Below are 72,089 nucleotides of genomic sequence, written 5' to 3' on the forward strand. Positions count from 1 at the left end.
CATTCATCTGAAAAGAAAAGTGAAATTGTGCCATTTGCAGAAAAATGGATGGAACTAGAGCCCATTATGCTAAGTGAAATGAGTCAAACTCAAGTTAAAGGTCCTATGTTTCTCTCATATGTAGAAGCTAGAGAGGAAAAGGGAAAAGAAAGATGAAGGCGGATCTTCTAAAAATTAAATGGAGATCAGTAGAGGAAAGACACCAAGGGGTGGAAGTTGGGAAGGGAGGGGTGAAAGTGCTGAGGAGTAGTACTGGCCAAATTATGTTGTTATATTGTGTGTTGTGTGCATGTACAATCATGTAACAACACATCTCATCAGTGTGTACAATTATAATGCACCAATTTAAAAATGTGGAAAAATAAAATAAAAACTCTGCTCACCAGGCACAGTGGCACACAACTGTGATCCCAGGGACTGACTCAGGAGGTTGAGGCAAGAGGATCACAAGTTCAAGACCAGCCGGGACAATTTAGCAAGACCCATCTCAAAGTAAAATAAAAAGGGCCGGGTGTGTACTCAGAGATAGAGCAACCCTGGGCTCAGTCCCCAATACTGCAAAGACACACGGACAGACAGCCATACGCACATACACACAGACACAGAATGACTTTTGAACATTCTTCCCCTTAAAAAAATGAGAAGTGGGGCAAAATCCAAAATCTCAGGGCCTTTTAAAGAAGTTCAGTGGCCCATGGCTGAATTTAATATGTCATCATCCTTTCGCTCCATGCCAAACAGGTTTTATGTGCACCCTGTAAGAAAATGCACCCCCAAGTTCCAGGATGGTTGGATTGTTTAAAAAAGGAGTAACTTAATGTTCATGGGATGTAGTCACTGGGATTTCAGAGGAATTGAAAAGCCAAGCTTGGAGGGTTTGTTGCAGAATTCCAAGTGCTCTCTGTAGATGTACATTTGTTCTGTAAATGAATGCTCGTCTTTTATGTACCCTGGCTCGTTTTCAGCACAGGTCAAGTTCAAATGTTTCATGCAGCCTGGACAGTGACTGGGCCTTGAGGAAGTCCAGGTGGTTCTGATTAGGTCTGGAAGCACATGACTCGTCCAATAGAGAACCCAATCAACTCCAGAGGTCTAAGTTCCTGTCTCTGCCTGCTAGGTCCAAGTTTCATTCCTGAAGGAATGTGATTTCCCGGTTTAGAAACAAAATCTTTGATTCCTTCTTCCACCTACCCTTCCCACAAAAAGTCACCAAGAAAAAAAAGACTGGCTTGAAATAGAGGCCCCAGAGGTTTGTCTGGACATCACCCACCCTTTGTAAATCAACATTTTAATAAGTTCAGTGCACATGAAGCAGAAACACAAGGGTCACATTTCCTCCGAAATACTTGAGGGTGGGGGTGCAAAATGCACTCCAAATTTGGCCTCATCCAAACTCAAGAGGCAGTCCAAGCCCTAGTCAAGTCTCTTTCCTGATGTTTGGTCCAGCAACTGAGAATGGTTCCCCACACAGTCCTCAAATGGTCAGAGCAAGTACAGGACTGTGACAGCAGCACCCACCTTGGATAATCAATACCAAGGCGGCCAACTGTCGGGCAGAACAGAAAGCAATAATGAAAATAGTGAAAGGGTCTGACATGGAAATTCCAGCAGGAAACAAGCAATTAGATGAGAATAAACAATCTGAACACCACTCACAATCACCTGAACATACAACAGTGATCATTAAAACAATAGCCACAAGTTAAGAGCCAAAGCCCCTTGCACCTTGAGAAAAAAAGAATCTTCCAGAGGTGGAGCTGGGACTCTGCCTCAAGGCACACGTGCGACCATGTGTGTGTGTGTGTGTGTGTGTGTGTGTGTGTGTTTATGTGTGTGCGCGCGCACATATATGCCTTTTAAAACACATGAGTTTTATTCAACTTGATTCAAAAGTTGGATCTTTTTCCCCTCGGTTGAATTCACCCCTCCTGCACAAACATGTTTCCGTCCATCAGGCAGGAAGGAGAAAATAGTGAGTCAGACAAGAAGAGAGGGTTTTTCTCTGGACCTGCCATAGGTTCAGACTGAGGATTGCTGGAAGAAAAGACTTGTCCCTCAATATGGAGCTATGCTACCCAGCTCGGGGTAGAAGTAGGGTCATAATGAAGAGCTTTATTTGCTAGGAACTAAACAGGAACACAGCAGCTGTCCTTTTTCTTCATCAAGATTCAGAACACTGTCAGGATAGTTCCTAAGATTTCAAAGACGAGTTCTTTCCCTCCAACCAATTGAATGGAAATAAATGCAAGCCTATATCCTGGCGTACATCTAACCTGTTCCTACTTTGTCTTCATCATGGGATGTCATCATCACCAATCCCCAGCCTTATATCATTAACGGCTGTCAGTTCTGGTGCTGCAGGGAGGAGGCATCCAAAAGTCAGGAGGCAGCCTAGGAGAACTGAGAGGATGCAGAGAGTTTACACATGGCCGTGGCTGGCAAGTGAGGAAGCTAAGCAGGCCTCATGCTGACATTAATTGCAATTTATAGGCTGGTACTTATTTTTTTCCATAGCCAACTATTAGCTGCCTCCTCCTCTTTTTCCTCCTCTACAGGAACCATGGCCTCTCTAAGCCTGGCCCAAGTTAAGACCCATGTCAGAGGGAGGTACTGCTGCTAGAAGTCATTGAGTAACCTACCATGACTAGCAGCCAAATTTGGATTCTTAGTGGCCTCAGATGCAAGCCTTGGGAGGGAAAACTGACCCTTGAGGAATCCACTTAATTCTATGGTACCCACCCTGGTTGTCCCTGGGCCACATTGTGAAATAGTCACTTGAGTCTTGGCACATAATCCCTTTATTCCTTCGGATGAGGGATTTGATCCACTAGGTAAAATTACCTAATTCTCTGGAGAAGTAGGCAGGAAAAATGAAAACTCAGGTGCTTAAGCCAAGCCCCTGTCCATCCCCATCCATTCCCAGATTCAAATGGAAATGGTGGATACTAATGTAGATCAGCAAAGAATGCAAAGAGATGGAACTGTGTACAAAGAATTCCAGCAAGATCTCCCATTTTCTTTCTAATTCTCTTTCTTGGAAAGAAATCTAATGGGTACTTCTGGGTATTGATGGTGTTCTTTAAGTCCTGACATGTAGGGGATCTCAGGGAAACTCTGGCCCATGAAACCATCCAATGCATGGGCTTCCTGAAGATACTCAAGGGAAGGAAGAGACAAGAACTTTTCCTTGGAGGTCACAACTGCCCACAGTAAGCTCAGCTGAAATCCCAAGGATGGGACCATGTGGATTCTGAATCTTCTACTGCCAACTCCCATCCTCCAACTCCTGGTGCTCAGGTGATAGGAAGAGCAACTTAAATCAAAACCACGCAGCAGGTTTTCAGCTGTGGAAAATTGCTGGCTTCCTTCTCCTCCTTCCCACCTCCTCTTTCTCTTCTTAAACACACACATGTAACTTTCCTCCCTTTATTTAAGCAAACAACTCTTTCCGTGATTAAGCACAGCCCCTTCTTATCTAAATAGTCCACAGATGTATGAAGACACGGGAGCTTTCTGCTCCTATTTGGAGCTTGTTCTGGTACCCATCTCCTCCAAACCTACAAAAAGCTGTCTTCCTTGGCCTGTGCTGACAGAAATTCCTAACGCCTGCTGCCCCAGTAAATCAGCCCTGCATGGCAGGCGGGCCTCAATTTATCAGAGGTGGGATTTCCCCTCCAAATACTTCAGTCACCCCGTGTTTCTCGGCTTCTCCCAGAACCTGAGTTTGAAACTGCCCAGATGTGAGCAAATGGAACATGAAAAGTCCCAATTCTGTTGTCAAATCCCTGAATTACTTTAGCTGACCAGGTAAATACCACCAGTTGGTTAACTACGAAAACCCCTGTGGATGTGAGGATAAGGGGATGTGCGGATGAGGGGGGCCGGGCATGGGGAAGTCTGAAAAAGGGCACAGCTTGGAATTTTAGTTTGCTGAGGAGGAAAAAATAAATGATGGGATCTGTGTTTCCAGAATAAGCAGAGTCAGGGAAAAGAATCAACCTGGAAGGGGTTGAAATCTAAAGCTGCGGGTAGAAGACTTGCCTAGCATGCAATAAAATCTAGGGACAGGGGCATAGCTCAGTGGCAGCACACTTGGCATGCACAAAGCCCTGGGGGGTAAAAATCAAGTAAATGGTTTAAATACTGGTCTTTGGGTTTATGATCGGCTATGACAAGCTCTCATTCCTGTTTATCTTCTCAGCCCAAAGCATGGTTCATATTTTGAGTTACTAGCACATACGTTCTACACAGGGATCCCAGGGATGGCATTACCACAACAAAAGCAAGGACACCACCAGCCCATTACAGTGTCCCTACCTAAAGTGTGTTCTGCAGACCAGCAATCCCAGCCTCACTCGGGAGCTCATTAAAAATGCAGAAATGCCCCACCTCAGACCTACCAAGTCAGAATCTGCATTTTAACATTGGTTACTACAAGACTCATGTGCATATTAAAATCTGAGAAGCCCTCTGGACAGCCAGATGAACCCAGCCCTAAAGGGAAGAACAAAGTCATTCCCTCTCATATGAAACTTACTTTTAATAACCAATACCCAGGGAAAATAATTCACCAAACTTCAGACCGGATGACAGCAATATGACATGTGCAGGTAGGGAAAAGGAAGAAAACAAAATAATCCCCTGACTCCCATCTCCAGGCCAGTTATCCTATTAGAATGTTTGCAAAGATGCAATGAACTGCGGGGACCTGAAAAACCTAAATGCATGAGTTACAAGTTCAAGGCCCCATCACAAACCTTCCTAATCAGAATATTTGGGGGTAAAAGCTGGAATGGTGTGTAAGCAAGCTCCCCTCAGTGATAACTACACCTGCTAAAACTTAAGAATGGTTCTAGTCTTCTCTTTTGTGATTGCTATTGGATGATGAGTACAGATTTCTCTTCCGTGGAAACAAGTGTGAATTGCTGGCACTTCTGGATCCATTGTGGGAAGATGGCTTTTAGACCAATCTTACTTGGGGGAGAACATTGTGACCCAAGTCTTGTATTTCCCAAAGGTATGGAAGCACCTGTGTAGTTCATTAAGGTGGGCTGTGTGCTGTGCAGCTTGAGGGCAAGCCTGCAGTTCTTGGTGCTGTCAGCATCCTTCAGCATAAGACCTGAGCAGTTCTGGCCCTTAGGCACCCCAAACTCCAAGGCAACTCCAGCAGCTGCAGCTGAGATGCCTTTACACCCAATTCATTGTCCTTGTGCTGGTTTGTTTAAAAAAAAAAATCAAGATAGCAATGAGAAATTGTAGGTCATGGTGATGAGGCTTCAGGGTAGCCTTGAAGAAGTCTTCTTTCATATTAACTACAGGGGAATTAAAAGTAAATGCTAATGTTTTCTCCTGGCTGTGCTAGCATCCCATGATTTCCCCAGGTACATTAGTATATGAACAACTTTTTGTGCCAGAAGATGACTTTAATAGAATCTTAGAAGTCTTTTTAAACTAATTTTTTAAATCAGTGTCTCTGTGGTTGGGTGTGGGCTTTGGGGTGATTTGGGGATATGCTCACTTTGGCGGGAAATGCCAGTTGTTTCAGGTTTGGAGGTGCCTTATCAATCAGGAAACTACTTCATATGAAGTCATTATTGTAATTGTTTATAGAATTAAAAGTCACATGGAAGAGTTCCTTAGGGGAAAAAAAAAAACCTACAGCTTAATAGGAAACAGCTTGGGCTCAGCAGAGTGTGACACTCAGGGTCCAAAAGGAAGCTCAGCAGTAATTCAGACACTGTGCCTACACAATTGGAGTTCAAAGGCTCTGGGTTCTAACTCCAGCAATGCCAGTGACCTACAAAGAAGGAAGACATGATCTCTAACGTCTCATGCAGATCCAGCATTCCAGACATAAACAAGTTTTCAAGTCCTAGCTGGTAATTTGAACACTGATTTGGGCCAGAGGGGAAAGAGCATCTAAAACCAAAAACATGGAAAAGAAGCTCAGGCAGAGCTGGAAACTGTTTACTTGTAGAGTGAGTATTTAACCTCTCTGATCTGAAACACAGCCAGGAGAAGCACCTCAGGGAGTTATCCATAGGAGCATATGCTAAATGCACAGGGAGGGTAGGGGAACATCCAGTGCATCTCTGGGTCTCCCCCAGCCCACCCACACCCAGTCAGCAGTTGAACTGGAACCAGAAAACAAAATTGAAACAAGAGCCAGTGGGTATGTGTGCAGTGGAAGAAGATGACAAGTGTATGATTGGGGAGTAGGGGATAGGGAGTCACAATTCACACTATTGTTGATTAATTGAGTGATTTTAGTCAAGTGAATACATGGCAGGAAAAGCATGAAAATAAAATGAACACATACAGGAATTACTATTAACATAAGTGATAACATCAAAACATCTGGTAAAATGCATTTAAAAAAACAACACAAATGAAATGGAATGTAAAACATTTTCACAGTATTCAAAGCTTGTGTAAAAGATTTAGACTCTAAGAGAGAAGGACTACAAAAGAACTCAAGGAAATGGGAATTCCGTCCATGTCCTGCATATCTTCTGATGACAGACAGGTCAGAATGGCCAGCACATTATTCTGGGGGAAATTGTCTAAGGTGCACTTCTAAAACAGCTCGGCCACTGAGCTCAACACATCTATGAAGTTACAACAGAGCAACTAGCTACGTGGAGTCTGATGAGGAAAACAGATTCTAGGTTTGGGAAATGGGATTTCTGTAATTTGCAGATCCAAATGAAAGCTAGAGCTCTGATTGGATTCTGCCCTGGGGAGAACTTGGTGCTAATCCACCAACACCAAGAGCCAAGTGTTACACAGGATATCTTAAAAATAAAATGTTCTTGGAATTCTCAGCTCCCATGCTATCTTCTAAGATAACTACTAATATTCTTCAAAGATTTAGCTGCGATCTGACAACGGCCTCATGGGACTCTCTCCAGAACGATTATTTTAAAGCTTCAGGAATCCAACTTTCGCACTAGCAAAAACTATCAAATCACACATAGACCTCCTCTTTTGGAAACCAATGACTAAGCCAATGAGTCTGCACATTGGTTTTGTTATGTTCTTTGTTTAAAAAAAAAAAAAAAACAGCTGGTAATAAAGCAGCTTTGGGCCCATGGATAATCACCCATTTCGTCCTGAAATTGCTGATGTGGTAGAGACAAAGCTGGTGTGTGTCTAAATTCTTCACCAAAGTACACAGTCAAACCCAAAGGCCAGAAACTCTGCAACTGGGTGAAGTGTGCAGCCACCATTCACATTGCCAAGTTATTTTGAACCCTTTCTGAAATGTTGCTTCCTACCTGAGAATTCCGGTTTAAAGAGTCGTACAGCATGGCCACCTGCTGTTCCTTACTCTTTCAGTGGTAACTGCTGGTACCCCAGAAAAATCCCTCTGTAAAGGGCCCTGATTTATGACAGACTTTGTCAAAATGTGCATTAGATACATAACGATAACTGAGCTCTTGACTTAATCCACCAAAACGAAGGCCCAACTCCATGCACTCATGAAATTGCTCTGAATATCAGTTGGACAAAGAAAACTATGATATTTCTAATTACTAATATATATATATATACACACATTTATAAACCATCCAAAATTACAGGCAAATCATTTAAATTCCCCAATACTTTAACAATCAGAGAGAAAAAAAAGTGTTAAAATGATGGGATTGCTAATTGTGAGAGGTTAATTACATCAGGATAACTCTCAGGTAGGTAACTGAGTCTCCATACTGATTTTCAGACTGGAGTTTTTCATAATTAACAGAATCTTCCACTGCTTCTGTGTCAGCTCAGGGCCACTTCAGTGATTGACACTGGACAGTTTCACTACTATATTCGGATTGGGTATGAATGTTTGTGCAGAGGGACAACCACTAAGGTCCTTGAGATGTGATAGGGAATCAAGAATTAGGCTTTGGCAGAGGAAATGAATGTGTTGTTTTGTTTGTTTGTTTTAGAATTATTTGCTTTACATTGGACAAAAAAAGGAAAGTGGTTTAAGAGAACTGTTTTATTTACATCACTTATTAGGCATAACGGCTTTGAGGAACATCTCCTGGCACTTAGGAAAAAACTGCAGAGATGGTTTGCCTTTGAAACTTTCTTATTCAATGAGGACATTTATGTCAACTTTCCCTCAAAAGAAATGGGGTGGGGGAAATACAAAAGTAAAAAGTGGAGGGGTCAGACAGGCAGGATATTCAGAATTTCTTTGATCTATAGGAAGCCAAGTTTAAAGGAATCAGTTCCTTCACAGGAGAGCATAGGATGGGAAGTGCTAGGAATTTCATCAGTGTTGTGTTAGCCCCAGGGCATCTGAGAACTCAGGAAGGAGGACCTCAAATCCACCTCCACCTGAAAAGGCCCAGTGAAAGAGCTTCTCATATGGATCAGAAGACCTTGGTCCTGATTCACCTTTCAAATGCTCAATGTAAACATTTTTAAACTTTGAAAAGTCGGTATGTTTTTTGTTGTCCTTTCTATTCTTTTAAAATGTGAAATGAACATGTGAAATTAGAATATGAAGCTCTTCACCCAATTTCACCATTTATCCAGACTAGTTATTTGCTGAAGCATTCAAAAAATTTTCTTTTTTTCTTTATGTTTTTTGGAAACAACTAACCATGCCTGAAAATCCTCATCTCTCTCATGCCCACTGTGTTCCTCTTCCTTACATGAAAGAGGGCACATGTGCAGTCCCACACGTGTGTGGAAGTGAGGTCATATACAAGGCCGACATGAGCCACCACACACAGGGCATCTGAGACTGGCCAATTCATATCAAAAGAGGATCCCATGAGAGAACTGAGGGCAGAGCAGGCAATGACCCCTCTTGTAGTAACTTTGTTTTCAATATTACCTACTGCTTTTCATATTACTTTCAAAATTTATCTTAAACAACAAGTGCGATGTATGTGTTTCTATCTGAAGCAGACAGAGAAGTCATCTGGAACCAAAAGCAATGCAATTTACCAGCAGAATTTCCTAGTTCCAGAGGCACAGATTCGCTGGCAGATCCAAAAGCAATTTATAACAACACTAGGAAAGATGCTCTCTCTCACTTTTTGCCCAATCTCTCTCTCTCTCTCTCTTTTTAACTGGCAAAAAAATATTTTCTATTTTTGGTGACTCTGTCTCTGGGTGAAGCACAGTGGCTGCTATTCGGCGCTGCAGATCTTAAAAGCCTTCCTAATCTAAATGGCCCTTTCCTTACCTGGACGTGGCTATACTGGGGTCTGGAGTGTGGCTACGAAGGGAAGGGAGTGGGAATCTGCAAGAACAGAGCCAGCTGGGTGGAAACGTCCACTACCGACAGGAGCAGTGTGTGGGAACCACCGGGTTCCAGGGTCGTCCGCTCTTCCCCCGCCCCTCACCCCCACCCACGGCTCCCTCCCCCACCCACCCCGTGAAAAATCACTTAAAGACCGACTGAAAAGTGGGGCATTCGTGGTTTTTCATTTTCTTCATGAAGTTTTTGAACTCTTTGTTTTTCTTGTCCCACTTGTGAATGGCCGTCAGCAAGTACTGGTTCTTCACTTTGCGGCCCATGATGAGAAAGTGGTGGCTGAGGTTGTCCAGCTGGTGGCAGGGACAGTCTGCCCCATTCTTCAGGAACAACACCAGCTTCTTCAGCTCCTTCTTCTTGATGGGCCCCAACTTCAGGGGCTTCTTCTTCTTGGGGATAATCTTTTTGTCACCATTTTCTTTTTTCACTTCTTTGATTTTCATCCTCAGTGCTACAGATGATGGGGGAAAGAAGAAGAGAAGGGAAAAGAAAGCATTTTAGAACACAGTTTTTCATCTAAAACAAAAACCCTAACGCCTGGCTGATGTGGAGAGGAATAGCAAGAAGGCAGTTCTCGAAATGAAAACCAAAGTCTCAGTCACTCACCATGCCGCTGATTCTGACCCCTACAATTTTATGGAGTCTAAGGGCATCTCAGGAATTACCATAGGGCACCATAAGACTTCCAAATAAATTTTCATAACTAAATTGTATTTCATTTTTGTAAACCCCAAGTAACTCAGAATATCCTACGATGCTTTCAGGGAAGAAAGGGGTCAAACAATCCAATTTAATCCATGTAACCTAATGTTATAAATTCCAGCAAAGAAGAAATCCTACTCTGATTTTTTTTTTTTTTAAGAGAAAGTAGATTCAAAAATTCCTTGAAAGTTGGGTCCTATAAATAAGGCAGAGACAATCTGCCTCATCTCACATTCAGCAAGGGAAAGTTAAAGAACGCTTTGAATTGTCAGGCTTGGGTGCATTAAATATCAACATCCAACTTTAGCAGGGCAAAATCAGAGTTCTCATGGCTATCTCTCCATGGAAGTTGGACAGCGGGTACTGCTAAGGTCCCCTCACCACTAGTCAATAAACCATTTACAAGTACCACTAAGGTTCTACCAACTGAGAAGACCAACACAGACTTAGTGCGTTTGACTTTGACTTCCTGACAGATCAGAGCAAGCCCCAGTGAGGCTGTGATAGATAAAACTAGGTGATGGTCTCTCCTCAAACCTAATATGGTACAGGGTTGCTTCTGTTCTCAGTACAACCCCAGCAGAAAGGAAGAATAGGCCTACCCATCAAGTCCGTCTCCTCTTTTTTTCCTCTCTACAGACTGTGCCACAACTTGGAGTCTTTCTTGTGTGTGGGGACAGTTGTTTTGTTTTGTTTTGTGGTGCTGGGAAGAAACCCAGGGCCTCCCACATGCTGGGCAAGCATTCTACCACTGAGATACACTCCCAGCCCTTAACATTGTTTTTAACCCATGGGCCAGATCCTTCAGTGATGGCCAGACAGGATCCATCGATAAAGACAAGTTAGTATGGAAACACTCAATAAACTGTAGACACGCTAATTATGTAGTGTCACTTTCACAATTGATTCCCCTCTAGGACTGGCCAACCCCAGGTATTTAGAAATTGGAAATCATTTTTCAGGTGCCAGTCACCAGATAATATGGATGTCCTTTGAAATCTTCTGAATTAAAAATCACCAAGGCCCTCTTTTTAATAACCCAATGTTTCCACCTATACTCCATAAGAAGTCAGTGATCATAAGGATGTGTGGCATGCTATAGAGGGTTCTTTTGCATGTATTTACTCAATTGATCCTAATAACTTCATAAGGAAGGTACAATTATTTTCCCCGATTAAGAGATGAGAAAACAATGCTTGACTTGTTGACTTGCCCAAAGTCATCAATCCTAAACAATATTGGGGTGGGGTGCGGTACTGGGCATTTGACTCAGGAGCACTTGCCCCATTAGCCATATTCCCTTGCCCAACGAGCCAAATCCCCAGTCTTCTTTTTGCATTTTATTTAGAGACAGGGTCTCACTGAGTTGCTTAGCACCTCACTTTTTTGCTGAGGCTGGCTTGAACTCACAATCCTCCTGCCTCAGCCTCCCAAACCGCTGGGATTACAGGTGTGTGCCACCACGCCCAGCATCAATCCTAAACTTAAATCCATGTGTGTTAGTCAGTTTTCCATCACTGTAACAAATACCTGAGATAGTAAACTTATAAAGAGGAAAGGTATATTTTGGCTCACGGTTTCAGAGGTTTCAGGGCATGTCAATTGCCCCCTATTGCTTTGGTGAGGCAGCACTTAATGGTGGAGGCACGTGGTATAACAATCTTTTCACCTAATGATGGCTGGGAAGCAAAATGAGAAAGAAAGGAAGAAGAGGGATAGAGGCCCCAATATCCTCTTTAAGGATATGGGCCCTAATAGCCTACCTTCCTCCCATTGGGACCCACCTCCTACAGGTTCCACCACCTCCTAGTGGCTCCACAGACTAGGCAACAAGCCTTTGAGACATGGACCTTTGGGGGACACTGATCCAAGTGGCAGCACCGTGTCTGATTGTGCACTTTTAATCAAGATGCTGTCCTTGCTGACTCTGTGGTTCCAAAATTCTTTGCAACAAACCCAAAACTTAAGAGTGCTCATTAAATGGACTGAGAAAATAAGGGAGAGGAATTCAAACACTCTTCCCACATTTTAAAATGGAGTGATGAAAGAGTTCCTGGGGCTGAAAGAGACTACCCTAGCAAAGGAAGAATTGCATTTGCAAAGGCTTTGTTATTTAATATTTAGTTGATTAGAAAACCACACCCTTGGCTAACCCACAAGTAAAAAGAAGGGCAAAAAAAATCCTAGGAGCAAATCTGTAATGAATGTGTCAAAGTCAGTAAATTAAATCCTCTCCCACTGTTTTCTTTTTCTGACAAAAGGAGTTCCAGATCTTGATGCCTACTTAACTCAAGCCACATATAATAGCCTGGGCCTGAGAAATGCCTCACCCCAAAGGTGGCAGAAAGGTCAGAACTGGGTATTAATGAGCAGACTGCTCTAGCTGAGGATTAAGATTGACCTCCAAGTTGTCCCAGGCTGCCCAGCCCACGGGAGTGATTTGAGCACAGCTTCCCAATGAGTTTGGTTTTTTCACACTCTCTCTCTTCCCTGAGTAAGTGACTGCCCAGGGTTTGGCGTCATGCTTAGTTCCTATCCCCATAGTGGACAGAGCACCTAGGAACCAACAGGTGGGAGTGCAGTGAAGGGGAGGCTTCACCCCAGATATGCCCACACAGGCCCACACCTGGCTCAGTTTCCATTGTTGCCTTACAAACCTTGAATGAAGTGGTAGTTCAACTGAGAAAGGACTTCACCTGTTCCAGTGTGTGGTTTACTGAATAAGAAAAATTCTCAAGGGGGTCACGTGAGGGACCAGCAAGAAGAGACTCATTGCCCAGGCCAAAGCAGAAACAAATCTCATCTCTGCCTCCCCTCTGCAAAACAGAGCAAATAGGAATGGGAGAAAGCACTTGCTATGGTTCAGATCTTAAGAGCACCCCCAAGGCCCATGTGTTAAAGACCTGGCACTCCTGGGAGATGGTGAAACCTTTGAGAGGCAGGGCCTAGTAGGAGGTGTTTAAGTCATTGGCGGAGGTGGGGGGGGGCAAAGACTTGGGGAGGCATGTTCTTGAAGGGGATTATTGGATGTCAACTCCTTCCTCTTCTGCTGCTTTTTGTTTCCTGGTCTTGAGGTCAGTGGTTTTGCTCTGTCATGTGTTCCTGCCATGATGTGCTGCCTCACCCAAAGCAATGGAGCCAAATGAACATGCACTGGAATCTCTAGAACTGTGATCCAAAATAAACCTTTTCTCTTTATAGTAACAGAAAGCTGGCTAATACAAAATTGATCAAAGAAAGACTGCAAAAGGTAAAGCAAGGGAGTAAGAACAATTCTGCTCCTCTCCTTAGACCCTCCAAAAGGTGACCCAGGTTATTAGATAAGTCCCAAGCTACTTCCCAAAGTCTAAAGCTTGAAACCAAGTGTTTCTACAGGAGTGACCAGTACATCACCTGGAGAGACTAATGGGTGCACTACCTGACAATGTAGGAATCCTCTTTTCTGCAGAGGAGTGAACGATTATTCACTGAGTAGCCACCATGAGTTAAGCTGTATAGATAAACATAGGATGGGTGCTCTGCTTGTGACTCCTTGTTTATTACAGCAACCATGCTACATAGGCATCATTAGTATCTTGTTACAATGGCAGCACAAGGCCACAAGTTGCATGAGACACAATTTGCAAGAGACACAATCAGGATTAGAACCCACACCTAAACCTATAGAGTATACTCTCTCCTACTGTACCAGGACTCAGTTTAAAATATTGCTTCAGTGGAAACTATTTCATTCTTTTAATTGTGTTGCTTTTAATCACAACTCAAATCAAAAATTAATGTTTCTTTGCCATGACCATGTAAAGGAATTTAGTTTACATAGGTGGGGGAACGGCGAGGGGAGAAGGGAAATCAGATGATGGAAATGTGTTATGCATTAGACTCTTTACTTCTTGCCATTTGGATCACTTTCTATTTTGAGGTGGGGAAAATAGGGAAGAGGGAACATATGGCCAGAAATTGCTAACATCTTTCCATCATGCAAGGGTTTATTTCAGGGATGCAGATTACCAGCAATGTTTGGATAGGCAATTACTTGTCTAAGGTTGATTTCTTGTGCCTTATTGATGTATCTGCACCCCCCCCCCACCATGCCACACCCAGGCACTACAGGGACAGGGTGGGTGATGGCCCAGGGATAGCCAGGAGCTGGCCACGAGTGCCTCCCCAGTCCACCATGCTGACATGGCTAGATCACAGGGATTTCATCCCTGGCTGAGCCCACAGTGCCAATGGTGGCAGAAATTAGGGAGAAGTAGGGACAACAGCTGACCAAAGTTCTGGGTCCTAGATTCTGTGTGACCTCAAAATCTGGTTTTAAACACCTAGTGTTTCAGTTTTCCATCTGAAAGATATACAGAACAATCTGACCACTAGCCTGGCAAAACTACCATCCAGAGGATCCCAGGCTAGGCAAAACTGAGAAACCACCTCAGTTCATCCCCAGCATTGTCTCTACCCTGGATCTGTTCTTCCCTCCCATCATCATGTGCCTGGCTCACCCTGATGGATAACACTACATCTAAACTCCATCTCACACCCTTGATCTCAGTTACAGTTGGAGAATGAACTAAAACAAAATACCTTAACAACTTAACATCCCCTAAGGGTAAGATATTATTCCCACCTATCTATTACTGTCAGCAAGAATTCAGAGACCCGGAAACCTTAAAAACCAAAAACTTGCAGCTGCAATTAGGGACTTCCGGGTCTTTCTCAGCCATCTGAAAACAAATAATCCCTTACGTTTGAGTAGATCATTAAAGCTTCATTGCATTTTCAGTCACTCAAACCATATTTTTTGCTCACAAATTATACTTCCTTGATAGCCTTCCCACAAAGTTTGGCCATATTTCTGAGGCTGAGATGAAAATCAGAAAAGTCATTCCACTCATTCCAAACCCATACTTTCTTCAAAACTATCGATTCCTCCTGACTTTCCTGCTTTCACTAATGGAGCCACCATTCTTCCCATAACCTAGACACAGTGCTTAGACACAAGGCAGACACTGGCCAGGGGCCAGCCATTTATATAACCAATAATCTGAAATTTCTGTAGGGATCTGAAAAGAAAATAATGGGGAAAGTAAGAATGGGGCTGAGTTACGAATCAGACTTGTGACTCATCTGATTACAGATAACAGTTACAATGAAGGGTATAGAGAAAAGAAGAGAAGTGGGGAACCCTAGGAAGCACCCTTGCTGGAGTGACAGCAAGGAGAAAAGTTGTTGTAAAAGTCATCAGATGCAAAGATTTTTTAAAAAGAAGAAGAAGAAGAAAAGAAAGAAAGAAAGAAAGAAAGAAAGAAAGAAAGAAAGAAAGAAAGAAAGAGAAAGAAAGAAAGAAAGAAAACCAGGCAGCTCAGTGTCACAAAAGCCACAGGAGGAAGCAGTTTTAAATGAAGGTGATGCCCCTCAACCCCCAAAGCTGAAGAAGTTTGAGTCTGAAATTAGGTCACTTGACTTGATGATTAGGGTCACTGGTGCCCTATGGAAGGCCAGGATCTGAAGGGGCCAGGGTGAATTCCAGAGAGCTAAAAACCAACTGGAGGTAAAAAAAAAAAAAAAAAAAAAAAACAAAGGCATGCCATACAGACAACCACTAGACTCCTGGAAACCTACAGAGTTACCACTGGCCACTTTTGGCCAAACAGATTGAGCATGTACAATCATTTCCATTCCTTCCTGAAATCAATTTAAGATTATAGTTTAAAAAAAGTTATAAACATAGGCACAAAAATGGTAAGGGAAACAAGAATATATCAACAACATTTTGTATACCAGAAAGCAAATGGATGATGGAACCTGGCTTGCCAGAGAAAATAAATGCTGAAATCTAACTAGTTACAAGAGAGATGCCAATAAGAATCAAGCTGATCCACACTGCAGGATCCAGAAGTGGTCATGGACTGGGGCCACTTGCATACCAGTGTAGAGGTGATATTAAACATGAGGACTGGTATAAAGTCTGTATAGGGACATTTAGGTCCACTCCCCTAGGTCATGAATCCAAGAAAACATTCCCTTACCAGCTTCAAGAGTAGCCAATAGGTTTACTCTATACAGAAGGTTTAAACCAGGAACATAGGAAGAAGGGTGGTAAAGTGCTACACAGACCCCAAAGGGGTAAGTGAAAATCTGCACAGTAAAAAGTGGGACCCTCAGATCTTAGAACACTACATTTATATCACCCAGGCAAAAGACTGAATGCTTTTCCTCTAAAGAAAACTAGTTGCTCCAAAGGAAAGACATATGGGCCCCCACCCTCACCCCGCAAGAAAACCTCCAAAATGAGGCCCAAAACTCATAGGCCTTGCATATAAACAAACAGCTTCCAATTTCATACCTCACTCTTAAATTCAAATTCAGTCAAAATTGGTAGGATATAAGGAAAGTTTCTAAATGTGAATGGTAGAGACCAAAACATTCAAAACAAATAGAAAAAAAAAAATCTTTCAGAAATAACAGAGACAATGCAGCAATCATGAGAAAACTTTTAAAAATGATAGTATTAGATAAGATACTACATTCATAAAACAAGAACAGAAGCTATTAAAGAGAACCATCAGAGAACAGGAGAGAATACTTGGATATTTAAAATATAAGATGAAAACTAAAAAAATCAATACAAGTGCTTTAAAATGGGATTGAAGAAATTTCCTGAAAAACTGAACAAAATGACCAAGAGAGAAGAAATAGAAAAAAGAGAAGACAGAGCATATATCTAAGGATCTAAATAAAAAGTATTACAGGAAGACAGAACCAAGAAAATTAATGGGAAAAAAAAATCAAAGAAATAATACAAGAAAGTTTTCTATAAACGAAGAACATGAGTTCCCAGGTTAAACAGTATCCAGCACATGAACCATGACATTTAGAAACTTCTAGAGAAGAGGAGAATATATATCTAATACAAAGGATCAGGCATCAGAATGGCAGGCACTAGATTTCTCAATAGCCAGCACTAGGGAACTATAAGATAATGAATGAATGTCTGCAAAATTCCTAAGGGCCGGGGGCGTAGCTCAGTGGTAGAGCACTCTCCTAGCATGTATAAGGCCCTGGGTTTGATCCCTAGCACCCAGTACCATTTAAAAAAAATTAAATGAATAAATAAATAAAATCCCAAAATTTGACACTGGGCTGAATACATCAATCAGCATATGAGAATAGAATAAAAATATCTTCAGGCATTACAGGATTAAAAACAAAATTATCTCCCATGTAGCTTAAGAATCTATAAAAATGCAGAAGTAAATAAGAACAGAAAGCATTCAAGCAAGATCAAACATAAAAAAGGCAAAAAGAAGGCTTAGAATGTTTTTCCATAACAGTTGCAGAGTGGGCTTAAAGCTCAATCAATCCAGACTGAAACTGAGGCAAGAGGGCTCAGGCAGAGGGTCTGATGAAAAATCTGCCAGAAAAAGCAGAGGCCGAATTCATAACATGAACATAAGAAGTAGGACAAATAAAATTAGACTATTAGTATCTCAAACACACACCCACACATACACAGGTGAAAAGAAACGAAATGTAAATGCAGTATACTTAATGGCTTGGCTACAAATGATAGCTGCATAACTCCAATAAATTAAAAATTGAATATCAACTCAGTCAAAGTATGTTACAACTACAAAGGAAAAATAGTGCAAGGGAGAGAAATCTTTAACTTCAATAACAGAAATATCATTAAATAATGTCTAAACATTAAAATCAAGAAATCAAACAACTTACATGTCATATATTTGCTCCAGTTTGCTAAATATCGCATGAAATTGCTAAAATAGTTGAAAATTATTATTTTGGGGTCATGGGAATTTGGGGTGAGAAGGCATGGGGTAATGAACTGCAATTTTTTATTCAAAGCCATTTATTCCTATTTGACTTTCTAAACTGAATTTATTTGGAAGCAAAAATACTTGGTTTTTTAAAAGTTTATAGTCCAATAAATTATAAAAATATAAATGAATCACAAAATGTGAGATCATTAAAGAAACAAGAGATTACATTTCCAGGCCATCCATTCTCCAGTCAACTGCAGCAACTTGGCTTTAGTTGAAACTTCTTAGGGATTTTGAGTAAGAATTCTGCTCTTTCGACCTTTTGGGTTTTTTTGGTTGGGGGGGGGGGTGTGTTTTGTTTTGTTTTGTTTTGTTTTAAGGGAATGAGAGAAAACCTGCAGGTCTAGTCAATCCTCATCAAGTTTCAGACTAAAAAAAAAAAAAAATTAGGTTAGAGTGTAGAATGTGGAACTAGAAGGGACATTAAACTTCTTTGGGATGATGCTCAAAAGTAACTTGCAGAGGTTATACAGCTGGAGGTTCTCACAGCTGTGACTCCCACCTACTTCCTTGCTCCTCTGTCTGGAATGTTAGTAGGAGTAGGAGAGTAAGAGGAGATGAATAGAGTCCCAGCAACTGTGGGGACACTGCACCAACCCTTGGATACATTCTCTCCAATAGATGCCAATGAAAAACTCAACCAGGGGCACATACTAGACTTCACATCCTGATTCTGAAGAGATTTGCTTTTTTCCTAAATGGCGTTCTCTTTCAGAGAGGTCCAAAGATTCCAAATAGATGACTTGAGGAGGAGGGTAAGCCAGTCACAGAGACAGGTAACCTCTTTACAAAGTGGCTTTTCACCATCCAGGGTCAGCCAGCCACTTGAATCAGGAAGGGCACACAGATGGGCAACCCATCGCCTGAAGACCCATAGCCCTCCTACCACACGAAGCCTCCACGTGAAAGAGTCTATTCAGATAACGAAGCTGCGCTAAGCTGTGAAGACAGAGGGAGCCTATTTTGTGCTTCCTCTGCATGGTTCACAAATCTTGGGTGGGCGACCCCAAGGCCCGAGGCAGAAAGCACCATCCTCAAATCAACTGTGCAAATGAGACTGGGGAACAGCACTAGGTAAGGGCCCTTGGCTCTGACAGACTGCTGCTTCTTTCCAACACTCAGCAGAGGGTCTGGGCACCATGGAGAGCTGGCTTTGAGGCATTAGGGCCCAAATGAGTCCTAGTGACAAAGGCCTCCTGATGGCAGCTTAGCGGAACTCTCTGTTCCCAGCAGGAGCTGGTGTTTGGCATCATTAATTCGCTTAGCAGAGAAAGGAGTTGGCACTTTGTCACAATAACTCAGACTCCCTCCCCTGACCACAAACCACATGCTGCATATTTACATGCATTTACTGACTATAGCTCATACATTACAGAAAAAAATATACCTAAAAAGATTGAAAACAGCTTTTTTTCCCCTCTTATCTATAAGAAGCAGATGTAGAAAATGCTTTTAAGTGACTCTTTTGAGGCAAATTATTAAATTGAAGTTGTCCTGTTTTCTGGATCCTGGACACCTTAGGGAAGTGGTCAGGCAGGAGGGTAGAGGTGGCAACTTTACAAGCTCCCCAACACTCAACACACACACACACACACACACACACACACACACACACACAAGCAGCATCAATTTCAACCATCCAAAATCCCACTGCCTAACTGCTTGACTTTGTGGATTGTGTTAAATCCCTACTGATTTAAGCTAATAGTGCAAAACAAAAACCCACTTTGAGAGCAAAGTACTGCCCTGTGTGATTTTATCTGGGAAAGCATGTGTGTTGGTGGCACTGGTAGCAAGGGCTTGGGTCTCACAGGACAACAAAGTAGAGCTCTGGATCTTCCCTTCCCAGGGCACTCCATCACCACCTCCACCTGCCAGCTCCCAACCCCTAAGCAGGAGACAGAGGAGAAGTGAAGAATCACTTAGAGTCCACCATTAGGATGGACTGAATCATGGTTCCAAGTCCAGGCAAATCTGCCAAGGAAAAACAGCTGTTCCTACCATGGGGTCACTGGTTTTCCATCTCTTTTCATTCTACCTCCTGGTGTTCACCCAAATGGCAAGCTGACGTGTGAGATGGTCTCTCAGAAGGATAAAGATGAGGAGTGGGAAAGTGGGCTTCAGAACTAATGAACTGGAAAAGCCATGAGTCGTTCCCCCAGCTCTGAGAGATGCTTAAGGTCTAACTTGAGCACCACCAAAATCACATGTTAAAAATGCAGATGGCTGAGGTCCACCCCTGAGTGTCTGATTCAGAAGCAATGGGATGAGGGCCAAGAATTCACATTTCTAATAGGTTCTCAAGAGAGATTGATGCTGCTGAGCTGGTGACCACATTTGAGAACCACTGGTTTAAAGGATTGGAGGGTGGGAATAGGTTGGGTTCTCTGAATCATTACCTTGGTTATTCACAGTGGCACATTTTAAGGACTCTTTCTTGAATGATGTTTAAACAATCCAGGGACCCAGGGCAGCCCCTCAGATTCACAGAAGTTGAGACTGATGGCAGGAAGATCAGCATAGCATGTCCAAGAACCCAGCTGACCCCGGGCAATGTGGTGTAGCACCATTTACAGAATTGCTAAGGATCGTGAGACATCAGTTGCATAGCTATTGATACTTGCAAAGTCAGAAAACAAAGGCTCTGATAGCCAACAGGCAGCACATTTCAGAAGAAAGGATCCCAAATCCATAGTCAGCAGATGCCTGCTGACTAAACCCATTACTAACTTTTTGTATAAACTTGAATGAATCACTTTACTTCTGTGGATCTTAGTGTAGCCATTTTCAAAACAAATGTGTTAGGCAAGTCATCTCTATTCCCCTACCATCACTGGCAATCTAAATCTAAATCTTCATATTTCCTTCTCCTGTCATTGAAATTCAATATTGAAGCCTAGGCCATCCAAGAGGGGAAAAAAAAAAAAAAAAACTTGTCTGTTCGCATCATCCAAATACTTCAATTGCACGTACCTCAGCCCAGACCCAACAGCACTGATCTTGGTCATGAAGCTGTCTAAACACAAGGACAACCCCAGAGAAGGACCTGAAACACTTGAAGCATGTCTAGCAGGCTGTATGCCATCTCATTTGACAGATGGCAAGAAGAGACCTAGAGCAGGTGCTGCATCCCCCACCCCCCTTGAGATGGGATCTCCCTGAAGAAGCTGTGAATCCAGTGCCTCTGCACAGTGGCTGCCATGGGCATACCTCAGCTCTTCTCCTTCTATTAGTTTCTCAGTCCAGTTCCTTTAAAGGCAGAGAGTACACTGCAGGTAAAATGTATGCTTTTCCTCCCCATTCTTCAACACAAGCTATAGTCCATCTTCCCCAGGAAGCCCCTAGCCAGTTCCATCTTGACCTTCATGGCTTTTCCTGTCTCAACCTTTGCATGATAATTTCCCAGGTGTACCTTCTATGTCCTCCTCCCCACGGCAGGTTCCTGCCAGCCTTATTCATCTCTGTGCAGGAATAGTGCAATGCCTTACCAAGGAAGGGTTTCTCACACTGGCCCTTTTCACTTCTGAGGGCTTTCTAGGTATAAAATGATTCAGAGAGGGAGACATTCCAGTGATTCATCATAAACTTCTACTAAGAAAGCTAAAAAAGAAGTTTATGCCCCAAATCCCTCATTCGAACCATCATTCAATTCTTTCTATATCCAAGCCCACCAAACCGCTCAGAGTGTCCCAATCATAGGTTAAGTTCCTTCTTGCTCATTCACACACCTGACCCTGCCTATCTATCCAACTTTCTACACTTACATTTTCTTTCCCTTTTATTCTTTTTTTCAGCCCTTCTGGGTTTTATGCTAATAGCAGGGACGCTGGGAAGACGAGGTTGCCTTGGCAGCCTGCCCCAATTTTGACCCTTGGCAAGCACCAAAGTCCAGACTGGGCCCACGACACATAAATTCCCATCCATCAGACAGGCAGGCCTGGCTTCACTGCAAACCTGGAAACAGTTATAAAAAGGGGACAGAACACACACGGCTCTCCTATCACCCACCCTGCAAAGGCCCCCCAGAAATAGACACGTCAGGTTGGACGACAACATGCACCAAACAGGACGGATGTTCCTCTAATTTCTTGGAGGTGAAATCGTTCTTGGCCTGAAATGGATTTGTTTGAAGCCAAGAACCTAAAAAGTGAACTGTAGCAGGCACCAGCCCTGTCTCAAGGCTGGCACTGTCCCTGTTTACTAGAGTTCCTCTTCTCTGCCAAGCTTGGCCGGCCCGCATCCAGGGCAGCCATGGCTATCAGCATTGAGCTGAATATCCTTCTGGGTCCTCTGCTTCTGGGTCCTCTGACCCTCATTGAGTCTTTTCTCTCTCAACCCATCCGAACCCTCACTCACAAATAACACTGCAGGGATTCTGAGAACCTGAGAGCCGAAGGAAAGCAAATAGTTCAGGAAAAATGAAGGCAACATAAACTCATAAATCCCCAACTTTGCTCTCCTTTCCTGCTTCTTCAAGACAGCCACCTATTGAAAAGAAATAAACACAGAGCTTCCTATGGCTCTGGAGGCTGCTGACCCATGGGACCACATTGGCCCCAGGAGAGGGACAACTCCAGAGACCTGCATGAAGTCGAGTGGTAGAGCAAAGACTTAGTAACAACAGAGAGACCTGCAAGAGCCCATGACACCTACTGGGCCAACATTCAGGCTCAACTCTCATTGTATACCTACTGTTCAGAAGGCAAATGCTTTCTAGGTTTACTGACCAAGTTCCTAGCTCCAAAACTAACAGCTTTTCTTTGAATGGATCACAGTATCCTCCATGTATAGCACTTCTCTTCCTATTGAAGACAGGCAAAATCCAGGATTAGGGTGATGGCTGAGTACCATGGGACAGTCCTGTGAGCCCCCAGCTCCCCCAGTGGGAGTGCCATTACTGATTTACAGAGTCAACCCTCAGAGCTGGCCTCCCACTTTCCCTGAGTTCCTCTTCCCTGTTCTCCTGCTACGGGCCCAAGGCTCCTGCATCCTATACAAGGGCTTCCACCCCACACAGGGAGTGGGGAGCGGTCTGGGGGTTTTCTCCAAATTTTTCTCCAAGACCCCCAGTGATTTCATCCCCTTTATGTTCCCACCTCACAGACCTCACCTGCAAGCTCCCCATCACAAAGCCAACAACATCCAGGATACCAGGCAGGCCCTTCATGGAGGTGCAAGAGGAGCAGGGTAGCAGCATCTCTCACTTTCTCAGCATGGGATGATGACTGGTACAGCCACAGGCAGGGGACCATGGAAGACAAATGTCACCTTGCACACAGTCATAGCTACAATACTAGCAAAGTCACTTCAGAACACAAAATGTTCAAGCTGTTGGCCACCATCTAAAGATTTCAGACAAGTGGTGAGTGGGAGGGCATCCTGACAACTGTCACATGCTGTACAGACATCAGGACAAGATTACATCTTGTGGACAGATGTGTATACAGACACATTATATAAATAACAGCCGTGGTGCCAATTTGTCACAAATGGTGGGTCTGCTATGAAATCATGCTTCAGATAGCACACGCTATGGCCAATTATCATCATAGCCCATGTGCAGCATTCAGAGTCACACCCTCAGGGATGAAGAATTTTGTTGACACGGCCAATTGAGAAAAAAGCATCCTCAAGATCTAGGATTCTTTCCCAAACTTGCTCTCGGGCATTGCAGTCTACCTTGACCATGATCCCCCAGAGTATCTGGCAAGTGCATATCTGTGCTTAATAATCAACAAATAAATAAAGAATTTTTAAAGGGTCCTTATTTGTCTGAAGAGCTTGAAATGAGCTGCTGGGGCAATAAGAACACTAGAAACTTTTAGAGCATTCAGTGCCAGGGGCACAGTGGGGTCCCCTCTTGTCACCCTGTTGGGCCTGCTTTCTGAGCCTTTTGCGGTAACTATCAGTTGCCCTATCTATGTCTGAACCTCATTGTCCCTGCCTTGGCTGCATGGCAGATATCCTGTCACCCCAAGTGGTTAGATGTGCATACCTCAGGGCTCTGGGTTTGACTCCATTCACAAAGCCCCTGGCCGTAATGTTAGAAATTAGATCTTGTCACATCCTCTTGGCCCCAGAGTCTAAACTGCAGAGTCCTGCCATATTCTAAACAGCTCTTTGCTTCCTAGTAGGTACCAGAAGCCAGAGTCTGCCAGTTGTGACGGCATACCTTGGGTTGCTACCACATACCTACAATTTCCTCCACCAAATAAATTTTAGATAGATAGATTGACAGGTTGATTGATTTATACCTTTAATCTATATTTTATTCATTCATTCATTTACTTTATTTTCCTTACTTTCTATCTCATTTTTAAGTACTGCTCTGCCTTCAGAAGACGCAGAGAAACACAAATATTTTTTTACTCTAATTAGCCAAAACAACTCCAGCTTTAGAAATTTGGATTCATTTTCCTACAGTCTCTCAAGAAGCTATCTGTGACTGTCTATCATCTCATTTTTTTTTCACCCCATTCCCAAAAGCATGAGAATTCCAGGCCACCCAACACATAGAAGCACTGCTTAACATAGATTTTTGCTTTTGATGACATGACTTTTTTAAAAACATGTATTCCAATTCTGTTTCTCCCTCTCTTTCTGGCACAAAGATTTCAAGATCTTTATTTGCTGAGCTTCAGGACACAGTCACATCTTTGCTGCTTTTTTCCTTGGTTACAACAAAAAGCACTTTCCCTTAATGAGCGTTACAATGAGAGAGACTACCAGGTAGGCATCCTTACTTCTCCTCCTTGTCTCCCTTCAAAGTCTGTGGATTCTCCCTTTCAAATGAGAGTGGAAGGATTGTCAGGCCTTTTCCTGGAACTATGTCAAGTCCTCTATGTCAGACAGACTTGGAGACTAGACAGGAAACCCAGAGAAATCATCCTTGCAAATGCAACAGGTAAACACCAGATGGCTTTTCAGCCATTCTCAAGATGCACTGAAAAACAAATCCAATTTCAGGATCAGAGGAGCAGGCCAAAATCAGCAACTGAGCTTGCAAAAACCTCCCACATCAGCACTAATTTTTATGGAATTAAAAACATCCAGGTGAGTTGGCACACACTTATAATCCCAGCAGCTTGGGAGACTGAGGCAAGAGGATTGTGAGTTCAAAGCCAGCTTTAGCAACTTAGCCAGACCCTTTTTTAATGCAGGGAGAAGTACTACGTAAATATATTAAAGAGCTGTTGATCAGAGCAAAGCAACCTTGCTGGATGCCCTTGCCACAAAGGATCCCACTCAGACACCAGGAATAGCACTACTGTAGCTCCACAGCTGCTGAGAGCATTTAGCAGGGACCCTCAGCATGGCAATGGGTGCAGCTCTATAGGAGCTGGGCTAACAGCAATGGAGACAACAGCTCAAGGCAGCAGCAAACAAGGCAACCTCAGAGATCTTGGCTTCAACCTGTAGCGGGTACAGTAGCTGCTCATTTAATGGAGCCCACAAAGGGCAGCACAGGGAGTAGAGTCTCCACTACCCTAGAGACCGCACAAAGCCCTTCATGAGCAACTGAAGAACTCAAACAAGTGCAGGCTAATAGGCTAACATTGGTTTGGGTAAAAATGACATCATTCCTACCCATAGGCTGCAAGGCCAGGAACATTTTGGTAAAAAACCTGATGTTTAAGTGCAGGGAGAAAGGACAGAGTGCATTTCTCACTGAATAATTGCTCTTTCTTCCCTGAGGTCAGACAATCTTCCATATATCCCACAGATGTGCCCCCAGAGTAAGCAATGGCCACACCAACCAGCCCTGGGTCCCTCCTCTTACTACCTAGTGGCTCATGCTGGCTGTTCTTCTATAATGGAGTCCATGGTAAAAATTTCCCTCAAAGAAAAGAGGCTGCTTAATGGCCTGAGTGTGTTTAAAAATGCCATTGTTTTTCTTCTGCTCCTGGGGGTTCAACCCAGACTCATGCGCATACTAAGCATGCTCTCTGTACCACTGAGTTACATACACCCCCATTTTAAAGAACACTAACTTGGGACAAACATGCAGATCTTTCAAACAGAATGGGATTTAAGAGGCCATGTAACCAGAGTCTCATTTTATAGAACAGAACACCAAGGCCCAGAACAGAAATGAGACCACCTATCACTCAGGCATTAGCAGCCAAGCAGACCCAGGACAGACCCCTGAATCCCCAGGCACCATTGCTCCCTTCCCTTCATTCCCTACACTTTTTCCTCTTATATTTTCCTACATGTGCACATGCACATGCACGCAGGCACACACATGCACAGTCCCAGAAGTCCCTTAGATTGCAGTCCCAAGGGCTCAAACTGCCTCCCCCACCCCCGCCCCGCTCCCTCCTTCTCTAAATGCAAGCAGTCCTCTCCCTATTTCAATGCCAGAACAAAGTGCCAAACCCCAGAAAACAAAGCCCCACTCCAGCCTGAAGAAGTATAACCCCAGCTCGTTATCAGATAAATCATTTCCTGAAAGAAATATGGCTGTAATAGAAGAGGAGAGCCATGTCCATAGGCCCCTCCACAGTCCTCCCGGCCCTCTCACTTCAGGGAGAGCCTGGGCAGAACTGCCCTGGGCCCCTCATTCCTCCCAGGACCACTCATCAGACAAAGAAGCAGGCTGCAGTCTCGGGTCCAATTCAGAAACCATTCACTGAGCTCCCCTGCAGCTCATCCAGCAGGTATGTCCCTACCCTGTCTTCCAAGCATCCAGAGAAGGCAGAGAACTAGCACAGATAAAAGTGCTCACAGCACCACCAGAGAAGCAAGCCCAGGAGGCCCAATGACCTCACCAGGCCACCTCACAAGCCTTGTGCTAGAGTTTTGGGAGGATGCGCCCCTCTGATCCTGCTGCCACTAGGAATTTCCAGGTTGAGAACTCCCTAGAAAAAAAAGAGAGAGAGAGAGAGAGAGAGAAAAGAAAAGCTTCCAAACACCAGCCCAATCCAAGTTTCTCATTCTGAGGAACCTGGATGGCAAGGAGGAGAATACAGGCCTTCAGCTGATCCAAACCAGATTCCTCACACCATCCAACTCCCAAAGAGCATCAGGAAAGGGAGCCAGGATGGGGAGAATGAGCAAAAGAACGGGAAAGCTCCCCTGTGCTTCCCTAGGCTTGCCTGCTCTTGACTTTGAGCAACCATTCCAAACAGGGAAATCTGCCAGGAGATACATTAAGTCTGTAAGAGAAGAAGGCTCCAGGCAAAGAGCTGTCAGTCACAGGGAAAAAAATCAACACAATATATTGATTCTACTCTTTTCTCAGTGAAGGGCAGCCTCATGCTCAACCCTCTCACCACCTCCCCCACCCCATCACACACAACTGTAAAAGAAAAAAAAAATTTTTTTTTTCAAACTCACAAGGAAAACTGATACCCAGAGAAGCACAGGGAGTAGGGGGTGGGGGGTCCAGGTGCTTTTGCTTGCATGAAGGACAGAGTGGGGGAAGGATGCAGGAAGCCATCCAATAGGCCCCCTTCCTGGCAACTGGATAGCTGTTCCCCAGAGTCATGACGATTAGAAGGCTCAGAGCCGCCTAGTCTTCATCTGCAAGTCTCAGAACCCATACCTTCTGGTATTGCACATCCAGGTGTTGTCCCTTTTCTCATCAAAGAGGTCTGTCTACTTGTGAGGCCAGGGGCTGAAGAAAAACACATTTTAAGGATAGGATTTCTACACTGCCAGTGATCTCATGAGCTGGAGGACCCCATTTACTCCTCCATCTTCTCCAAGAAAATCATCTTACATCCCCCTTGAGAAGAAAGTTTCACCCACCAACACAACCGCCTCTGGGTAGAAGTCACCCACCAGAAGACACACCGCAGGTGCTTGGAAAATCCCTGAATCATGGGATTTGAAGGGTTAGAAGGGACCTTTGACATCATGCTTTCTGGCTTACAAGGCAGTTCTCTCGTATCACAGATGAGAGGCCATTGTACCTTTGTATAATTCTTGTAGTGCAGCCCCCACTGGATGACCAGACAGCCCATCCCCTTTGTTGAACAAAGTTTTATCACTGCAACAAGTCAAGTCCTATCAGCTATGCAGAATAAGTATTCTCTTTGCTGGATTAGACAGATTCGGCTCTCTCAATTTTCATCCTGACATTTGTAATCCTGAGAGGTAGACATCCTGAAGCATGCAGGCTTGTCCATTTGAAGAGAAGATGTGAGACTGCCAGGCCTAGAAACTGGAAAGGAGTCAACCTAACACTGCCATGTGTGGAAACCAGGGGCCTGGTAGCTTACTTTGTCCTCCTCACAGATCCTGCCTATACAAAATATCTGCCAACAGCCACCAGAAGCTAAAGGAATGCACAGTGCTCATTCTGCACTTTTAGAACTGGGTCAGAGGAAGAGCACTGAGAATGTTGATAAAAGTACTAGTCATTTGCTACAAAAGGTTGATGGCCCCCAGGCATGTCCATCTGCCCCAAGGTCTGCTGTGGATACTGGCCCCTCTTGGAGGACAAGGTCTCAAGTTTAGATCCTCTTAGCCTCCTCTCCTACCCAGTGCTTTCAATCTGATTCTTCTGTTAATATCAGCTCCCTTCAAGGGCCCACAAGAGATGCATATGGTTAGCTCAGCCTCTATTTTAATAAGCTCAAAATTATTTTTAAGCTCCTCTAAGAAAAACATTACCATGAACCAGCTCCTGCTTAAAGAGGAGGCCTTTTGTAGAGATGCCGAGAAGAGTTGTAAGATGGCACATTGTGACTCGGCCACCACAGGGTGAGTAACATGTCATATATAACTGGACTTTGTAGTTTCCAGGATGCTAATACAATCTATACAGTTCGAATATCAGTTCAGTGAAGTATTTATGATTATCCCCCACTTGGCAGATGAGAAAATTGTGGCTCAGAGAAACTGCACTTGACCAAACTCATGTGGCAGGCAAATTGTGGAATAGGAATTAAAACTCAATTCTGAGACTTTCTTAATAGGACCCCTAAAGCTCAAGAAATAATGCCAACAGGAATGGAATCAAATTTAAAGACTTCTACACAACAAAGGAAACAATTAGGAATATGAAGAGAGAACCAACAGAATTGGGAAAAAAAAATCTTTGCTAGCTATTCTCTGACAGAGGATTAATATCTAGAATATATAAAGAACTCAAAGAACTTTGCACCAAAAAAAATCAAATAGCCCAATTATTAAATGGGCAAATGAATTAAATAGAGACTTCTCAAAAGAAGAAATACAAATGGCCAACAAATACATGAAAAAATGTTCAATATCATTAGCAATTAGGGAAATGCAAATCAGAACTACACTGTGATTTTATCTCACACCAATAAGAATGGCAGTCATCAGAATACAACTAATAATAAATGCTGGAGAGAATGTAGAGAAAAAGGAGCATTTTTACACTGTTGGTGGAACTATAAATTAGTACAACTACCATGGAAATCAGTATGAAGTTTCCTCAAAAGACTAGGCCTGGAACCACCAGGCAATCCAGCTATGCTACTCCTCAGTATTTACCCTGGAGAATTAAAAACATCTTACTTCAGTGATACATGCATACCCATTTTATAGCAGCATAATTCACAGTAGTCAAACTATGGAATTAGCCCAGGTGTCCACCAACAGATGAACAGATAAAGAAAATGTGGCATATATTCACAATGAACTTTTATTCAACCATAAAGAAAAATGAAACTATGCCATCTGCAGGAAAATGGATGGAACTAGGAACCATCATGTTAAGTGAAATAAGTCAAACTCAGGAGGTTAAGGGTCCTATGCTTTCTCTCATATGTGAAAGCAAGAGAAGAAAAATGAAAACAAAGCTGGGGATGGATCTCCTAAAAATCAAAGGGAAATCAATAGAGGAAAGGGACCAAGGGAGGGAGACAGGGAAGGAGGGGGGAAATGCTGGGGAGTGATACTGGTCAAATTATATTGTTAAATTGTGTACATGTATGACTATGTAACAACAAATCCCATCAATATGCACAACTACAATGCACCAGTTAAAAAATGAGGGGAAAAAATTATGTCGTTCCATAAAGGTTGAAATAAAAATCTCAATTAAAAAAAAAAAACTCAATTCTATAGAAAGCAATTACTGAGAGAATACTTTTTCTGTGTTTCCAAACTGCTTCTCTAAAAGGCACTATCAACCTCATGCAGGTGAAGAGGTCCCTATGCCATCCATCTCTGGGTTTCTGAGTAGACAAGGAAGAACAAGAAGCTCAAGGACACATTTAGGAGAGGGATCCCATATGTAAGGACCATCCCCAGGAGAGGCAGCTGAGGTCAGGACATCCGCTAGCCACCCAGACCCTGGTCAGAGAATTCTTATCATACAATATGATAAACTGTCCTTTGCTATGGTCCCACAATCTCTAACTCCATCCCCAACTTAACTCTTCAGTGTGTGCATCCAATTCACTTTTCCTCCACTCCATGGTATTAGACAAAGGCTTCTAAGAAGTCCAAAAATTTCCAGTGGATATGCCTGGGGAGTCCACGAAGATATAATATCAAGAAACCTAGTCACAGAGTTCTTACACAACAAAACCACATTATTTCTAAGCTGGAAGCCAGAGAGACCACCAATGGGGACCTATCAATTCACTTAAGGATGCAGGTTCAAAGACTTCACTGGCTGGCCCACGTCTGAAAGGCAGCACTGAAGTCGGATCCTAGGATATCAGAATCTGTGTTATTTTGGGTTGCATCATATTTTATCTCCTAACATAGAAATTTTTCATTTTGGTTTTGAACAAGTGCATAAACCTTTGAGCCACAAAGAGAATAAGTATCTTGGCTGCACTGACAGGGGGTAGAGCCAGACCTTGAACTCAGGCCGGTCTGACTCCTAACACTTAATGTGTTCTTTCCAACATGCTTTTTTTAAAAAAAAAAAAAAAAAAAACCTAAGGATTACACCATGCCCTTTAGGACAATTCCTGCTAACCACTGGAATCTGTTAAGGAAGTGACTCCTACCCAGAAAATCAGGAGTTTTAAACAGATTTACTGAAAATACTAAAACCTAAACAAAACAGGTCTATTTAGCATTTGGAGTAAAAAACAAAACACTAAGCCTTGTAAAGATGGCCTTTGGTTTGCACAATGTCAACCCACTGCAGAGAAATCCCGGATGGGCTTCTCTAAAGCCCTTCCTGAGGAGGGAGAATTAGCAGCATGTTCTCAAAGACCTCTCTGTGAAGCAGTGGAGGAAGAAGTAAGCCTCCGGTCCCATGAGTGAAGACCACAACCCTGGGAGAGCCCGGCCAGCTGCGACGGACTCCCCTTGAGCTTTGTAAGCAGCTGGCAGCGACACTGTGCCCCCACACACAAACACAAAAGGGCCACATGCACACGATCCACCATCCCACAATCATGCACTAGTGTCTACATTCACACCTCACGGACTTAGCATACATGTGCAAACACTAATACTGCATCACACACTGCTCACTTGCAACTTCACACACATCTCAGTCATACTCATGCACCCACAGAGATGTAAACACACACACACACACACACACACACACACACTCCATCTATATGCTATGACCCTCATCCTTTAATATAGCTGCAGCCTCTCTTGCCTCCCTCCTCCAGAGAAGCCTGAGACACCTGAGCTGATCCAGTCCCCAGGCCCTGTCTAATGTCATTTCCAATCCAGCGATTATGGGGCGGGATCCAGAAACACTGTGTTTGCTGCCTGCCTGGGCCACTAACAAGCTCAGGAGAGAAAAGTCAGAGCGGTTTATGACAGCTCCTAATGACGACTGCTCTTGGTAATGACCAGCTCTGCGGTGACCCAAGTATGAGTTGATTATAGGCTCTGGCTCCTGCTCAGCACACCCAGCATAGAGGTTTCCCGGGGGCACTGACCGCAGCAGATGGCCCCTTCCCTGGCTGCAGGGACCTCATCAGGCCTGCCTCCTTCAAGTGGGTGGCCCTGAGCTGGCCCACACCCAGCCAGTACCACCCTGAGCCATCTCGTAAGAGACATGAATGTGGGCCTCCTCTCTCTCTCCTCCACTCGTAGGCTCTCCTAAACATCTCACCCATTAAAGCCTGAAGTTCTGCCACTAGTACTTCCTTCCTTTGGACCTTGAGGTCTTCTTCATCATCTCCTTTTCTTCTATTTGTTTGCTTATTTAATTATTTAGAGTGACAGAACATTTTAAAATAGGTTCTTCATGTTTTCCCACTGCCAACAGACATAGTCTCCCTTCTTTACCATGGTACTCAAGACCCTTGGTGACTGGCCTTTGCCTACTTTATCAGCCTCATTTCCAGACACTCACCACCATACACCAGACAATTCAACCACAAAGAGACTCACCACTCTCCAAAATGCAGACAACTTCTGCTTAGAACATCCTCTGCCCATCTTTTCTGCCTAACAAACTACCACCAGCAGTTCCTTGGAGGACAGCATGTTATGCCTTCTCCATAGCTTTCCTTGACCCTTTCCGAGGATGAATTATTGCCTTCCCCACACTACTATGGCCCCCAGTTCTTAGCTATTACAAAATCTGACCATTTGGTCAAGCAGTATTCTATTCTACTTACCCTCTTCTCTCTAGGCCGTAAGGCCACTGAGGGCAGGAACTACATCCCAACTACATAACTGTTTTATGTACAAGCCTGACCCACAATATACTCAGTTCAATCCACCTGGCATTATTAAACCTCCAACACTATCATGTGATTAAATTCATCAAGGCACTTTCCTCCCCAAAGCAGGAAATACCACAGGAGTAGTACAAAACACAGGACACCGGGGTCTAAGAGGCAGAACAGATGTACCTGGCAGAAGCCCATAGCAAATCTGAAACTTTCCCTCCAGTGACCCCAAACTTTGAGGGGCCCTAGTCTTCACATGAGCTCACCCACTAATAGATCCCCAACCACACTGCCAAACCTTACCAGCTCCTATCTGCTCATTTTAAGGCATGATAAAGTGGATGCTCTTCCTCATCCAGGTGACTCTCTGCAGGGCTTTTCTCTCCTGATATAATTTTAAAGGCAACATGCAACCAAAAAGAATTTGCCTACTGAAAAATCTCTCCTGCCTGTACCTATATGCACTGGTAAGAGCTATCTTATAGCCAAGAAAGGCTTTACTTTTCTTGCCAAGGACCGAACTCAGAATTCAAGGCACCTGGAGAAAGGAAGAAGCTCAGAACTCTTCAGAGTGCAGGACTAACTTTCTCCAGCTGCCCTGCTTGGCTCTGACTGTGGAGACCCCTCCCTCTTCTCAAGCCCTACGAAGAATCAATATAAACACTTCAGTCTGCACAGGTAAAAATCTCTCCGGGTGATGGTTCCAAAGTTAGGGGATGTGTTATAAAAGACAAAGCAAGAATCTGTACTCAGTAGAAGCCCAATGATTGCATACTCAATCAAATCTGCAAGAGTGCATGGTTAGATTTTCAAAAGAAAACATACACACCTGCTTTTAAATGAATGTGTGTTAAGAGTAAAGAATCTGTAACCTGAGAGGCCCGGGTGCTGGCCAGCATTTGGCACCTTGCAGGCAGCTGATCCTCTTTGCACCTCTGCATCTTAGAACAAAGGCCCTGACTCTGCAGCCAGCCCTGCTCCCTCTGGTAGGAGAGGCTGCCTGCAGGTTACTACATGGAGGTTAGGGGCTGCCCTCAGTGGTTCAGTCTTGCCCTTCTACTTCTCAGCACCTTGTCCAGGGCTGACAACAAGTACTTGCTTGGCTGACCGCCTTCCTTTCCACAGCTCTGCCTCCTCACCCAGGTGGTATCTCTGACTAGGGCCCATGGCCACAAGTGGATTGGTTGACAACTCTAACACATATGGGTTTTCAATTCACCTGCCACTCCACAAAAGCAGGCCCAGCACTGCTAGAACCTTGTTACCTTTTAAGTCAGGTACACAAACAATGGAGAATTAGAAGGACCAATTCCTTCTGTTATACCTCAATCAGCCTGTGAGTCCCCAAGTATTTGGACAGGCCTAGCACTCTAAGAGGATACTGAGCTCATTGCTAGAACTGACAAATGAAAACTGACATTCTTCACCTATAGTTATTTACCTGACAGGTTTTGTCACTGGAACATTTATTACTTTTTTGAGTCCTAACACCTTCCCCTGCTCTCATCACCTGACATCGGAATGCCCTTGACTTTCTCCTCTGATCTTAAGCCTTACATTTAGCTACTCATCCCCTCAAGGAAACTTCCCTGAATTTCTGCAGCTCCCACAGAAGACCTCTCCCTCCCTCAGGCCAGAGAGCTGGAACATGCACTAAAGCTTCAGAAGTGAGTGGATGACAGAGATAAGAGTGGACAAGGCCTGTCTCACCCACTGGTTTCTTAAATTTGTCAAGGGCAGGAACTGAGTCCTGGGTACAGAGTGGAGACCGAAGGCAGTCTGGAAGGCACATGGGGGCCTGTGAGTCTGTGAGCCATGCATGGTAAGATGGCAAGGCCACCCCACGTGAGGCACCGCAGGATGGAACATGCTTTTCAGGTAGCTGTTGTGTCTAAGGGTTTAAAGTGCTTATTCCAGGCCACAGACACAGAGGTAGGGATTTCCTTCAGCCATAAGCCATTTCCCAAGCGTGAATGGATTCATATCTAATAAAAGACACAGGTCTGAACTAATTTTCAAAAAGCTCACAAACAGAGAAGAACACCTCTGAGATAGTCCCAAGAGGAAATGTCCTGGAGAGCAGGCTGATAGAAGGACTAGAGAAAACAAGAGAAAGAAAATCCCCTTCATAATCCTACCTGAATGAGAAAGAACACTGTTTAGGGAACCTGACTCCTCATTTTTTGCCACCACCAAAGTACCATTTTGGCACTCTTTACGACTCACAGACATCCTTTCAGAATTTGTAAATGATTTCCCTTAATTCCTGCCCTGAAGAAAATACTCCTTTATTCCCCTCAAATACCTGCAAGCCAGTAAACATCAGTTCTTAAGAGCTGTCTGTGAGCAGCCTTCCTCCCAGGCCCACAACCAGCTACAGAACCTGAGAGACCAACTCTTTTTACTCTCAAGACTCAAATGTGAGCATGGGAGCTCTGCACCTGAGCCAAGGCTCCCACCCCAGAGCCTTCCTCCAACAGACACAAATATCACCTGTCCTCTGAGGTGCTTGCTTCTCATCCCTGCTCCGCCAAGGAGGTCAAGATAAGAAGCACCTAGGATGGGGCCTAAGTCATAGGAGTAAGGTCTTGCAGTAAGGACCCCAGAGCACAGTGATCCTGAAGCTCCAGCATCTCAGACTGCCGGAAAACAAGAGGTTTACGATTCAACAGTCCCTCTCTGAAAAAATGACTACAGGCAATTAGCACAATATAACCCTTTGAAAGACCTAGAAAACTGTATGTCAGCTCCTTCATCATCGCCCTCCACTTCTTCATTACTGCATCTCTTAAAACTGCCCTGGGTTCTGCCCTGCGCAGGGCTCGTCTTTCCTCTTGATTCTAATACAGATCTCTTGAAACCAGTAACAAGCAAAACCAGAGGCTCTGGGGAAGGAGAGAGAGAGAGAGAGAGAGTGAGAGAGAGAGAGAGAGAGAGAGAGAGAGATTGATTCCCCACTATAACTCCAATTCAGCAGAATCCAGAAGGTGATTTCATCCCCTACCACCATGCCCTGGCCCCAACTCCCAAATCATTCAACACACGCAATCCCCTGCCAATTTGATTCAACAAACGTCTATTTTCAAAGAAACCTAAGCTGGCTGCTTCTGGTTCACTTCCCTCAGAACCCATCACAAACTGTCCCTGTGATGCTGAGGGAAGCCGTCCTGAGGCTTGCCCCCTCTGAACCAGGAAGTCCCCAGGTGCCAGCACTAAGTGGCACTCAGACCCAGGAAGGCTCACGCAGCAGAGGCGACTCCTGAAGACATCAATGATGCCAGTCTGTCCAGCCAGCCAGGCTGCTATGCCAGGTCCTCTCGGGCACATCGAGAATGACAGTGCTAGTGACAGGCAAGGCCTCTTACACGGCAAAGCCGTAGTTCAAATATTTATTGTATGTGTCTGGCTTTCACACGGAATTTGCAACCTGCCAGTTACCAGTGTTTACCTTGGTAGAAATTCACGGGAAATCTTAGTCTGAACAGGCCCAGAGTTTATTTTACTGCCAGATAAACAACTTTCTTTGATAAATCATCCGTGTGACAGTGTTCCTGAAAGACTAAACAAAGATTTCAAGCACAATCTATAGGCCTTTGAGAAGCCTTCCAAAGCTAATGCATGTTTAATTGGCTGCTCTAAGCAGGTTGGGGCAGGGCAAGGGTCTGACATTTCTTTGGCCATTTGTTCTCTTAAATAAAAAAAAAAATACAGATTGGAGCTTCTGGCTCATTTCTACAAAACTGGATGAAATCTACCAATATTTCAATGCTCCTTTGCCTCTGAATATAGCCTATTTCTTTGGTCAAAGGGAATGAATATCACAGGGCAGCTGTTGGAAAAGAAAAGGAATTCTGCCCAGGAGGTGTTGCATGAGAAAAAGGGGAGGGAGAGGAGGGGCGACAACACAAAGGGGCGCTAAAATCTCTCTGAAATAGACCCCAATAAATTATGAGGAGAATATATTAGGTAAAAGGTTGCTTAAAAGCACCTAAAAACACACAAAAGAAAACTTAAGTGGACATGTCCTGGAAGTGGCGTACATTCGGTCATAATTCTTTGATGGCTTCCAATTGTAGAATGACCTCAGGGTGTCAGCGATCTAACTAAAATCCAGAGGTCCTTCTTTTCTATCATTCATAAGTTTTGCAGTTTAGGGGCAGCGAATGTTTGTTTGTGTTAACTCTAGTACCTAGAAGTTGCAAAAATTTTTTTCCAAACAGGTCTTTTAAAAGCCTTCTTCAGTTTAATCCTGTCAACAACAAATTAACCCGTACGTTCCATTCCACTTCTTAATTGATTGATTGATTCACTTAATTTTTGCCAAATTAGCTAATTTCATGAGCACTAGAATCAAATCCCCTTTCCTAGGCAAAGTTCTACCCTGAAACAACTTTATAATAAAAGAATATCATTCTTATGGATTGAACAACCATCACATTCTAGTGACTGAAATTAATTAATCTGATTAATTAATTCAATTCTCCCCACAATGTAATGAGATTGGAATTACCATTCATATGTTGCAAATGAGGAGGCAAGTTCAGGGAGGTTAAGAGACTTTCTCATGGTTGCTCAGCTTGAAGGGCTGGGATTCAATCCAGGTCTGTCTGGGCCACAGCCTGTGTTCTTTCTAGTCTGCTACACTGCCTGAAATCCAACAACCACTGAGCGCTCTCTCTCTCTCTCTCTCCTTGCAGATTCCACCAACTCTGAGAGTAAAAGAGCACTCACTCAATTCCCTAACCTGGGAGGCTCCTCCAGGGATCCTGGCAGGATGGGAACATGATGGGCATGAGAAGACAGGAAGGCAGGAGGGTATGAAATCTGGGTTGGCTCCTTAACATATGCTGATGAGAAGGAAAGCTGTCAGGAATCCAGGTGGAGGAGCCTTGGGCAACAGAATGACTAACTCCTTTTTCTTTTCTTCAGTCTGTAAGAGAAGGACATGGACTGGCTGATCTTCGGGGTCCTATCCAAATTAGCAAATAACTGGTACAGACAAATAACATGGTGTCCACAGCAAAGGTAGCATGCATGGGCTGTGAATAGCCCTGTTACCCCAGCTCTACCCTTAGCCCTCTTTTCCCATCTTCCCCACCAGAAAAGCTTCAGAAAATAAAGGTAAACTTGGGGGCAAATCCTTCTCCTTGCTCCCCTTCTCCTTGGGAGTTAACATATATCACAAAAGATGAAGACATGATGCTTAGAAAAATAAGTCAGATGCAAAATGACAATACCATAGGATTCCATTCCCATAAGGTCCCTAGAGTAGTCATATTCATAGGGACAGAAAGGGGAATGGTGGTTACCAGGGCCTGGGGAGAGTGGGATGGGGAGTTAATGTTCAGGGGGTATAGAGTTTTAGTTTGGATGATGAAAACTCGGGAGATGGATGGTGATGATGGTTGGTCCACAATGTAAATGTACTTTAATGCCACTGACTAAACAGTTAAAAATGGTTACGATAGTTAGTTTTATGTTAATATAATATGCCACCCAGTGAAAGGAAGAAAGGAAAGGAAGAGGTGGGAGGGCTCGGCCCGTGGGTCAGGGCCAGAGTCACAGAATTGCAATTGAAGAGCACTTCCAAGCACACCCAGATCACACTGTTTGGCAAGTGCCCATCCCAAGGAATAACCCAGTCAGAACTGGACTTAATCACAAGTAGAAGTCATGGGTCAGCTGGTTCCAACCCAATTATGGCTATACCTAAATCTGCCTCAGGACAAAGAAAGGCAACCATTCCAGCATGATGCAAGGAGGGCAAAGGACATCAGGTTCAATAAATACACTGACAGTATAGGATAGGAGAGTTTCCCGAATCACCCCTCCTCACTTCATTAGTGAAACCCATACAAGGAGGCCTCACATGCCCAAGTCAAATCACTGGTTACTTCCATCCCTGGAAAGAGCACCAAAGCGAACAACTGCTGAGTTCAGCTGTAAGATACTATCTCACCTTATCTGCTCATCATCAAAATCTATTTCTGGGTACAAGCTACCACTCACTGTAAGGAAACTGAGACATGGAGAAGATCTGCCCAGTGTGGCAGGGCGTACACACAGTAGCAAAGGAGGCAGAGGGAGGAATGAACTCAGTTCCAGAGGATGCAATGCCCCATCCACAGACCCCAGACGTTTGTGTCCCTGCACACATTTCAGTAGACTGCTGAGAGCCATAGCAAGCCATTGAGATGATAATGGTTATGTTAAGCTGTGTATATTAGACCCCTGCTGTCCACCTCAGCCTGCTACTTTGGAGTTCTCAAGGGGATTCCCGGAGAGTTCCCATTGGTTGGGGAAGTGCCGGAGGAGGGATTTCCGGTTGGTGGTTGCTGGCGTCACCTCTCAACCACTCCGTTCTGGAAAAAATGCCATGTGTCATTCAGACTCGGCTATGGCTCTCAGCAGTAGACTTTCATTGGTTTAAAGTTACTATAAATTGATGCTCAGTGGAATTTGCCTTATCTAAGCATCTTCTGCCACCATCATAGCCAAGAGAGAATCCATGATGGAGAAGGGTGCATTATACTCACTGAAGGGGGAAAATTTGGCTCTTTACAGCTTTTACTTTGGGTTCCTCAATGTGTGACCTCAGCCTAAATTGCCAGGGGCCTGATTCCTTGGGAAGAACCCCCAATCTGAGACTGGATAAGCAAGTAATTGACAAACACCACTCCAACTGGAAGGCTTTGAAAGCTTCTGGTTAATCAGGATCTCGGCACTGCACCATACAATCTCAAGCCCGGGAAGACTATTAAGAATGAGATACAGATGGTAACCCATGTGTTACACCCCCAATGAACTGAACAAAGAGACAATTCCATGTTTTCTCATACACAAAACAACAATTAATTCCAAGCATTTACAAATCTGTAGATAAGATATGTATTTTAGACATCTTCAGTGACAATAAAAACCAGTTGTCTTCAGCCTGCCAACTCTACACAGGGGAGGGGGTAATAGCTCCTTCTCCCATGTCTATTTAACTTTGATTAAACTAAATTTCTGGATGTTAGGGTTGCTTTTTCCGGATAAACATAGACACTCAAGTCACTCAAAGCAGGGCATGTAGGGCTGGGGATGTGGCTCAGTGGTAGAGTGCTCACTTAGCATGCATAAAGCATTGGGTTCGATCCTCAGCATCACATTTAAAATATAAAAAAGAAAAAAAGATATTTTAAAAAAAAATTTTAAAAACAGGGCATGTAGCTTTCCTTGAACTTAATTAAACACACAGTACATATTTACTTGGAAAGGAGCTCTCCCCTTTAAAAACAAGCAAGTCCGATATCCAGGTCCCTGTCATTCACGGACTCTTCTGACAAACCTTTATTTTTTGCCTACCCTGTATAGGACACTGTGCCAGGGACTTTTTGAGTACAAATAGGCCTTATTTTGTTCACTCTGAGACTCAGATTCTTTTTGCATTTTAGCATGAAGGATGTTTTCTTTGTCAGTGATGCAAAACGAATAATGCATCTCATAATTAATGGGCATCCTACACTAGGTAAAATATGGCATAAGACAGACGCTGCTCTCAAGCAGCTTACAGATGTTGCTGTTACTGGGTTGGCAGCCAATTTTCCTCTTCTTAGGGAGGAAACTCGTTTAGTTTGGAAAGCCTAAACTCCTTTTTGCAAGACACAAACTGCCCTGCTGAATGAAACTACAAATAGCAGCACAGTCCAGATACCTTGAGAGAGGTGTGAGGCAGAGTGAGAACAGATCAGCAGAGGTGCAAGGACCTCAGAAAATATTTCTTCCAGGAAATATTCCAAATGCTAACTGTGAGAGCTGCTTTTCTTTTTCTTTCCTATTTGGCTAATATTAGTGTTGCCAAGTACAGTTTTTTTCTTTATGAGAAAACATATAAACCAAAAAAAAAAAAAAAAAAAGAGAGAGAGATACTCCCAGAAGGCAAGGAAAATTTCTGGGAGTAAAGGAATATTTTTGTACTGCAAGAAACTATGGGGCTAAAGAATTGCCACCTGAATTCTTAAGCTCAAAAAACTCAAAAAGCCAAAAAAAAAAAAGAGGAAGTTCCAAACTATCTGTAGTGAAAGTACTAAATATCATCATGCAAATTTCTGCCAGAAATGCTTAAGGGTTTTTACAGGTACTGAAGAAAAAGCTCAGAAAAGTGGCCAGAAGCGAGGATCTTAACCTCACAGCATTTATAAATCATATCCTCACTTCCCTGAGATAAACTAACCTGAAGGAAAGATGGATATGGGCACTAAGTTGTTAACAGCAAGATTATTTGTGTGGCAGCTCGCAAACTCTACATTGGCCTATTTAAAAGGCAAGAGGAGTACCCTGATGTCATACAGCAAGTAAAGCAGAGAGAACAAAAAACAGAAGAGTGCATCCTAATTTAAGCATAGCAGGCAGGCTGGCCGCCATGTTGAATTTAGAGACTTTGCACCACCTAACTTTTGGCTTCCCACATCTGGTGCTTGATCCAGGCTGATCCAGCTGCATTCCAAAGCATCAGCACACAAGCTTTTCTGCTGATGTTTTTCCCTGTTGGGGGAAAAAAATGTGCTCTGAACTGAGGGGGTACAATGCAGGGGTGGAGAGAAAAATGGCCAGGCAGACCCACCAGAGGGTTAAAAATGCATTGCCCAGGGGAAGGTAATGGGCTGGGTATGGTCAGCTCCACAGAGGTTGCCGGAGTCCAAGGATATGCAGGCAAATGTGTAAGGGTGAGTGCTGACCCAGAAGGAATGCAGCCCTTGCTTCCAGAGCTCACAGAGCCTTCTAGCAACCTATGTCTTCCCACCAGGAATGGCAGGACCACTTAATGCAAAGTTTGATCCCTGGAGTAGGGAGTCAAACATTCTTTTGCTTCTCTGTTGTGTGTCAGCTTGCATTGTCGAATGTCTTTGTTTCCTAACTGAATCCCATCAGCGTGGCTGACTGCCTCACTTATTTGAAATGAACTGAGCTAGGAAACAAGTTTCTCAACAAGGCTGTGTTCTCCAGAGTGCTAAGAAGAGCAGAGCTAAGCTCGGCTCCTGCAGAGAGACAGTGGGGTGCTAGGGGTCCTATTTATTGTTTTATAAGAAAATTTTTTTTAAAAAAGTCTTTCCTGCATCCAGGGTAAAAAAAAAAAATCCAGTATACACCATACTTGCGCTGTGCAGTACCTCAATGGCAAAGTTGAAACACTGTTCATCATTTCATAAGTGAGGAAGCCAGCACCATAGTGAACAAAAAGACTCCAGGTGGCAAAGTCAGATTCCTTATTTATCAAAGACGATGACTTGATAAGATGATCTCTAAGGTTCCAGAGGAACTCTATGAACCCAAGAAGAAAGTAAGCTCAGGGCTGAAGGAACACAATCCCAAATAGCTAATTACTCAGCTTCACCAAAATCGGATTGGTTATTAACAAAAAATACACCCTCCTTTCAGTAAGCAGTATGCCGGTGGCTTGTTGATTTAGTAGGTGCCTGCTGCAGGGTATAGCAGGTGAGTTACCCTTGTGCCCTCTAGACCTCTGCCCTACATTATGAAGTCAACCTTGCCCAACCAAATTCAAGGACTGCCTCTTCAGACCACGTTTAAGAATTCATCTAGTTCAACTAATAGCCACAAAGCCCCCAGAATTTTGAGGGACAACTGAAAGAATAGGGAGGAGACCCAATAATGATTTGAGGATATTGAGTTTCAGATCAAGATTCTGACCACAAAGACATGGATCTGCTTTTCTCAGCTCCTTAATGTTAACTTTGGCCTTGAGTTTCTGCAGCCCCAGGAACTTTAGAGCCTATGAGCTATAAATTAACTACCTCACTCTACAGCAAATCACAGTCTAGTGTTTAGCCAGGAGTTTTTTAAAAAGCTAAAATTTACATTTTAATTTATTCAAGGTGGATACTTTTGGATTACGGTGTCTAACATGGTGCTTTGTATTCAATAAATGTTGAATGAAGGGACACACGCATATAAATGATAGACACACTAAATTTTGAGTTTCTTAATGGGAAGACATCACCTGCCAGTCTGCCACACACTCAAATCCAAGGCCTTCTATCACTCTTCTCTGGGGTGTAGAAACTGATCAAATCATATGAACATAAACTAACCACTAATACATTACCTTTCAGAGTTTAATATGATTCCCTGGGCTTATAAAAGGCCAGGGGGCCAACGGCTAAATGTGAGTGTTATAATTTACCATATCTGAAGAGAATCAAATTTTGTTGATTCTCTTCAGATATTATAAAGCACATACCTTTAACTATCCCTCCTAAGGATACTTTGGGATCTCAGTCATATCCAAGCCCATTCTTCCTGTCCTGACCATGCAACTAAACACTACCTGTCAGGATTTCTAAGAGATTTTATTTGTGCCCTTGTTTCCTCAAAGTCCTTCAGGAAGGAACCAAATGTATCCTGTGGATGAAAATATTGTTGCTGCCAAGGTAGTGTAGAGCTGTATAGCAAGAGACTCACCAGCCTCAGCCCAGTTTGGGGTATCCCCTAATGAAGCAAGAGTATTACCATAAAGAAGTAAATACTACTACCATGGATTAGGTGGAAGGACATCAGACTTCACATGAAAAATTTCAGGTGCCCTCTACAATTTTATCTGAGTTCTTTTAAAATGGGAAAAAAGAAGATAGGGTATGACTCAAACACTGATAGCAAAAAGGACAGGAGACCAAATTTTTCCAAGAGGTGCCATCATTCTCCTCCAAGAACAGAGAAGCCAGGCAGAGGTTTGCTGTTGAAATAAAAACCACAATAAACATCCATTCTCCTGATGCTTTCTGTAGCAAACAGTTTGAATTTTCCAACTTCCATCTTCTGCAAAACTGCAAATACTCTGAAAATGTTGTGATGCACAATTTCCTTTGACTTGTGTATGCACCCACATGGGTGTGAATTTCATTCAGACATGGCACTTCACTAGTACAAGACCTTTTTTGTATATGATAAAGTTTAATAAGTGGTAAGTTTGATTAATGAACACGAAGTGATTCTTGATGAACATGAAGACTCACATTACCTACCTTTATGCTTTTCCTGATAAGAATTCTGTAAGAAATCCAAATTCAGGAACACAATGCAGAGAAACACATTGTTCAGCATCAGGCTGAACCTGTCCTTCAGCCAACCCGGCCTGGCCCAAGCACGTCTCTGCATCCATTAAAGATAGAGCTAGAGAGACAAAGGGAGCTGGCCCTCCAAAAGGAAGCAATTCACATTTGCTTTTCCTAGAGAAAAGACTCCCAGATTGTTGAGAACTCAGGTCTCCTACCCTCAGACTGTGAGAAACCATCCCCGGAGTCCCCTGGGATCTGCTCCTTAGGCCACATCCTTCCAGCTCAGGGAGCCCTGGGTGCTGATTCAGAATGATTTGGAAAAGGAGAGAGAAATCGCACCACTGTGGGGATGTCAATGTGCTTTACCTGGAAGAACATGACTGGGATTCTCCTCTGAACCCCCCTACCTCCCCCAGCATTGAAATTTCCCCCTCCTGGGAAGGTACCCTGCAGTCAGCCATTTAAACCCTATGTAGAGTAGTGCTGACATCTAGGGGTGAATATAAAAAAAAGAGTCATCCAGACCGAGCCCAGCAGGCTGCCCACTGGAGCAGGTGAGAGGGGGCTGTGCCTCCTTGTAGCTTGCCAAGGTTGGTGTGTTCCCAGACTCCTCTCCACCTATCCCCACATCTGCCACCCTGTGCTACTAGAGAAGGTCTCCCCAGACCTATACCATGACACCTCCCTGTGCAGAAAAGCAGAAACAGTTTGACTTTAAGAGAAACTGCTCCGTTCCTGCCCTAGCCTGTCTTCTATCTACCTGAGAAAGTAGCCATCTGGAGAAGATGGAGGTAGAGAATGTCAAACTCCAACAAAAACCCTCACACGCTCTCTGATCAGGAGACACAGGCCAGGAAAAGGCAGGGGATTCCAACCCGCCACCCCAGACTGCCAGGAACACTTTCTTACCAAACTCGCTTGCACAGAGATGTTCAATGATGGCCTCAGATTTCAACTCATTGTCACATGGAGGACACACAGTTGTACCTAAGAAGGGAAAGGGGAAGAAACAGAAAGCTATAAGTTAAGAAAAGAAAACAACCCCTGGGGAAGAAATGGGCCTGGGACCAGGCTGAAAATGGTTCAAGGTCTTCTGGAATTTGTAAAGGATGATCTGAGAATAGAAAAGAAAGGCTCTTGAGCCCAGAATCTAGAGCCACAAACAATCCAATAGTTTCTTGAAACATTTTGGCCTAGAGGAGCTGAATATGACACATTATTTAAGGTGTCTGAGGTAGATGGAGGCAGGTCCTGTGAATCATGACTTAGGGGCTATTGCGAGTCCCTGGGAAAAGCTTGCTTATAAACGAAAATAGATCTAGTCCATTGTTTCCTGTCCTTTGCCCTCTCCCTTTTAGGCCCCTCTGATTTCTGCCCCCCCCCCATTTGCACACTCCCAACAAGACAACCTATCAATTTGAGACCAGCTCTCTAGAAGCCAAGAGAAAAAGGAGTCAAACTTACTAACTTCAACCCTAGGGCCCTGAAAACCCCTCTCCAAAAAGGTCACTTCAGTAAAAGTTAAAGTCTGAGCAGGAAGCAGAGCAGCTGGGTGGGGGTGGGGAGACACTAGTGAGGGCCGCCAAATGGGAAAATGGAGCTGGCTGGGGAGGGACCCCTTGAAGACTCTTTCATGAGCCACTGTAAAGTGCTTTGAAGAAGTGTGTGTGTGTGTGTGTGTGTGTGTGTGTGTGTGCACGCACACACGCGCGTGCATGCATACCACTAGGAAGGAGCTAGGCCCCAGGAGAAGAAAATTCTGAGACCAGGGCCAGAGGCTTTCTCCAAGTCAAAATGCTGTCAAAGCTGGGATCCCCCTCTGTGGAAGGGCAGAGAAAGCACTGCAATGGAATCCTCCAAAGGATGAAGTGACTTATCATTCCTGCCATGGCCATCATTATCTATCAAACAATGTGAAGTTTATGGAGGATCTAGGAGCACTAGCATATTCTGAGGACAGTCCACTCCTTTCCCTCTCATTGCACAGGAGGTCCAAGCTGTGCTACAGAGCACAAGAAGGTCACCTTGAGACTGAAGCCAAGGGAGATGGAAGACCAAGTAGGGTTTCGTGTGCTGAGCATCTCTACCCTTTGTCTTCCTTCCCCATTCCCTTCTCCAGTGGTTTCTGTAGCAGCATCTCTTTCCCCTAAGAGACTCCCCATGTCTCTTGACACCAAAAGCACCCCAAGGTGGAGGAGGAAGCCGCCACCATCAGGGCTCCAAGAACTCTCCAGTCTTCTAAGCAGGGTGCCTGAAGGGGCCAGCAGAGGCTACACCCCTTACTCTGTATTAACAAGATGCCTCTTCCACCTGTGCTGTACTGCACCCAGGACCAAACACCTTTCAGGTTTTCAGGGCAGCAAGAACCATACTCCAAGCAAAGGATGACATGACGACCATTAGGCCTGATGTTGGAAACATATTTTGCACCCAGAACTTGAAATCAGGTTTTAGAGGTAATGCTTTTGGACCAAAAAAAAAAAAAAAAAAGAATTTTCCATCATGGTTCTTGTTCCTTGGGGAGAAAAAAAAAGAGAAAGGAAGTCCTGCAATATGGAAAGGACCGTGTCACCCATACCAGGACTATGAACCTGCTTTGGGATTTTTCTCATTTGAATGTTCTTGCATTTGCTTTGTTTTAATTTTTTAAGTAGAACTTATCACATTGCAAGATTCTACAAACATAAAGTTAACCAAACAAGTAGCAGGTCCATCTCTGCCAGCTCCACACATTCACTGCAGCCCCTCTCGGTCCCTCTGGTCCCCTTGACAGTCATAGGCTCTGCACCCCACAAGGGTATTTTCCTCAGTCCCATCAATTACATTTGGACTTCATGAATTCCATGGAAAAAACTCCATGGGGCAGGGTGAACTCTGTGTGTTTTCAACATGGCTTTCCCTCATCTTGACTTTTCTTACAGCCAGACTCTGGAGCAGCTTTATCCAGAGAAAGAAGGAGGAATGTGTAATGCAATATTAATCTGCGCCTCCTCGTGTGTCCTTGGGGCCCTGCAGGCCCTCCTGGCAGGAGAAATCCTCCCAGGCTTTCTTTCGTCTGAGAGGTAGAAGTAAATCACTGTTTAAAAGTGTGTTTAAAGTCATGTTTAAAGCAAATGAACAGAAAAAGAAAAGGTTTTATATTTTATTAATTTTTAAGGGAGAGAAGAGGAGGAAGCCCAACACTGGGAATCAAAATTAAGTGAAATCTTTAAAGACAACACACACATACACACACCACCACCACCACCACCACCAGATCTTCCCTGGCCAGCTCATTGTGAGACAGAAAAGGAACACTAAGGAAGATTCTTGGGGAAGTGAGGGCACCATCACCTCTACAGTCCGACTAAAACATCCAGGCTGATTTAATGCACAACATGCCTAAACAACAACTAAACTAAATGTGATCACTCATACAATTTGAATCAGTAAAAACTGGCAGGAAAGGGGAACAAGTTATTGGCCTGGGAGTTAACAGGTCTAGTGTAAATGTAAGATTTAGAAATCACTTTCCTGGAAAAGGAACAATTGCCTTTCCTATAACAGAAGTTGCTGTGACTTAGGCATCTGCCTTTGGGAGGAAAAAAAAATCTTTTGAGTCATTTCTTAATATCAGGCTTATCCTTAATAACAAAGTGCTGGCCAAAACTGTATATGTCCAAGTATGTGAGCAGAAACCAGACTAATGTATGCAAATACAAGACCCGGCTTTTAAAATCCAGTTTTAATTTGAAAGAATAAAGGGTAAATGGAGTGTATCACAGTGCTTATTCTCATTCAAAAGGTTCAGTTTTTGTCCTGGAGCCACTAGCTATAAAGTTTTGAGGACTATTAGTTTGGTCTGTCTCAGCCTGACTCCTACACACACACACACACACACACACAACTTGCTCCTAGCTCTACCCTCAGCTGAGAGTCAATGGCCAGAAAGTCTCAGGGGAAGTCATGTGGGGCTCCCTCATACCCAGGGGCTGCAGTCTTGAAAGGAATGTGTGCCCTCTCAGGAGGACACTTCCCACCAAAATCACTGAGAAGAGAACAAGTCCACAGTCCCACTCTTGACTGACTGCCTCACAGCTTTTCTGTGTTGGTTCAGTAAAGAACTGGTCTTAGGAAAGTGACTACCTGAGCCCAGAGCAAGAAGGAGAAGACAAGCAGAACAGCAGCCACAGGGTAAAAGGCATTCAGAAGTCAGCAATGGCCAGGCATCCCTCTGCCACAGCCTTTTTGGAAGGTTGGGTTGGAGGATTCTTTTCTCTCATTAGCAGGCCCTACCTCATCTAGCCGCCCCCACCTCCACCTCGTCCTTAAGCATCATCTACTTTGCAAAACGCTATTCCTCCAGGGGTCTCCACTTTATGTCCACCTTCAGTCTCAGAAAGAGGCAATCATTTGTGGCCATGGGGAATGGATTCAGTCCAAGCAAAACTGACCACAACCTCTCAAGCATTGCAGGACTGGGATAAACCCCCAGCTGGCTGAGGAAAAGAAGAAGGAAAACCCTGCCGGCTACAGGGGATGGTTCTACACCAACAGAGCTAAAGGGCTTTGCTCTGGGTAACTGCTCAGCTCTTGCTCTCAAAGAGCTATACCCCACTGCACAAGATTAACCCTGAGAACAGAGGTGCCAGAAGTCAACATTTCAGGCAGGTTGACTCCTATTCTTCTTCCCACCCCCAGCGCCGGGGCCAGTGGTGTGGACTAGAGCCCATGCCACCCAATGTTGGTCACTTTGGACCCATCTTCCTCCCTAGAATAAACAAGAGTATTCAAACTTTGGGGCAGCCCTCTTCCCACATCTCTTCCAAAGTGAGGTGACCACTCACCCCTCTTTTTATCATCAACAACAGAGGTAAATAATACTGAATACTTCAAGATAAGCTAAATTCTCCCCACTCCTCAAGGAGCCCTCAAGATGCTGGCCCCTGTGCTAAGCATACCTGGGGCATAGCTCCCCCATCCTAGATTATCTGAGCCTTAACTCTGCTTTAGAAGAATTCAGGGTTGGATTCACTCTTATAAAAGGCCCAAGGCTGGGTTTTGTTTGTTTGTTTGTTTGTTGTGGGGTTTTTGGTTGGTGTCCCCCCACACACACCAAAGGGGAAAAAAAATCTTTTTTTGTTCCCATTAGAAAACTGTCCTTTAAACGGGAGGGGTCTCTGAGAGGAACCTCAGGTCCCTGGAGCTGTTAAGAATTTACAAAGCCCAATTTGCAGCACCCACTCCCCGTGGAGGAGATGAACAATGAGCTAATTACATTTTTATCTTTCTAATTACCTGAGGATTTGTGTAAATGAGAGAAGCAGGGGGTATGCAAGGATGATGGAGAAGAGATTTTCTACTTCCTAAACCTCCCAGATTCGGAGCTGTTACCTGAAATGGGGTGAAGAAACAGAAATCTCCAGTTTCTAAACTTTTTTTTTTCTTAGCCAGTTCTACAGCAGCCCTAGGATTACTTGACTGAATCACCAGCTAAGGAAAGAAGTTTTTGTTTGAATCCTCTTGGAACCTATGAAAATATAGCTGCACCTAGCATTCTCCCAACCTTTCTGGGCTTTCTACATTTGAGTTTGGGGGTTTCCTACCCAATTTCCTGATTAGGATGTTTAAAACTTTGGATGGGGGCTTGGTACCCTCCCAAAAGAAAGTAGACCTCTCCTTTTTACTGGAAGGGTAATGCTTTGTTTCAGGTATGGAAAAAGAGACTGAATCCCAAGAAGAGCTGCTTCAGGGACCGGACCAAGCCTCTGCGGAGTCTGAGGCCCAGAGCCACCGCTCCTAAGCAAGCCACACCGGGCACCTGGGTCTCGAGAGACCAGAGCGACACTTCGGGCAGAATAGGCGCTTTTAAGAGTCAGTAGGCATACCTTCAGAGCAACGTCTAGCAGCACATCTCAACTACAGGGAGGAATGGTGGGACGGGGTGAGCTAACAAGGGCTCTAACGTCGCCCCCGCTTAAATCCTGGAGGATCCCGCGGATAGCGCCCGCTCAGGACACCGGGCTCAAGGGAAGGAACGCCCTTACCTTGAGGCTTGGAGGCTTCGGTGGCATTGGGCGGGGTCATAGCGATACAGACGTCTCCTTCGGGGAACTTGTCACACTTGAGCATCTCTGGCCAGTAGAAGCCGAAGAACTGCATGACCGGCTCGCACGAATCGCGCACGGCCTCGCAGAGCCAGCGGCACGGGTAGATGGGCCGGTCGAGGCAGACCGGCGCGAAGAGAGAACAGAGGAAGACCTGGGTGCCGATGTGGCAGTTCTTGTTAAGCAGGGGCACCCAGCTGCTAGCCTGCTGTTTCACCTCGGCCATGGTCTCGTGTTCCAGCAGGTTAGGCAGCACCATCTTCTTGTAGCCCACGTTGTGGCACAGCCGCAGGTCCACTGGGATGTCCACGCACTGAGGCGGCTTGGTGTAGAAGCGCCCGCTCTGGTACGAGCCGATGTCCGACTGGAAGCTCACATAGTTTCTTTTGTCTTCAAGGAAAGAAAAATCTTCCTAGATCTGAATCCTAAGGAAACTGGTCCTCCTTGCTTTATACAGAGACCATGGAGCATAGGATTTTANGGCCGTGCCCGCGGCCAGAAGCCCCGCGGCCAGCGCCAGCAACACGCCGGAGGCTGCCCAGCGGCGGCCCCCTGCGCCGTGCCCGCTGCCCATGCTGGCTCAGAGCACTAGCTGCCGCGACGTCGGGGCTGCCTGCGCTACCTTCACGCGCGGGTCCCGCCGCAAACTTTCCGGATCTCCAGGGACAAAAGGAGCCGTCCCCAGCCCTGCCCAGCACCGAAGCCGCGCGCTCCTGCCTGGTCTCCAGCCAAGACGGCCCTCTGCCTGCCGTAGGCGCTGTGGCGGGAGTTCTCACCGGGAGCGAAGCGCAGCGCGGCGGACCAAGTGCGGTCCCGGCTCCCAGGAGGCGCAGCGGACTGCAGGCGGGCGCGCGACACCTCCTCCCGAAGCCGCAGGACTCGAGTGCGCCGTGCTCCAGTGGCCAAGCCCTCAGAGTCTTCCCGCGCAGCCAATCAGCTCCCGGCTGCCGCGAGCCGCACTCATTACCCTGTCAGTCACCAGCACAATTAACCAATCGCTTCACGGGCGAAAGGATTTGGTTTACTAGAACTAGACATAGGTCAACACCCCTTAAAAAGCAAAACCAAAAAATTAAATAAATAAATAAAAGAAGAAGGAAAGACGAAAGAAAAGAAAGAAAGGAAAAGTAAAGAAAGTAGGGTGGGGGTATACATAGAAGTGAGTAGTGGATAAAGAGAATGTTTAGTTCTGTAGTTAACTTGGGCCAGTTTGGGGAAAAGCAAAGAACCTTAATGGGTCTTACAAATTCATGAGATTACAATTTTTTTTTTAATGCCTTTTCCTAATTTTCTAACAACTCACCAGACTAGCGGCTCTGCTCCAAGGTTTTGTTCTCTGTAGCAACAACATAAAGACCGGTCTTTTCTGGGCTGAGAATTGGGAAGGCTGAAGTTGAGGGGTGGGGGCTGCTTTTAAATCCCCAGTGTGTTCAGTTGGGCCCCCGTGAAGATGAGAAGGTGGCATTTGGTGTTTGCTGCATTTAAAATGCAATATCTTCCCTGGTGGGACAACAGGATGGCGGTCCTCAACAGCACCCCCAGCAGTGGGTAAAAGTTGCTCAGTATGGTGGGAAATATTGCTCACAAAATTGTTAGCTTCGAGAGGACAATTTTTTTAAGTTTTAAAATGAAGTTTAAAAACCCTATTCAAGCCCCAACCCAGCTGACAGCATGTCTATGTGTGCAGGCATATACACAGTGACATGTTTGTGGTGTCGAAAGTCAAAACATTAAAAACACATGTGCACCTATCATTGTGGCTTGTGTAAATAACAAGTCATGGCTTCGGCACACATGCTACATTCAGACCCAGTCAAGGAAGCTTAGGTCAAAACCAAAGGTCCCCCACGAAGGCAGAAGCCAAGAGAACAGTCTGAACAGAAACACGCTGTGCTAGTCCCCAAGAACAGAGTCTTGGGCTGGGGCTGTAGCTCAGTGGCAGAGGGTTTGCCTCGCACATGTGAGGCACTGGGTTGGATCCTCAGCACCACATAAAAATAAACAAATAAAATAAAGACATGCTGTCCACCTACAACTACAAAAAAAAAAAAAATTCCCAGAGTCTTGCTGCCTTCCTCCACCTCCAAGTTCCTGGATATTCTTTGTATGTTTCAAACATTCCCCTGATAATAGTCAAGCTCCATAACTGAGAGGGTGAGCGTAAATGATCCCAGGGGCAGAAGACAACGGTAAACATTTTGTGAAGTTCACTGGTCTCCTTGTCAGTGTCCTTAAGTGTGGGAAGAGGGAAGCTGATGATGCTAAAAATCATAATGAGCAAAGGGATACTACCCCATGTGGCAAGTGAGCTTCAGATTTTAGCTCTCAAGACAGAGCACCATGTGAGGGGCTGCCTTGCTGGGCCAGCTTGTTTGTAAAGCTCTCAGGGAAACTTGCTTTGGACTCTGCAGACCTAATTTCATAATGGACAGATTCCAAGTACAACAACTAGAGTTTGTGAAGAAGCAGGGCTATTTTCTTAAAGGAAACATGCCCATACAGAGGTTGTATTTACATGATGTACTCAGGAAGCATCTGTGGATGGTCAACTTTGCTGTTCTCTCTAGGACAATAAAAGCTGACCCAAAGCCAGAAGGGCAGAATAGGGGGAAAGACAGGGAGAATACAGAGCAACACTTTGGATGCCCAAGGGTTAATCCCAAGACAATTAGTAATGCTCAGCCTGAGGAGCTATGGAAGACATTCCTCACAGAGAATAGACCGCAGGAGACCAGGCAACTGTGTCTCAATTCAAGGGGCATTTAGAGAAAAATGCTGTTTGGTAGGGGGTCCTTTTCTCTCCTCAGGACAGGCTCTCAGTTCTGAGCCAAATGTGTCTGTTTACTTACTCACTGGAAAGATTGGTGTTTGTAGATAACATCCTCTCACCCTGAATCCAGACTAAGCTGACAGCCACACGGCCCCCACACACTATTGACACAATTTTCCCAAATGGTAGGAGGACTTTCATCAATCAGCCATTAAAATTCTGGAGACCCAGAGAAAATTCGTTCTGGAAATTCATCCAGGTAACTGCCTCCACCAACCCTGAAGTCTCTCAATGCAGGAGTTGCTGTTACATATCCATTCATGGGAAAGCCCAGCATGGATCTGGTCACCCACATTGACACTGATCACCCCAGTGCCCAACCCTCTTACCTCATCTCCTGAGGTCTTCCTACTTCAGATATGAGTCTCGCAGGGCTCTGCCTGGGACACAGTTGTCTCTAGGTCACATAGGGAGTATTAGTATTCTTAGACACCAGAATTCTAATTCCAGTACATTTCTGGTTCCTTATAAGACTCAACTGAAAAGAGAGAACTGTAAGTTCCATTATTAGAACAGACTCTAATCCATTCCCAGGATTTGAACTACTGTCAAGTTCATATGCTGTATGTAGCACCCAGTGGAATAGGCTGATGCCTTTTTGTGATTTAGAGGTGCATACGGTATTTTTGTCCTTTTTAACAGTATCAGAACTTTACACTTTGAATCCAGTCTTCCTTTCTCTAATGGTGTGTGTGTGCGTGTGCACATGCACACACAGGAGAAAGTTCTAGAACAAAGACTAGAAGTTCTAGAACAAAGACTCAGTTCTAGAACAAAAACATGCTATCGACTTGACACACATCTCCTAGAAACCATGGTTCTTGAGTATGAGAACTGTGGGACAAGAGAAACTCAGGCTTCCCTGTTTCTCCAATAGTTTAAATGAACCAGGGAAAAATAAAGTTTAAAACTTAAATTTCTCATTTTGAAAAAGTTCTGATTTTCCCACACTGCAAGTTTGCAGTAGATGAACATTGGAAGTGCATTCTCTGTTGCTTCACAGAACCAGCTTAAGGAGGTATTCTTAGTCTCCCATCGCTTGAAGCTGATTATCCAGTCAAGCAGGGTCACCAGGAGCCTCCCGGTGCCAATCTGGTGGCCTCTTCTTGAATAAAACTGAGAGGGGAGGAGCCTTCCCAACCCATTGCTCCTATTCTATTCTATTATCATATCATCAGTGACTTTTGAACACTCTCCAAAGATACACTCAGCATCCGCTCCATCAGCCAGCAGCATTACACCAGGACAAAGGGGCTTCTGCCTGTGGTCAGGGATCAGGGTTGGGGGGTGGAGTGCGGGGACGTGGGTCTGGCATAAGACAGAGAAAAGCATTCTGGCCCAGAGTCAGGAAACAGGAGGTATGGCCTCAGTTCTGCTCCTAAGAGGCTGGACAACTCTGAAGAAACACACTCCATCCCTCTGGCTTTAGAATTCTCCAAAACATAGCTATTCATGCCTGTTCTGCTGTCTCCTGAAATAATGGGTGTCAGTTCTCAGCATCTAGGCACACATAAGGTGCCCCATCGGGCTTTCAGTTGTTTGAAAAGCTTAATTTGGTACAAGATGCCATGAAGCTCAGCGATGTTCTTAACTGGACATCTTTTCTATCCCACCATTGTGGTCAAGCAATCTCAAGCCCCCCGACTTGTTCAGGAACTGATCTGACCTGCTATTGGGCTTTGGGAATGTCTGGGAAGAATCTTAAAAAGTTGGAGTGGAAGGCAAACTCCAATCCACCTCTTCCTATGTAAGAGTTCCTCTGTCCCATTTTTGATGGAGGATAGCTTAGCATCACAGCTGCCATCACTGGACCCTTTTGCTTCTTTAGAACATGGACACCACATTGGAGCAATCCACCAGAATGTTCTTCCTTCCCTGGAGAGAAACTGTACCCTGTAATGGCTACTCATGAGACTATCCATGCATTGGTTCCTACTCTCATCTACCAGAGTGGCCTTGAGAAAATGCGTTCAGCCATGCCCTTAATGGTGAGGCCATGATCACAGTTTCTGCTTCTCTGCTCAGATGGACATTTCAACCCACTCTCCAGATGACACTTTGTCAAACTGGGCTTGACAATTTTCATTCATTCATAAATATAGTCATTCACTTATAAATATATATTCTATTATCATATCATCAGTGACTTTTGAACACTCTCCAAAGATACACTCAGCATCCGCTCCATCAGCCAGCAGCATTATATTATCTTCCAGGAAGGAGAGATCTAAAAGTAAAAGATATAATTTTAACATGATTTGTAAACTAAAAACAAAGCTATCTAACTGGCTACTTCTCAGATTCAAACCCTCATAGACTCTTGGACGGTTCCACAGGACAAAGCCCAAACTCCAGTAGGATTTCAGGATCTTACTCTCCAAAGTCTCTCCGCCACCTCTTACCATCCCAGTCTCCAGTCTCAAGGAAATACTTGCACTTCCCCAACCTACCTGCTTCTTTCTTGCTTCCCATCTTTTCTATGTACTATTCTTCCATATTGTTTTTTTCTGTCTCTAATACCCTCCATTTCCTTTATACAAACTTCTTCTCATAGAATTCATGAAATTAGCAAATAAAAATATAAGGTTCCCAATAAAATTTGAACTTCAGATAAGCAATGAAAAATTTACAGTATAAGAATGTCCCTTGCAATATTTAGGACACTCTTATACTAAAAATTTATTTCTTATTTATCTGGAATTCAAATTTTACAGAAGCCCTATATTTTTTCTGTTAAACTCACCTATTCCTCCTTCTAGCATGGCCTCCTCCAAGCAGACATGCCTGGTTTCCTCTGTGCCCATCACTTCCCTCCTCCATCCTTAGTCAAATTAATAGCCCTCTTTCCCCTGTGCTCAGAGCCTGTGCACACATCCCTATAGCACTCAAACTACATTTTATAACGGCTGACTTCTTAGTATATGCTATGTGACTGTGAGCTCTTAGAGAGCCAGGACCTTGACTTATTTGATCTGTTCCATGCCTGCATCCCCAGCATCTAGCCTATTGTATATATTGAATGTTCAATAAGTACATATAAATAAATATGTAGTAGACGGAGACAAATATGCGAAATACTCAGGCTCATCCATGTTTTGTACTTCAGCATTGGTTTTGCACTGAACGTCTTGAGAACCAAGACAATAAGTAAGCAGAAATAGCTCACATAGTTTCTTTTGTCTTCAAGGAAAGAAAAATCTTCCTAGATCTGAATCCTAAGGAAACTGGTCCTCCTTGCTTTATACAGAGACCATGGAGCATAGGATTTTAGTACTGGCTCTCTTTCCACACCAGAGCTGACCTGTGAACAGGGGCCATATCCAAGTCACTTCTTTCCCCACAGGGCCTGTACCCTGTACCCAATGTAGTAGGTTGCTCAGTGAAAGATGGGAAGTGGGTGGGCTTAGGAATGCACCAGCCATTTCTAGGAGGAGAGCAGAGCTTCCTGTAAATTCTTCTTGGACAACTCTTCCCCCAACCCCCAGTTCAACACTATACAAAAACAGGCACTAGTACCTAGAAGTCTGGGGTTTCTGGAAGCCTCTGACAGTACCTGGAAGTGAAGAACAAGAGAGGGGGTTCCAAGATGCAACACCTGGTTGCCACATCTGGGCTTCAGGACCTCAAAGCTTCATTCAGACTCTACAGAGCAAGAGAGAAAGGCCTTTAGGAAACCCCTTCCCCAGGGAAATGAAGTGAAGTGGCACATGCTTTGGAGATGGGAGGCCAATAAATCTGCCAGCATTGCTGCAGGACGGGCAGCAGCCCAGCACCAGGAAAAATTCCCCAAAGAGCCCCATGCTTATTTATCTAACCCTTCATGGCAAGCACACCAGACAGTCCACTGCCTTCCTGTAGGATTTGAGCAGAAAAATAAATAAATGAGGTGCTGGCAAGACGGGGTGCCCATCATCACTCTCCTCCCCCACAGGGGAGAACCCTTCAGCTCCATGCCTGATGCCCTCACCCTCAGCTGAAGAAGCACCCATGCCCAACATGTCTGCATTCAGTGGTGCTACAGAGCCTCTCCTGCCAGCTCTTCTTTGCCTGGATAATGCATCTACCCTTGGCGATCTGGAGCATCACTTATCTAGGTTAAGGCAAAGTCCCCTGTTGAACAGCAAGCAGCCTGCCTTTCTGCCATCTTTCCCAGTTTGCACCCTATGTGTATTATCACAACTGGGCACAAAAAGCCTCTGAGCTAACAGAGAGTTTCAGTATTTCTAGCTGACAGAAGAAGACACAGAGGTTCAGTGTGGTAGGATCCTAGGCTGGCAGTCTACCCACCAAAGCACTCTGGTGTGAAACAGGCTTAGGAACACAAATCTTTGGATTCTAATTCCTGTTGACTTTTTAATAGACCAGATTGCCTTTGTTCAATGCCAGTCCCTGGGGAGAAAGACCTGGAGCACCTTTGACAGTCAGTCACATACTATTGTGAATTCATCCAGAAGGTTACAATGCTTTTTGAAAGAGGGGAGGGTGGAGATACAGGACTGAGGTTGGGCAAGTGCATAAGAGTCCTGAAACTGTGGGTCCTGGGATAGAAGGCAAGGAGGAAAACGTAGCACACACCTGCAGGACTGGAAGTAGGAGATTTGGGACTGCTGCAGGGAAGGGTGCCTATCCTGTGTCACACAGGGGACCCCAGTTCTCTGGACAAGCAGCTGCCAAGAAACTCAGTATAGCTGACCTGCCAACATGGGGAGGCCCCAAAGAACTGTTCTAGTTGTGAAAACACTGAAAGAGGGCTCTGTATATACCCATGAGAGAAAGATGGGGCAGTATGAGAATTGGTCCAGGATGGATGCCAAGAGGTCTCTGGTCCTTTCTAGAGCCTGGAGATTTTGAGAATTTCGGTCTTTTCAAAAGTGGTAATAAAAATATTTAAAACCTAATATAACATGGGAACCAACCCATTGGATTGTAGAAAGACAAATGTCACCTTCGAGCCTGGCAGGAGCGTGCCAGGTAGGCCCAGCACTGGGGCTGCTCTTACAGAGATGTGAAGTGGACATGCAGTTTCTAGTCTCATGCCTCTGCCTTGCCACCAGGCCTGTATTCCCAGTCAGTGTCCAGGACTCAGCTAACCACCTGTCTCCAAAGCCTTCCAGCTAAAATAGTCAGACTCTGTATACCCCAGACATGACGGTCATCAGAGATCTTCTCTTCACCTTTTGCTTGCTTACATGTCTCGAGTTCTTCCAGAAGTTTCTTGAGAAACTATATATTTTTTATCTTTATACTTCCAGCGTAGCCATATAGCAGGTGTGTAACAGACACATACTCACTAAATAAGCTGCCTTCTCAAGACCAGTCTTATGGTCAGGCATGGGGTGCGTGCCTGTCATCCCAGAAGCTTGGGAGGTTGAAGCAGGAGGATCACAAGTTCAAAGCCAGCCTCAGCAACCTAGTGAGGCCTTAAGCAACTCAGCGAGACCCTTTCTCTAAATAAAATACAAAAAAGGCTAGGGATGTGGATCAGTTGTTGAGTGCCCCTGGGTCTAATCCCTATTACCACCCCCCCCAAAAAAATGGTCTTATTACCCAACTCTGTCCAATGAGAAGTGAAAAAACATTTTTGAATAGACAGTCTTAAAGGACATGCACCTAGACTCTTCTATCTTCTTGCCTGGAATTCAGATGTGATATTAGAAGGTATCCCAGTTATCTTGCAACCATGAGACTATAACCATGAGTATAAATGCCTACACACAAGTGTGGTGGAACAGAAAGACAGAAAGAGCCTAGGTCACAAAGAATCACTGTACCAGCCCTGAGCTGCCTACCCTTACATTGTTAGATGAGTTGCACAATCTTCCATGCTTACTTCTTTAAATCCACAGTCATTTGGGTTTTCTCTTTCAGGCAAAAAAAACAAAACAAAAAAAAAAAAAAACACCTAACCCAAATAATTTAGGGACTCTGGCAATAGTCAGGAAACTCAAAACTGAAGGATCAATTTTTACTATCTCCTAGGACTTTGCTATTCAAAGCTTAGTCCTCAGTCCAGCAGCATTAATGTCTTCTGAGAACTTGTTCAAAATGCAGATGCTCAATCCAGACCTTGCATTTTAATAAGATTCCTAGGTAAATTTGGTGCATATTAAAGACTGAGAAACATCATTTTGGGAATAATCTACTGTGTTTCTGGAAATCTGTACATCTTTGTTTTGATTCCTAGAACATCCTGTTCTGAGTGTTACTGTATATGTCAATGCTTGGACCCATGTATTACACTGTGTCCCTCTATTTAGCATACCGTTGGTGGATCCTGTGGAGCCCCACTTTTCAGAAGAGGAGATTTAGTGGTGTAGAGGTTCATCAGCCACCCAGGTACAGAGCATTTAAACAATCAGATGAAATCAAGTTCTCAAGCAGAAAGAGGGGACAAAGCAACTCTCTTTTCTTAAGGAAGTGCCTCCCCGAGGCCCCTCTGAGCTGCCAGGAACCCCACAGACCTTTCTTTCTTCCCCCCACACAGAAACATAAGCAGCTGTGTATCTGGAGGCTTCTGTAATGAAGCAGTTTCACACTCTATCATATTTAATATCTGTTGCTATACAAACATTGCCTTTTATCAAATCCTTCTAACCCTAATGTTACAAGAAAGCTTTAGTTCCCCCACCCGGAAAAACATAATTTGTCCATCAAGCCCTTTTGTTCTTTCTTTATTTTTAACTGTAGTCTAGACCACCAAATTGCTTAATATGGAGCATAAAGCTCCATAAATAACAATTTCCCAAATAGAGCCTCTCAGTCTTGGAGTGTTTTCCAAGCTCTGCATTAACTCCTCCCGTGTGAAGGGCTTTCCAGCCATTTTGGTCCATAAATGTATAACCAGCTGCTCCTTAAATTGCTGCATAATCCTCACCACCATCACTTATGTTTTCTTTTACTGCCATTATCATCATCATCTTGACAGCAGAGTAACTGCTCTTTCTGGAGGGTGAAATGCTCTACATCCTGCATGATTTTAACTCATCTAAATTCCCAGCTTTGGGGTTTTATTTCTATCCTCACCCCAAGGAAATTGCCTCCTCACAAATAGGTATTTTAGATTAGAGTTTAATTCCAGGCTCCCTTTTCTCCAGACATAACCTTGGCCTACGGCTGGCCCTTTCTGAGCTATCCTCTCCTGGAATGAATCAACAAGTACACATTGATCAACCACATAGTGTGTCCCTGGTCCTATACAGGGTCGTGTGGGGAGAAAGATCTCTATAATATACTCCCTAACTCCAAGAAGCCTTGGGGTGTGGAGGAAAGAAATACACGAAAGATAACAAGGAGGCAGAATGTGTGGAACAAAGGGTTAAACGGGGCAAGTGAGAGCAGGGAGTACACACCCACCTTATAACTAATCATAGTCACTAATCAGTGACTAATCACCTTCTGATAGTCAATGTTACAGTATGATCTTGAATGTCTCCCAAAGGCCATGTGCTAAAGATTGGGTCACCAGGGTTGGGATTGTGGCTCAGTTGTAGAGTGCTTGCATAGCACGTGTGAGGCACTAGGTTTGATTCTTAGCACTGCATAAAAACAAATAAATAAAAGAAATTTTTAAAAAAAGATTGGGTCACCAGCCTGTGGCATCATTGAGAGGTGGTGAAATCTTTAAAAGATAGGGCCCAGTGGGAGGAAGTTAGGTCACTGGAGGCATACCCTTGCAAGGACCCTGGACTCTTCTTCTTTCTCTCTGTCTCTCTCTCTCTCTCCCTTTGCTTCCATGGCTCCACCACATGCTCTCCACCATGATTTGCTGCCTTGCCATAGGCCCCAAAACCACAAAGCCAGGCAACCAAGGACAGAAACCTCTGAAACCATTAGCCAAAATTCCCCTCTCCACCTTTTAAGTTGATTATCTCAGGTACAAACAGCTAATTAACAGAGTCAGCTAGGACAGTGCACTTTATCTTGGTGGATTCATCTGCCTTCCCCACTGCCCAACAGCAAGAGAAACTAGCAGACATCTTATGGTCATGGCCCAGAACAAACCCACAGGACACCACCTCACCCCACTGTGGCATTAGAGGAATAAGATTTTGATTCTGTTCAAATGGAAGGTAGTCTCTCTCTCTTTTCTACACTCACTTACCCCTCCATTATTTTGTCCAGCCCTCTACCTCACTCAAACTGTCCTCCACAAACAGGCCTTCAGCTTTGCTGATCAAAGTTTGGGTAGTTGTTGTCTCCCAAAGTTTGGGTAATTGTTGTCAATGAGAATAAGTACACTTGTAATAGATTTAAGGGTGTGGGGTGGGATACAGCCAGGCAGTGCTAATGTCCAAAAAAGGAAAGGAGCTCTGAAGAATGAGCTCACCCAATCCCAGAGCCAGGGAAGTCACACTTCCAATCCTCTGTCTTGTTAGGAAAGACACCTAAGCCCACAGGCTGCCGCACCCTGCCTTCCCTGCTTCCTCCCTTGGCCGAGTTTCCCTCCAGCTCTCCAAGGTAAGGGAGGTCCTGGATGGGGGCCTAGCTTTGCAAAATGCTGCAACCAGAGGTAGTGACCCAGAGATGCACACAAACCCCTCCTTTGTACTTAAAAGGCCTATGTGATAAATGGGCAAATGCAGGCTCTCCGTCTCCAACGCCTTCTCCCACTTATCTTTCACACATCATATTTCTCCTGGTCCAGGCATAACTGAACCCAGAACAAGAGATCTGCAGACTACTCAAAGCAAGACCCTCGACCCCCATGTCCTCTGGAGGAAGTATATTCCTGATGGAAAAAAATGATGCAGAGGAGAAGGGCTGCAAACCCAGGTTGCATGGTTGGTGTCTGTGCCCTGCAGAGCTGACCTGTGAGGGAAGACAGAGTGCAGGCAGGGGCCAGGGGCCCTGTTACATAGAAGCCCCTGGCTGCCTCCTGCTCTTCCTGGCCATCTAGGCTCCCTCTTCATCCTCTCTGTCCTGATACTCCTTTTCCATTCCTAGCTCTCTTACTGAATTCTCAGTCACTCTCAACATCTTTTCTATTCAAGGGGGTGCCTTCCCCACAGCAAGCAGGTTTTCAGGGCTCTTCTGTATGGAGAAATACCCACAGACAGAAAGCTCAGCTGCTAAGCAGTTCCCCTCGGGGGCTGGGGCCTGCAGGCAGGAGAGTGGAGTATTGGGGGAGGGAGCCTGAGGAATGCCGCCCTCTTCCCAACAGGCAGAGGCCAGGCCTTGGGGCATAATAGAATACATTAGTCTCACAGCCATTCAGCTCTGCCTCTTTAAGAACAATGGCGGCAACTGAGCTGATTTTTGCCAAATGACTGGCTTTCGTCCATTCGGAGCAGTGTGGAGCCCGCCAGACAAAGTCCATATTCAGGGCTTCAGAAGGACTTGGGTGATGGGCACTAGGGCACCAGCTATTTTCAAGACCCTGCACCCAAACATCCTGGTGCTCAAGAAAGAGCCCTGAAGCTGACACCAGTCACCCAGACACTCCATAGCCCATGCCAATCCTGAGATGGGGGAAAACCAATTTTGTGTTCAGCATGAGAGACCTGATCCCAGGGGTGGATTCCAGAACAAGCTTTATTATCTGGAGTTTACTTAGGAAAAAACAATTTGGCTGCTATCAGGGAATGCGCTGTAGCCATGTCAACCTAGGTAGGGTACCTGCCATTATGGAAAGAACACTGAGCAGAGTCCAGTCTCCCAACCCCAGGGAACTGAGTGTGCTTTTATAATCCCTTCCCCTGTCTGACTCTTGGGTTCTTAGCACGGGAGGAAATTAAGCTAGATAGACTCAAATCCCTTGCAAACTTTATGATTATGTGTTAAAAAAAAAAAAAAAAAAAAAGAACTCTGACCATGCTTCCTTTACCTTTCCAGGCTGAAAACAAAATTTAAAAACTTTAAAGTCCAATGCAAATGTTAGTTAGTGACTATTATGAACCTTAGACAACACCAAATGAGAGCTATTCAGATGGAATATTTTTTATTTCTGTAGCTCATATATTAAAGCGGGGGAGATCATTAACTTACTCTCTGCCATTATTTAGTCTCATCACCATGGGGGAAAGATCCAGGATTACTGGGTCATAAGCCTTTAGCACTTTTTTGTTATTATTGTTGTTAGTTCTGGGGATGGAACCCAGGGCCTCTCACATGCTACACAAATGTTCTACCACTGAGCTACACTCCCAGTCCTATATCTTTTAATCATTGCATTATTAATATTGCTGCTATTCGAATTTTTGCCTTGATTTTGTTGTGTCCCTGAGAAAGTCATTCCAAGCACCAAGAGATTTGACATTGGAAACAGAGTATCTTTGGAAAGAACATTATCCTGCCAATTCAGACTCAGAGATCCCTTCTCAGTGAAGGTTTTCCTATTAAAAATGGTCCCTGCCCCTCTCCACAATGCCCTGTTCCTTTTCCCACATATTGTCTAATGATCTTTGAATGCACTACAGTTCATCCACTTATTTTGTTTGTTATCTGTCTTCCACCACCACTGACACCACAATGAACACTTCCCAAGGACAGATTTGTATCAATTTTGTTGTCACATCCCACAGAACTGTGTTCTGGTATCTGATAAGGGCACAATAAGTAAAAGTTTGTGGAAGGAAAAAAGAAAGACAGAAATCCACGCATAAGGCGGCCATGCCAACAGGGGAGACTTGGAAGGTCATATACCTGTCATACCAGGAAAGTGCTTGGCAGAAGCTCATTCCGGGCTACATGGTGAAGGACAGAAAGAAGGAAGGAGTAGATGAATATCAGAGAAGAATACAAATTACTAACGAATATAGTATGATCCCAATTTTGCAGAAAGAAAGAATAGAGAAAAGAAGAAAGGATGGAGGGAAGGAAAGAAGAAGAAAAAGCTAGAAATCCTGCAAATGGGATACTGAGATGTTAACTCTCCCATCTCATAGATGGTTTGTACTGATTCCTTTTTGCTTTGCTTCAGGTTCTAGAAGTTCTATAATAACCATACATCACGCTTGCAAAAACAGGTAAAAGTATAAATATTAATTTTAAAGGAAAAAAGCTGGGTTCACAAAACCTCACCCATCTCCTCATGTGCTGGAGGCACAATATGAGTCTCTGATAGTAGCCTCCATTACATAGGTTCTGAAAAAATCCTACTTCATTTGAAATGTCAGGTAATTATTGCAAAAGACTTGGTGGGGAGAGGGAAGGTGAGCGATGGCTCACATTTTCTGGATAATTGCCCCCATTGTCCAGTTCATGATGCATGTGGAGTCATATTCTCCATCTTTCTTCCAGACCACACAGAAGTGAATAAAGGAGCGAGGATTCTTAGGCCAACAATCAATCAACAAATATTTAATGAGCTCCTACTATGTGCATGGTTGGTGCTTGATTCTCTTGCTTGCTTGCTTTCTCATTTGCTTACTTGCCTGCTCATACACATACCCTTCTGTTTCTTACACCTTTCACCACCCCAGTATACTCTTCCTGGGCCTCTTGCCCTCTTCCCTGGGCATCTATTCATTGAACCATGGATCCTCCTAAGAGGAGAAACTCTGAGCCTCTTCTACTTGCTCCAACTCTAGGCAGGGGAAACACAAGAGGGCTGAAACAGGGTCTGAGGTCTCACAGTGAGTTTTAGTGGTCACCAGGACTCTGTCACTTCAAGCCCCCTCCACCCTCCTAGCCCTTCTCAGCATGGAACAAGTGCTGCCTGCAGGAATCCACCCATAAGGCAGCCATGCCAACAGGGGAGACTTGGAAGGTTATATACCTGTCATACCAGAAAAGTGCTTGGCAGATGCTCGTTCCGGGCTACAGGAATTCATCCTGTAAGAACTTGCTACACCAAACACACCTTTCCCGCTTGAACTGGACCCTGTCCCAGGACAAGGAAGGATGGGTAAAGTCTGCCTTGGGTACTGCAGAGAGTGCCTGAGTTCCCTGCAGAGGCTTAGCAGTGCTTGCTTTGAGGAAAGGATAGACAAGCCATGTGTCACCCAGAGAGGTGAAGCAGAGAGCTTGATGGCTCAGACATCAGGGAGTATGTCTGGACATGAGTCAGGATCCAGTAAGATTGCGAGGATCTCCCACAAAACTAACAAAAGACAGGACAGAAGGACAGCAATCCCTGGCCTGACTAGGACTCAGCCTTGGCTTCTCTGCAGGGCATCAGCATGTGAGTGCCAAGCCTTGTTCTCCAGAGAACTTCTCTGCCCCATCCCAGGATCCATGGTAGATTGCACCTGCAACATCCTAGCTTTTCGCTAGCTTCACCAACAGCTTCTTGCATCTTGCCTTCACTTCCCTCACATCAAAATGCTTTCAGTGTCCCCAAAAAATAATCTCCAGGAAACCTCAAGCTAAGCAGAGATAAGAAGAAGACACCAGCTTTCTTCTTTCTTTGCAGTCCACCTGAGAGCTTTGGTGTTCTGATTGTATCTCTGTGCAGCCCACCTCGTGGAGTGCTGGTTAGGGGGCCTCAGACCATATCCAGTGCCTTCCTTCTTCCCTCTCTCAGCTCTTATACGCAGGAGGACAATGCCAGCCAGAACCAGAGGAGCATAGCCAGGGATGCCCTCTGGTCCTTGCAGCATAGGGAACCTATGGTGCAAGGAGGGAAGAAACCTAGGGCTAACAGGGCCTCTATGCTCAGAACATTCTCTAAAAGAAAGGATAGTTCCCCACCTTCCAGGGGATGCCTTACCTTGTTAAGAATCTTGTCTTGACAAAGTCATCACAGTTTGGGACTTGTAGTCATTCCTTCAGCTACTCCATACTGGACCCTGGGGATTCAGAGTGAACAGGGGATAGACTATTCTCATAATCAAGGAGACCTCCCCAAGAGACCCCGTTCACCTCCCCCACTCCCTGAGCTAAAGCAAGCTTCTGATTCTGACTCAAATTTAAGATTTGATAAAAACTGCTTTGTGTCAGCAACCTTGACGATTATTTATATATACATGAGCCCAGGAGAGTCTAGGAGGTAAGTTAGTTCTGAAGAAATGGAGAGTGACACCTTGTTAAGCAATTTGCCCAAAGCTAACCAGTAGAGGAACTGAGACCCCAGGCTCAGGAAATCTCGGATCTACACGGTAGCAGTGGTTTAGGGGTAGAAGTTGGAGAAGGAAAGCAGTTCAATCAAAAAGTTGACAAATCAAATTCTTTTCAAGGCCCCATTTAACAACGTTTTGCATGCTATGTCCCTTGGTAAGAGCCTTTCATGTCTGTACTGGGCCATGCAGTGCCCAGGAAACAAAGAGCCTGTCCAGGATGGAAATTGCTCCACTACCTACTACCAGGGCAGTTGCCCTACCCCGCCCTGGGACCCAGGAAAGAACCAAGGAACCCTCCACACTTTACAGATAGCCATGATGCATGGGAGGATGACTCTTTACACAGGGGGCACAGAGGTGGGCATTCTGGAACTGTTTTCCAATCTGTGAGGCTTTTTCCCTTCTGTCTGTCGCTCTTTCTTTCCTCCTTTTAAAAAAGAAAGCAAGGTCTCTATTGTATCCTATTGTGTACTGGCTGCCTGGCCGCTGGGTATTTTTTTGTTTTTTTTTTTTCACCCTGTCTCATTAAGATGGATGGGGCTGCTGCCTTATTAATAATTGGGAAGGTTCTTCTTTGTTCCCCTTTCCTCTCTTCACTAACGATTCCTGCTCCAGTGGCTCCATAGAGACTTGCAAGCCCTCAGGCTAACCAGAGCACCTCCACTGCACTCGGGGCACCCGCTGCCAAGGCTGGTCTCCTGGCCCAGTCAGCGCATCCTGCCCTAAGAAAGAGCCTCAGCCTTTCCACCTCCAGACCTCTTGCATCACAGGAGGAAGGGCTTGGAAGCAACCGCAGAGACCATCGTCCAACCTGAGGGGAACTGATGCACCTCCCCAAGATTACCCAGCAACTTAAGAACTCCAAGCTCTAGGCCCCCTCTGTGCACCCCATACTTTGTGCACATTGTGCCACCTTACAGTTTTTTTTCTGTGAGCTATTTAACCAACCCATTAGCAAACATGCATTGGTTGTCATGCTAGAGGGAAAGAGGATCCATTCCCTCATCACTTCAATCAACTCATATAGAGAGCCAGGCAGGCCAATGGGCCTTCTCTCTTGGCCTACACTTTCTAGTGAAGTCAAGAAATACCAAACAAGCACATAAATAAACAAGAGATAAGGAAAGGGAAGCCATATAGAAAGAAGTCAAACAAGGTGGATTATATCCGGAGGGCTTCAATCAGGAAAGGCCTCCTTGAAGAAGTGACATTTACCTCAATACCAAGTGGCCACTATAGGATAGTTCCAGCTGTCTAAGGAGAAGCTAAGGTTCTGGACATCTGGGGTATCCTGCATGAAACACTGGGGGACAAGTAGGCATTAGGTTTTGTGGGCCTGACACTTAGCTAGATGTGGCTGGGGTTTCAGGATGGAGACAGAACCTGAGATGGGTCATATCCAGGCTCCTGAGATTGCTGGGTGTTCCAGGCAAGGCAAAGGCTAAAACTGGGGCAAGGGGCAGAAATAAGGTGGCCAGCTTATAAGACAGTGAGGGGTCCAGTTATGACATGTGGCAATTGTTCACCTCTTTGTCCCAAATCTCTCTAATGCTACCTGGGCCACACCTTCACTTCTCTCTCTCCCAATCTTGCTGTTCTCATTCCAGATGGGTGGAACCTAACTTAGAGATGGGAGGAGATCAAGGAAGACATCCCAGGCAAGGGACCCCTTTGGGCCTCTCTGGCCTCTGGATTCTGGCTCTTCTAGATGAAGAATAATCCACATTAACAGAGAGGAATGGCATAGATGGGAACATCCAGGTAAATTAGGATTCCTTAAGAGAGAGGTGGAGGCTCCACCAGCTTGCCAGTAGTTTGTAAAGTGTTTGGCGGCATATATGGTGTTCTGCTCACAAGTTTAGACTTCACCAGGCCTGCCCTCTCTGCAGCATGAGTCTCCCTCACCCTACCAGCTTGACTGCCTCCTGATAGGAAGATGGGTGTCTATTCTCAGAAAACACTTCAAAGTTCCTCTATGGGCACAGAGTCCTATCAACCTCAGCCCCACCCCACCAACAAGGAAGAAAATGAAACAGGAGAGATGATATTTGCTTTTTATAACGCTACTTGATTTTCTTTTAAGTCCACCTGTCTTTTTTTATGCACTGGGCTTATAAACTAAAGCTTATTCACACAGCCAAATGAGACAAGGATCTCTTTGCTCACAGGGATGTCCCAGTTTGAAGGATTCCAGCCCCCAATCCCCCTCCCCCACCACTGCCATGTCAAGAAGATTAATGCCCTTTCTCCAATCTGTGAATGGGAGGCAGGGCTGTCACCGACCTTCCAAGGAAAGCCATCCATGTTTGTATGGGAGTGGGGGAGCCTGGTTGAGTGGGAGAATGCACATACACACATACACACCCACACACAACACACACATACACACACACATACACACACACACACACGCACCCTCCCAGGATTCACAAAGCAAGGCTTCTCATTCTCAACCCAGTTGAAATGCCCAATCAAAATTTATCATGGCATCTGAGTGAAAGAATTAGGTTGATCTTTTGTCTGGAAGCTGGCAGATCCCATCTGGGAGGAGGCCTGGGTTCGATCTGGTTGAGTTAGCCCGACAATTTAATAAGTCTCTACAGTTGCTTCTTTTTGTCCTAGCCTCGAAATTTACTCTGGGAAAACTTAAACAAATTCAGTGATCATCTTCTGAGTGGCTACCATACACCGCGCCCCGGGTGGACGTGGGTGCTGAGGTGTATGCGACAGTCCTCTGTGGCCAGCCATCTGTATACTGGCAGCATGCTCAGGGTCTTCCCTGGCTCCCATCTGCTCTACTGTCCTGCCTCAGAGTCTGATCGACTTTTTTTCTCACCAATCTGACTACTAGTGGCCTTCCTGCCTCATAGCCCTATAGGTATAATAGGGAAGAAAGAGGCTTGCTAAATCCTCACTCGGCCCCCCCTCTTGCTCCTATCCATATCCCTAAACCCTCCTTAATTTGATCCTTAACAAATTTACACATTTTTTGAGCATGTTCTCACAGATTAAAATAGCAATAATCCTTGCAGCTCTTTTATAAGGGGCTATTAATGCATTTAAGTGAGATAATACTTTTTGATGTTTCATGGTGCTTGACAAAGTATTCATCACCTGCAGAATGTTTGCCATAGTTCTTCTCTTTGGTGGATCACAGGATGCTTTGATCTTCTTCAGGACAGTAACTGAAGTATATTCATCTTTATCCGATAGCCCCTGCCTCAGCATAGACTTTTGCATACAGGAAACACTTGTTAGTTAGACATTTGTGAAAATTACTTGACACCCATTCAGTTCCAGGTGCTGTTTCTCAGAAGCTCATAGCATCAGGTTTGTAACCTATGGGATCTGTACTAGAGACTCAACAGCTCTCAGTGTTGGCACAATTGCAGGCTAAAGGCCTTGGGGTCTGTAAACCAAAAAGAATCTTTAATGGTAGTCACACAAGGAAATGGGGCTGCAGATGGAGGGGGATGAGAATGAATTATTGTGGAGGAAAAGAACACCTTTGAACACTCATAAAAATACCAGAAAAAGATGAGTAGAACATTCACACTCACCAAGTGATGCCCCTCTGGCAAATTGACAGGATTTAATTGCCTTAACTAGGCACAGTAACATGTGCCTGTAGTCCCAGATACTCAGGAGAATAAGGCAGGAGGATTGCTTGAGCCCAGGAGTTCAAGGACAGCCTGGGAAACATAGTAAGAACCTTAAAATCCATGATTTTTTTTCAATTAAAAAAATTAATCATTCCAAACTCTGCTTCCCAGAAAAGGTTAGAAAGTTCTTCTGGCCAATGCCTTTCTTTCTTAAAGGCTACTCATTTCTTGGTCATCTGGCTGTACCTGGTGCTGCCCCAATTCCCACCTTAAAGTGTTTGGTACTGAGTGACCACAGTCCTAAGTGATCAGACAGGAGGAGGAGGATGTCAGCTAGGGGCCACCCTGACAGTTTCCCAGGGTCAGGACATGAGAATGATGTGGATTCACCCACTTGACATCTGAGAAGAGCCTTGAAGGATTCCTCCCAGAGCTGCTGTCTGCTAACATAAGTCAGCCCAAAGCACAGGACTGGACCCACTTACCCAAAAGCCTTGAGTGGGTCTTACCTGGTTATTGCCTCAAATCCTAACATCAGTGCCCTCCATCTTTACCTCCCACTCCTGCTATGTGGCCAAATTAAACAATTCATCTTTCCCTGAAAGTCACAAGGCTGCCCACCTTACCACCTTTACACTGCTGATTCTTTCTTGAAAGGTTAATCCCCATTACCTTCCCCATTGGAAATCCCCTCACCAGACTCTCCAGGTTCAATTCAACTGTCCCCTCTTCCTGACCCACATCAGCAGGACCACTTCTCTGAATGCACATGGCAATCTGTCCTCCAATGTATGGCCCAACTGTCATGCTACTGAAGCCAGATTTAAAATTAGGTAGTCAGTGTAGTTAGGTAAATCGGGTCTAATATCGAGTGAAATCTAAAATGGAGGCCAAGTTGAGAATGAATTCCCGGAAAAGTTGAGCAACTCTCAGAATGTTAATGAAGTCCAGGAAACAGCCCCCAACAGATTTGAAGATAGCCTATCCCAAAGAAATGTTAATGAACAGCCCCAGCAGATTTGAAGATAGCCCATCCCAAAGAAATGTTAATGAACAGCAAACTTGAAGATGCTGACTCAGAAGTGCCCAGATTACTTCTTTGGCCCACCTGTGTCCCAGCCCTTCCGGCCTTCGCACCTACATTCCATCACCGAAAACTATAAAATGGAGAGACAACCGCACTTCCACGGATTCCATTTCTTGGGTTCCCTTCTTCCTCCGGGAGAAGTCTTTTCTGCTGTCCTTTAATAAACTTCTAATTTCTACTCTGACCTTGCCTCAGCGTGCTTCTCTGGTGTTATTCTTCAACATTGGGGAAGCAACACGGGTCAACAGTGGTAACACTACTTTGTTTTATGTGTGTGTTTGTTTATCACTCTTCCTAGACAGGAAACCTGTAAAGAGCAAGGAATCGGTCTTGCGTATTCCTGCACAACTCTTGCACAATGTGCAGTGGTTGGATAGATGGATAGAAGGCTGGATGGAAGGATGGATGGATGGGTGAATGGAGAAAGGAAAGGAGAGAGGGAGGGGTGAAAGAATAAACAAAGAATGAATGAGTAAACAAAAGACCCTTTGCTGTTGGATTCTGCCAACTTTCTAGTTAGTAACCAGAGGGCCCATCCTGAGAAGGTAGCATAGAAAAACGCAGTCCTGCCCCTCCTTTTCTCCCTGTGGCCTCCCTTTAGCAGCATTCGACACACAGGCCTGGACTCATTGAGGAAAAAATATGCAAAAGCAGATCAGGGTGGCCCTGCCCCGTGAAATCCTCTTGTTCAAGGGCCACTGCCCCCACAGGAAATCAGTGAGGGATAGACCAACCTGCTGGGCCCCTTTGTCCTATGGCCCTGACACCCCGGAAGCTAATGGTGGCCACACACAGCAGGAGACACACTCAATCCCCTCAGCCAGGGCCTCACTGGTTGTCAGCAGCAGTAACAAATCCTCTGTGCTACTGAAGCCCAGCTAGAACCAAAACCACTTCCAGAGAAGCAGTGTCAATTAACCAGAGTGCCACTTACTATGGTCCTCATTTCACTGAGGCTTTTGCTTGTTTATTTGTTTTAGATCTCAGTATCCTTCATAAAAAAGGGGGGGGGGCGGGGCTGTAGCTCAGTGGCAGAGCACTTGCCTTGCATGTATGAGGCACTGGGTTTGATCCTCAGCACCACATAAAAATAAAATAATAAAATAAAAGCATGATGCCCATCTACAACTACAAAAAAAAAAAAAATAGCACTGGATTTGTAAAAAAGAAAGAAAGAGAAATGACCCAAGAAAATGAGCTGACGTTAGAAATATGGTCAATAAGAGTTGCAGAGAAATAAAGGGAAAAGGGTTGGTTTCTAGAATCTCAGTGACAATTTTAGTAAAAGCAGCACAAGTCACTGCTGTGAGTTAGCAAACATAGCACTCCAACAGTCCAGGCTGCCCATGTGTGTGTGTGCAAGTAGGAGATTGCCTATCTTTGCTGATTGATTGACATGATTCACAAAACCTGCACACCAAAGGGTCCAGTCCAGGTAATCAAAGTCTTCTACTGCTTACTTTCCTCTTCCTAGCAAATGAGAGATGCATGGAAAGTACTGTGACTACTGCCCCTGCCAGTCACTGCTCTTGTTGCTGCAGAGGACAGGGCACCCATTTTTCCATCCGGGGGTATGTTGGTAGCACCTTTCCAGTCACTTCTGCTACACATGACCTTGGCAAGTCACTGAACATCTGCCCCTCAGGTTACTGTAAAGTGGGGACATGATCCTGGTCTGGTTACTATGAGAATTAACAGAGATACTATGTATGGAAGTGCAGAGTGCATCCTCCAGAGCGCAGCAGGGGTTAAACAAACATGAAGTTTTCTTTCCTTTCTTCTACACTCTAGATCATGCTCACCCACCTTGGATCCTTGGCAACCACTCCTGAAGGTTTCTTTCTGAAGCCCTCCAGGATCTGGTGATTATTTTGGCTCCTAAGGTGAGCTGTGTAGCAGCCTCAGACCCTGGGACAACTCTCAGACATTCCCCATCAGAGCTGCAGGGAATCCAAGCAAACTCCTGCCCTGGCAAACAACTCAGGTCCCACACATGCATGCTCCCTCAGTGCTTTGGCTAAGAGCAGTAACTCAGCAAT

General features: G+C 44.6%; 1 protein-coding gene across 1 annotated transcript; it reads right to left on the reverse strand.

The window, feature by feature from the left end:
* Positions 1 to 7,046: 7,046 nt before the first annotated feature.
* Sfrp1 (secreted frizzled related protein 1) lies at positions 7,047 to 50,432 on the reverse strand. The gene is given in 4 exon segments (XM_015506224.2): positions 7,047 to 9,719; positions 44,357 to 44,434; positions 49,474 to 49,916; positions 49,995 to 50,432. Coding segments are annotated over 4 exon segments (957 nt in total). The 5' UTR covers positions 50,108 to 50,432; the 3' UTR covers positions 7,047 to 9,396.
* Between the last annotated feature and the right edge of the window lie 21,657 nt (positions 50,433 to 72,089).

This window comes from Marmota marmota, unplaced genomic scaffold (genome assembly GCF_001458135.2).
Source record: "Marmota marmota marmota unplaced genomic scaffold, marMar, whole genome shotgun sequence".
Classification (NCBI taxonomy): Eukaryota; Metazoa; Chordata; class Mammalia; order Rodentia; family Sciuridae; genus Marmota; species Marmota marmota.